At 35.0% G+C, this 61,023-nt stretch overlaps 2 protein-coding genes across 4 annotated transcripts in view; one reads left to right on the top strand and one right to left on the bottom strand.

Annotated features, from left to right (window-relative positions):
- LOC110460885 (sodium bicarbonate cotransporter 3-like) overlaps positions 1 to 4,360 on the bottom strand; it is a 53,325-nt gene extending 48,965 nt beyond the window's left edge. The window contains exon 1 of the mRNA XM_021514088.1: positions 4,231 to 4,360. The gene's annotated coding sequence lies outside the window, so the exon portion shown is untranslated. The remainder of the gene's footprint in view (positions 1 to 4,230) is intronic.
- Positions 4,361 to 31,402: 27,042 nt separating this feature from the next.
- On the top strand, positions 31,403 to 50,683 carry LOC110460892 (solute carrier family 28 member 3-like). 3 transcript variants are annotated; one of them, XM_021514099.1, is made up of 12 exons: positions 31,403 to 31,697; positions 36,691 to 36,772; positions 37,722 to 38,134; positions 39,423 to 39,567; positions 40,464 to 40,658; positions 41,466 to 41,627; positions 41,878 to 42,003; positions 42,283 to 42,413; positions 43,749 to 43,917; positions 45,830 to 46,093; positions 46,604 to 46,784; positions 49,247 to 50,683. In XM_021514099.1, the coding sequence occupies exons 2-12, from the start codon at positions 36,692 to 36,694 to the stop codon at positions 49,267 to 49,269; spliced, it is 1,890 nt and encodes a 629-aa protein (XP_021369774.1). In that variant the 5' UTR covers positions 31,403 to 31,697; position 36,691; the 3' UTR covers positions 49,270 to 50,683. The 3 variants fall into 3 exon arrangements, with proteins under 3 accessions (XP_021369774.1, XP_021369776.1, XP_021369775.1); XM_021514101.1 differs by lacking the exon at positions 31,403 to 31,697 and adding an exon at positions 35,923 to 35,980; XM_021514100.1 differs by lacking the exon at positions 31,403 to 31,697 and adding an exon at positions 36,010 to 36,242.
- The last annotated feature ends 10,340 nt before the right edge of the window (positions 50,684 to 61,023 follow it).

Here is a 61,023-nt window from a genome sequence, read left to right on the forward strand (position 1 = left end):
CAAAACATATTCTAGAAATGCAAGTTTTTTTTACTTCTCTATTTCCCGTCCCAATATACAGATGATTTAATTATATACCTATGTTTACACAACAAATATACTGATAGATTTTGGTAAAACACCACGTAATCGCCGTTTGTTTATCAGTCCTTGTTTACAGTACCCAATACTATCGGTGTGGTTAATGTTATCTCAGGCAGATATTGACTTTTAAATACCAACCATCAGTGTTGCAAGAATGTAACAAAATATAACAATAGCGACGGGGTTGTAAATTATTTATTATCCCCATTTCCCCATTTGCGTATATCAAAGACTTAATTTCGTAAATCCAGTTTTTGCTGGCACCTTGGATCGCTGGCACCTCGATGTGAAGCCAGACCATGATGCACAGCGCGCATTTGAAATTTGAAAAACGCAGATGTTGTTTCATTGATACATCGTAGTTCATAGAACCAATAAACAGCAAGTAATCAGCTGAGAAACAGCTGTTATTTTCATCATTGTCGATGTCACTGACGTCATGAACCATCTAATAACGTTAAAGAGAATGAACACACCAATGCATCCCTCAAGCAGCCAAATTTTACTTTATTATTTAGATACAATTTCAAACAAAAACAATACATTTATTAAAACAATAGCTCTTTGGTAAGCTTTATAAATGTTGTTACATTGTTTTAGCAAGCGTTTTAAAATGATTCCGTTGAAATTATTCATGTTTGATTAAATACCGGTTTACCCCAAGGTTATGATTATAAACAGGGTTGCTGCTAACGGAGAAAAATATAACGTTGTTGTCAGGCACAGAGCAACTCGTTCACTTAGAATATACCTTGGTGTGCTGACATTTTGGATATTGAATAATGTTCAGATTCATGTGAAACAGCTGCTCCGAGAACAGTGACCGAGAGCAAAAGTTAAAATATCACTAGGATTGTTATTGGTGTTTATTTATGCATAATTAAAGAATTCTGCATTTTAACCTACGAACACTGGCGTTCTTGGGATGGACAGAAGCTTGCATGAAGTCATGTGTTTTTACTCAAACGTGGGCAAGTAACTTGTCGTTGTCGGCCGGATACAACGATTCGTTGATCATGGCCTCATTGGGTATTGTTTTTATCTCGTTCAGAATTGTGTGACCGAGTGGCCGCAATGTGTACCGGGCCTTGTCACCAGAATAAACCATTGCCCTAGGCTGCTGAAAAATATGATATGGGGTTAACATTCAGGACATCTCGTTGCCAGATGTTTCCCGAGGGAAGCTATAGGACCTGCTATTCATGATGTTTAACCATTGTGTTAAAGATTCATGTATTTAATGTTAATTTATTAAAAGTTTATTTGTACCAACTACATGTAGAAAACCAATTTATTTGATCTAAATACAACATAGTCATATTTCAGTTCTCGTCTTTAGTAACTAATAGCATTGCTGTTAATAATGGCGTAGAAAAAACATGAATTTGGATCTCTACCATTGCAAATTGTTTAACGATTATAGAAGTATTTCCCTCAAAGAGCTTTTGTACTTATACTGCATGCTACTGTAGGGATATGTGTGTGTCTGTGTTTGCTCAAATTATGTAATACAAGGTAATTGCAAAGCCAAAAGCCACGATATAATGGTTTTGTGTAAAAACACATGTTACCTTTTAATCGAGTAGGAAAAGTTATATAGTATCACACGTTTACAATTACAAATGTACATATCCTCCCTCGTATTACAGGTTTAGTCGCATGACCTGTTTTTTGGTAGAATTGTAACTATCGAAAACAAAGAACAATTATAGTCAACACGTAATCTATCGCATATCATGTGAACATCCTTTCCCATTTTATATTTCAGAGCATACAATGTACTTATTAAAAGACATTTCTATCAATTATTATACCATTTTGTATGTGTAGTGAATCGTTACACCAAAACACATTATCATTTAACACGCCATGAAAATGACAACTCTGATCGGAAAAGTAATTCCGTAGACAGACAAAGCAAGAGAGGGCAAACTGTGCCACGTGCTGAACGCATGTGCAGAATGATGTTGTCATTACAGTCGAATTGATAAGAAAAGGAAGTTCCCTGGAAATGCAAATTATGATTTTCAAAATCAAAAATATGTTACGGATAACCTAAGAATACGTTACTAAGGTAAAGTAAGTATGAGATACATGAATATAGCAGGCGTCGTCATAGCTTTGTCTAGATTTCTGCCGATTGTGTTTCAAATGGTTTGACATGTCAAATACGATATCATGTATTTTGTATACTTTTAGAAAAGTATAACAAAACATTTCTTGATAATGTCATGGCAGCATTCGACATTGGTCTTTCAGCCTTAATTGTTTAATATGACAAACGTTAATCTAAAACATAGTCAACATCTCTATATTTTATAAAAAGGGACAAAATTCTAACCACAATACGTGTAGCAACAATCCCTTCATATATGATAAGTTATCATTTTATGTTCATTACCTTTGCAGGTAGAATAATTAACAGAAATACGATTTAAGGAAGCACTTATTTAAAAAAAAGTAGCATGCCGATACTGAAAGGTTAACGACAGGAGCGTGTATTACTGCACCATACCGCCATATCGGTCATTAAATAATGACATTGATTCTGTTTAATAGCCTTTCTATTTTCATTAAGGATTCATGTTAATTCCGATAACTAAACGATTAATGTTCCATAGTTAATTTTGTGGGTAACATTTTAGGACTTATTGTGATCAGCTTTATTCTCTGGTTTAGTACAATACGTCTTTTTGAGTTTTCTTTTATTATGACACAATTTCAGTTTTCTATTTATTTTACTGTTCAGTGTTGCCGTTTAATGAATAATCTACACTCCGTCCCTATTGTTATATTTTGTTATATTCTTGCACACTGATGGTTGGTATTTAAAAGTCAATATCTGCCTGAGATAACATTAACCACACCGATAGTATTGAGTACTGTAAACAAGGACTGATATACAAACGGCGATTACGTGGTGTTTTACCAAACTTTATCAGTATGTTTGTTGTGTAAAAACGAAATAAATAGCAAGCAATGCTGTTTTATTTTCACTCGCTAGTCCGAGCTGACAAGATTATAATCTTTTATTTGTGATTGATTTATTTTAAGTCAACCTTTAATTGATTAATTGTTAATTATTAAAAAATAGGAAATAAGTTTACTTCGTTCTATATGAGATTAATAAAAACTTTTCTATTTGTTCTCCATTTTAGCAAGCCAGTAGACACCGGTTTTCACTGACTTACTGCACCACTGATATTGTGTGTCTTCAGTTTTTCCAGGTTTGTTGAAAATACATGAATCAAAGGAATCCGGTGCATTGAATATACGATGTAACTTCATACCATTATTTAAAAGAAATATTTTTTTTAGCGTCAACCCACAAAGACAACTTGGAACTCGACGTCGACTTGTAAAGGTAAAGGAAACAGCAGGAGTCGAGATAACGCCAACATAGCTCAGAAGAGACACCTCGAGCCCCACGGAACATGAGGTGAGAGCTCCGGACCGCTATATGTCATGAGTAATACCAATAAATGGGTGCTATATACAACGCTGATATACTTATTTGTTAAAATGTCCCACTCTGTTTCCTTTAAAAAAAACTCGTAGTTTCTCCAATATATGTATTTAACTGAAAAAAACGAATAGCAAACTGAACGATGTCGAGCACGAAAAAACGTCGTGATATCATTGCGTGTAATGATATTTATATAATCGGAACGAGTTCGACACTTCAATCTGCTGATGATTACCGATAGGAACCAGCCAAATATATATAGCAGAAGCAATCTTATTGGTAAATAAATTAAATGGAGGATGTCTGCATGTTTGTAATTCCATATAAACGGTTTCTACCCTAACGTTTATCCCTCATCTATGTGCCATTATATATATCTAGTACCTTGTTCACAATTTTAGTTTAACATGTTTTCATGTTTCAACAATAAACGTATGTCAATTCTGCAAATATTTCATTCTCATATATGTATACATTAATTCTATTAAACATATCTGTATAGAAAATGTCATGTATTTTTTCTTTTAATTTTCTTTAATAGTTTTACCGTTTACGCTGATCCCAATATGGTTTGTGTATTGAGATAGTCTAAGGAATCAAAATTGAGATTTTATTTGAAGCAAATATATTTGAAAAAGAAGAAAGAAAAATACTTGAAAAGATGCACAAGTAAGACTTACCTTATGCACGGCACAACTTTTATCCAACTACGCAGTAAAATTGTAAGCCACTGATTGTGCTTGAGACTTGAACCCAGCTCCCCAGCGCTGCGGACTATCGGGATAGCGAGTTATCTAGTGGCCGATTCGGCGTTCGGACCAAACAGAGTGGAGCAAGTCCCCGATATCCTTTTATATACAGATACACACTCCCTCAAGTTAAAATATCACTCTATAAATAGGCTACTGTTGAAATCATCATAATTTTAGTTCCTCGGGGTAAAACATTGACGAACCATATATCTGTGAAATCAACTTATTCATGAGTATGGCCTTGAGGAACTGATCTCAAACAGTGAGAGGTGAGCTGGTGGAAACCGCTAACGATATATCTACAATGTATGCACTAGCATTCTCATTTGTCTTCCTGCGCGTGTGTGCTATATAGATTTGGCTTATCGTCGTTTAGCTGACCCGTTCATGTTTTATGCTTTAAATATCCTTTGGTAATGTTTAATTACTGCCTGTATTCATTACATTTGTGCATTCACATTCGTCTTACGTTTCAAAATATATTTGTAGCACTTCAGAGTATTATCGTAATTCTTCTAATAAGTTTTGATACATTTGATTTAATGAGAAAAATAAATTTATAAAAAACTAATTAAAGAATAAAAATGAAATAAGTACAATATATACCATAGCGTTAACGCGAAAGCACATATTATAATACAGCGTCAACACACAATAATCTATACCACGGCGTCAACACACAAGTACAAACTATACCACAGCATCAGTACACAAATCCAATGCATAACATAGCGTCAACACACAAGCACAAACTATACCACAGCGTCAAAACACTAGTACAAACTATACCACAGCGTCAACACACAAGCACAAACTATACCACAGCGTCAACACACAAGCACAAACTATACCACAGCGTCAGTACACAAATCCAATGTATAACATAGCGTCAACACACAAGTACAAACTATACCACAGCGTCAACACACAAGTACAAACTATACCACAGCGTCAAAACACAAGTACAAACTATACCACAGCGTCAACACACAAGTACAAACTATACCACAGCGTCAACACACAAGCACAAACTATACCACAGCGTCAATACACTAGTACAAACTATACCACAGCGTCAACACACAAGTACAACCTATACCACAGCGTCAACACACAAGCACAAACTATACCACAGCGTCAAAACACAAGTACAAACTATACCAAAGCGTCAACACACAAGTACAAACTATACCACAGCGTCAACACACAAGCACAAACTATACCACAGCGTCAACACACAAGCACAAACTATACCACAGCGTCAAAACACAAGTACAAACTATACCACAGCGTCAACACACAAGTACAAACTATACTACAGCGTCAGTACACAAATCCAATGTATGACATAGCGTCAACACACAGGGATAAACTATACCACGGCGTCAACGCACAAGTACAAACTATACCACAGCGTCAAAACACTAGTACAAACTATACCACAGCGTCAACACACAAGTACAACTATACCACAGCATCAACACACAAGCACAAACTATACCACAGCGTCAGTACACTAATACAGACTATACCACAGCGTCAACACACAAGTACAAACTATACCACAGCGTCAGTACACAAATCCAATGTATGACATAGCGTCAACACACAAGCACAAACTATACCACAGCGTCAACACACAAGTACAATCTATACAACAGCGTCAACACACAATTACAAACTTTACCACAGCGTCAGTACACAAGTCCAATATGTAACATTGCGTCATCACACAAATACAAACTATACCACAGCGTCGACACACAAGCACAAACTATAATACTGCGTCAACACACAAGTACAAACTATACCACAGCGTCAGTACACAAGTACAAACTATACTACAGTATCAACACACAAGTACAAACTATAAAACAGCGTCAACACACAAGTACAAACTACACCACAGTATTAACACACAAATACAAACTATAATACAGCGTCAACACACAAGTACTAACTATACCCGGTGTCAACACACAAGTACAAACTATACAACAGCTTTAACACACAAATACAGAAAACTTAAATGTTAAAGATGCCACAGCTTTGACACAAAAGTATTATATGTACCACGGCGTACATTATAGAAACAAGTACGTCTACTGCTCGGTTTAATAGCGTCCTCGGGAAAAAATGTCAACGAGTAATACTACAGTAATAAACACAACATTTATGTGCATTTTGAAACTTTCTACTTCTGGTTATAGTTTATCACTGGTACATAGAGACCTGCACAATTATAGTGTAATCTGTCAATTTTTCAAACCTAACATTTCACGTAATTTGCACTCACTCAAAAACACACATCGTGTGTAATACGTCACTGATTCCAGGTCTAAAATAGTATTTGTGTTTCGTGTATTTTTAACTTAACAGTGTTATCGTACACCTTGCTTCGATTGTGCTTTCTTTTCAGTGATGACAACATTTTATAAGAATAGGGCATATGTTCCCAAATAGGTTGGTACCAATTTTTAACAGTTTCAAGAAAACGTAAAATTTCTGGTCATATACTCTTATCCTAGGTCCTCACTGTCTTTCCTATGATAACGTTGATACATGTAGACGTTTGAATCCTTCCATATCATGAAGGATGATTTTGGACTAGATACAAACATAGATGACATGCGTTTCGCTTTGTTTATTATATATATGAACTTATCTGATATTTGAATTGAATGTTTTTTTTCTTTATTTGAAATGTTCTCAATTTCATATTTGTTTTTACGTTTTTGTTTTTGTTTTGAACGCCAAGACTTTTGTAAATAACTATTCTAACGTCTTCCTATGTTTCCGATTACAAAAGACTGTTTTTTGCGATAATTTTACATCTGTAGGACTATCAGAATCCGGGGCCGTAACCTTGAAGTTCAGATTCTTCTGACACATTTAACATGAAAAGAGCTAATAGTTCCTGGTTTGCAACGTCATGGTTTTCGAAGAACATATTTCTACATTTTTAATTTTAATAAGTTTTTACATTTGTTTTTGAATATTTCATATTTTGATGATTTGTAACACGGACGGGTTTGAATAAGTCGAACAGCAATATGGTGCAGTATATTTCAACTGTTCAACTTACTCATTGACAAACAATCATTTTGAAATGGAGCTTCATTTCTTTGTATTTTCTGTGATCAAGTTATTGATGATTTTTTACAGCCACTTTGAGCTCTGTTTAAGTCCTAATGCACTGACGATTTGTTGTATTATTTGTTGACGCCTTCTCCACGCCTAATCTTAAGTGCGCACGGTTTCCTAGTTGTGCTATCAGCAACCATACATCGCAATTTTTGAAAAGTTTAATGTCATCTCTCGACGAATACGCTTCCGATTTCAAATAACTAGGTGCATTTGTGTGATAAATTATTTGTTTCAAATTCGATTTCAAATTGATTGCCTTTGAATATTAATGATGCAGTATGTTTGTTATCGACAGAATCAGTTTATACCATTTTTATTGACGATCTGGTCGGTCATTCTCTACAATGTTATGCAAACATTTCAAGATATCGCGTATAACTTCAAATGTGTTGTATACAAATCAATCTTTTCAACAGTCGAATTACACCTTGTATTGGTGAAAACAAATTACGATATTTTATGTTTCTGAACGTATAAGCTGTAGACTCAAACACCCACTTGTCATTACACCATCATTGGGAGATGGTGTGGAGTTACGTAATCTTCGCCTAACAGGTAGGCGTCAGTATTGAAGGTAGAGAAGTAAATGTAACAATGGTCGAACAGGTGCGTACAGGTGTGTTAGTCATGTCCTCTGGTCTGCGGGATGTCAGGTGAACAATGACATACAAATACCCGGGAATCGACCTAATGGCTTGATAAACACTTCTATACATATCAACCTAACACGATCCGTATGTATCAAGCTTATTCAGTTTGACAATATAAAGAGTTAAGATTTACGTAGCCTAGATTTCATAATAATAAAACCTTAAAATGCAATAAAAAGGTCCGGGTTTTTAATTCATCACTACTAAGATTTTACCGCGGCTATATGTAGTCCTTATGAGGGATAAAAAGTCAATTTGAAATTTTGACATGAGTTGTTGTTAAACTAGTGAAGCTTGGCGAGAGTGTGTTCTGGTCAATGTCAAAGAAACTACTTCCCCCGAGTAGAAACACCACTGATAACGTGTATTAGGTTTATACCCCAGGCGAGTTAGTCATGGGACGGAATAACATTGTTGATATATATCTACATTTACGTAACATTTATAGTAATAGAGTTAAAATGATTTAATACAGTTGTGGTATTTATTAGTTATTTACAATAACGAAATAAAGCTTATGTTGCATGATATAGTGTTTTTTTATGTATTTGATAAAAACATATTGTTACATTGTATCATATTATCATATTTTGTTATTTAAACTTAAACTCAATATATTACCGTTTGATATATTTCCGTTTCGTAATATATGTTATAGATGTAGTATATCTTTTATATTGTAGGAAACGTAATAGAGTTTCCAATATCTATTTGAACGATTTTAGAATGACAATTAATAGCAATTCAATAGATGTTAATGAAAAACCTGTAATATTGATGTGATATATATACTATAGAAAAGGTATATAATTTTGATAAACGAATTTATATATCTCAAATTGAAGAGATGTAATGTTATTGATATACAGCTGTCTTGTAATAGATATTATTGTAATGCTATTTATACTGTAGTATGTTTAAGTTTCTATAATGTAAAAGTAATATTTCTTTCTATTCATTCTGTACGTGATCTTTAATGTGTTTCCGGTATTTTGAGAATGATTTTGATGAATAAGTCTGAATTCCAGACGCCATGGATAATTAATGTATAAGACAAAAACCTATTACTAAAATATTATAAAAATATAAAAATAGGAAAATGTTGCAAAAATGAGGCTACTGGAAAATTCCAATTGAGCGAAGCGCCCGTCTAGCCTGTCGTCCTTTTTTGGTGCCCGTTGGAATAAAACGAGTAAGTCTTGTTTGGCCTCTCGTGGCTAATAAGTGATTATCTCTATTTGCATATAAGGTTAATCTTTGTTGTTATTTGCATTTTTGCAAATTCCTATTAATAAAATACAAAATACAAACTAATGCCACACAGCTAAACGGAAATGCTTTGTTTGGAGTGTAAAAACATTTGATACATTTACTTTAACAAAAAAATAAATATGTTATTGATTAATGTCGATTCAAATTTGAAGGTCGTGATTGGATAGTCACATGACTCCTAATTAGTACGATCACATCTGTCCTTGAGTATGTCCTTGGGTCAGAGATACTATGCTATGTATAGTTCCCGTATACTCTTCCTCAGAAACTACTTTTCCTGTATCTTGCGTGACGTCAATGACCAAGGGGCTATACTTTCGTGACGTCAATGACCAAGGGGCTATGCTTTCGTGACGTCAATGTAATGTACCATTTACCAATTTTTTCATCCAAATTTCACGCTTGTGTTGCTTCAATGGTGTTGATGCATTTACACTTTTATTGATTATTTGAATGAATAATAAGAAAAATAAAACTCTCTCACACGTGACTTTACAAGAATGAAGCACGGGCAATATTCCCCTGTCAGAGATCTTGGCTTGAACACTTTTCCTCCCAACATCATATGATAGCCGAACAAGGTTTGCACTAAAATCATCCGCAATACGACTTTAACTTAGCTTAGATCGATCACTCTTTCCCTGCGGTTACACAATTACACATTGGAAAAAATCCTCCTACAGATTATAGGAAAACTATGCACGAGGAATATTCCTTATAGTTATATAACATATATTAAAGTAATATCATAAAGTAATGTAATAAATGATACATTCAGATATATTTAATCAGGTATATCAAAATTTGGCCATTTGTGTCATGATGGTTTACAATAGGAAACGGATGATAAACAAGTTTGATATCGTTGTAATTTATAAACGAATATCGTTCTGGCGTGTAAACGATTCATGTACATCCTTAATTAAATTCCATTCAGTAGCGCTCATACAATATATTATGATAACCCTACAGACGGCTGAAAAGTGTAAAATGGTCACACCGTACAAGTTAGACTGCCGAGGGCACTGTAACAATTCTCATGAGAAACCTGATCCTTAGATACATATTATAGCTGTCCGTTATGTTGCCGACAACAAACGTTTAAGTACTCGCTACTACTACAGGCATTATTCCCAGAATTCTCTCACTTTCCTACAGGTGAAATTTTAATGAACACAGACTGACTGGTATGGTAATCATCGTTATCTGATTTTCAACAATGGATTTCATTGTCTGCCGGGATTAAAGACATTTTTACCACATTCTAGTTCATCAGTTCGTCGTCGTTATTTCAAGACAACATGATTTTTTCCTTCTGTTTTGCAGTCAACTCTGTTCCGAGTATCTTTTCGTCACGACTTTGATTCCGTATTTGTTCTCAAATGATGAAACGGTGTTGGCTTCTGAACTGGTTTACTCTGCCTGTATTGTAATGAATTATTCACATAGAACTGTTTTTTCCACACTCTATTAAATACATTGTTCAACAAGCCCTCCTCCCCCTAAAGATGCAATAGTCACCACACATTTCAACCCGAGGACGTGTCATATTCAAATACTCAAATGATATATATTTTGATTTTAACTTGCACAAAAGGATATTAAAATGATTAAAGAAAATTACCGCAATCATTCATAATGCATAAAGATTAATATCTTTATCGATATTTATCTTGTTGTTTTATTGATACAAATGGAGACATAATTGCGATCAGAAAAGACATATTCTTTAAATGGATAAAAAATATATACATACCTTCACTCGCTCTTCGGATACGTATAACGAATGGACTGATTGCCTCCAACTCCTCTGTGTCACTATGGTATAGACGACATTAATATTTGTGAGTTGTTCTCCATGTTAGTTGTGAATTGTCCTCCGTGTGGATCTCGCCGTTCAATGGCATAAACCACTGTTTTGCTGTCATTCTGTACAGTCTTTGTTCTGTTATTATTTACGTATATATCGGTGTTCTGATAACACTCACATTAATGTAAGATAACCGTATGCCGTATCTCTTGCCAGATTTGCCGTGCCGTATTCAAAATATTAGCAATAGTGAATCCGCTTCTCATCCTATGCGTCCCTTTTTCTAAAGTGAAGTTATATGATGTTACTAACGATCGATGCGATAATTTTTCACCCTTGATCATAACTGCAACGATTTTTAAATATCACGCTCAAATTTATCAGCCAATGATGATGCACAACTTAATGGACCAAAGTCAAGGAACTATTATAACATCCACCGAACAGAATCTGAAGTTGAATGACAAAGTCACGCGCTCCATGAGTTTAACATGTGATGTCCCTATTTATTTGCGTATGAGACAAGTATAACTAACATTGACGTCAATGGGTATTTTTTTGAATGATCATGGTTTTATACATATATTTCGTGTACCTGGATAAAGAAAAACAATCCATCACATGACCTGATTTAGGTCAAGGATAAAAAAGAGAGAAGCATCAGAACTTCAGTAGTTTCAGCTCAAATTGATGAAACCATGTCAAAAAATGATAAAGGAAATGTTTTATATGATGACTGTTGAAAAAGTACATGAGGAATAAGACGTTCCGGAAGGGTCAGAGTCTTCTTCTTCTTCATCATTGACACCCATCATGTAGATCTAGGTCAAAGTAAAATCAAAGCAATATGTCACGTCCAGAAAGGGATAACCAGGATGATGAAAAGAGACAAATACTGAAAACAGTTAGCGTATTCGCTACAACCGACCTTCATATCACAGAAGGAAATAAAGCATTTCCTTATACGAGATACATCATGATGGCGGCAAGAAAATTTTCCTATATTCTTCATCAACTTTCCTTTTTCGAAATCCTGGGATGTAAATTTGTCCGTCAGTAGTCAACCAGAATCTAAATTGTTCTAGCAATATCGTCCCCAGTATATTTCAGTTTGACCATTGTTGCTTTTCTCATAAAATCTGCAACAAAATGATTTATAAAAAAAAAAAAATATTAATGTTTGTCTTTCCTGGAGCAGAAAGCTCTAATAGAAAGATAGCGTAGCCGTACCTTGTTGTATTGTACGGATATTGTGAAGAGTGGAAAATCAAATGTTTAGATTTGAGGGGAGGATGTTCAAGGTTGATCAAAAGATCTATTGGGTTATTTAAAATCCACATTCCATTTTCTCCCCTTCTGGAGTATGCAGTGTCACAATGTGTCTGTTACCCTAGGCCTAATTGAATGTTACAGAGAGCAGCAGTAAAAATTCTGCATAATGGCTTGGTTGAGTATCTAGCAGACCAAGCAATACAAAATAGTTCAAATTCGAAATTGTATTGCTTAAAAAACTAGTTTAGTTCTTTTCACATGTAGCAAACGTAATAGTGTTTTCAGACGACGATTAAGTTAGCTGTTTTTTTTTTACAGCTGACACTATTGTACAATTAATCATACAGGTTGTGAGTGTGGTTTGAACATCGATGGTAAGAAATAAAGACTCGTGATTTGTTTCATTTTAGATTGCTAGCTGCTCATTCATTTTTAAATGATGGACTTGGTATATTAAACTAGACATTATCTTGCAACTCACTTTTCAATCAAAAGTAGAGTACTCGGTTTTCTGAATCGTTCGTGAAGAGCTCTCGTTGTAACTTTTTAGATCGCAGATTACCATGAAGACATAGTTCAAGAATATGCTGACGGATGAGCTGTTTTAAAGTCATCTGAATTCATTTTTTGTAGCGTTTCATTGTACAAAATCTTGGAAGCGATTGGTCAAGAATAATTGTTGAAAATAATTTGGTGCATGGCGGTGGTATACTACCGATGAGCACCAGAAGGACCGAACAGATGTATGATGCAGAATAATTCGTTTTTGGCATACTGTGGCTTACCAAATTTAACAGATGCAATCACAGAAGTGTGTGCTACGTTAATTCGCTAACGCTAACGGATTTATGATGAAGGATATTAGTGGTGTTAATGGCATCTATCCCCTTGTTGGGAAATTATTTAACTTTGACAAAGTTCTAAGCTACCTACGAGCCGTAACTATATGTATGAAATAATTTGAAGGGTCAAATCATCAGTAATTTGTATGGAGGAATAATGTATCGCGATGATAAAGACTGGGACTCCTGACATAAACATTTCATTGTGTACTTGCATAATCATTTCCCCCTCTTTCCCTGACGTTAATCAAAATAGCCCACTCATTTAACACGTACAATGTACGACAGGTGGAATATGTACACTGTACGATTATGTTTCACACCCGCAGATTAATGAGCAGTAATATATACTCATAGGTAGTTCTGAAAACGTGACAACTGATGTGTCTGCATCCTGGTGCGTGGTAGTGATAAGTTCAAACAACTTCAGGGTAAAATATTGAACTGAGATCATGTCTAGTGAACTTGTTATCCCGGGGGTTTACGTGATATTATCCAGGCTTTCGTTACAAAAATGATAATCACCTTAGAAATACCTCATAACAGGAATGTATTCGCTTTCTCTCAGACGATATGAATGCGTTGAATGCAGCTGTTCTACCAATTTCGGGATATACAGTGTAGTGCGTATATATCTTTGTGAAGAAGAATTGATCCAGTAACACGGGAGTCAAAGTTTTATGAGGAAATAATCTGAGTTGGATCTATGTGATATATGTTTGTATGAGGATATTGTTTTAGAAGAATCTAACTTTTTTTCTAAGGATATATAATCTGTGGTGAATCTTGACGTTTTTTTTTTTTTGTTCGAGGGTATTATTTATGGTGGATGTGTACGTTGTGTTTGTGGTAGGGCATTATTTTTTGTTGATCGATACATAATGTGTTTGTCCGAAGGCATTATCTTAGGCTGAATTATACATGTATTTCTAATGCGTTTTTGTGAAGGCATTAGGAAGATTTCTATGTTATGTATGTTGGTTCTAGGACATTATTTGAGGCGGAATAGTACGTGATCCATTATTGTGAGAAGATTTTTTTAAGTGGATCTATACCATATTCTTTTGTTCGATTATATTTTTGCGTGAACGCTATTTTAGTTGCATCTATACCTTATGGGTTTTTCGTATGTCATTATTTGTGACTGACCTACACGTTGTATGGTTTGTTCGAGGACATTATTAGAGATGGATAGATATGCCATGTGAGTTTTTTGTTAAAGACATTTACTTTATGCGGATATCTAAGTTATGTCTTTATGAAAACATTATATTATGTGAGTCTATGTTAGTGTCTTTTTCTTAGGATATATTTCTAGGTGGATCTAAAGGTGTTTGGGTGGAGGACAGCATTAAAGATGATTTTTTACCAATGTCAATGTGTTCCGGAGAGATTATTTAAGGTGGATCGAAAGGTTATGTGTTTGTGTTGACGTTGTCTGAGGTGAATCCATAAGCTATAAATTTGTCAGGGCATTATTTTAGATTGATATTTACGTTATGTTTTTGATGACATTATTTTAGATTGATATTTACGTTATGTGTTTTTGATGACATTATTTTAGATTGATAAATACAATATGTGTTTGTCTGAGGACATTATCTGAGGTGGAATTTCTGTTATGCAAAGCCTTTGTCTTATGAGATATTTTTAATTCAACATACTGATACATGTAAAGCGTAACAAGCAAATAAACTGTAATAAATAGGAACGGTTTTTTTCAACACTCGGAAAAGCTACTCAGCCGTTGGGCAGGAATGTCATATGACGTGAAATATTATGACAACACAAAGTATCAAACTATAAAAGAAGCATCCTAATAAGAATTTCTGTTTCCTATCTAGAATTTTACTGATTCGCGGATAACAAAATATGTCTTACACCAAATCATTTTATCTCCAGAGAAAATCAACAAAAGCAAAATTAAATCCGCATTTTCATTTAGACCCATTTGTTGTACCAATTACATGCCCGTCATTGATAATATATGTGATGGACCATGTCAGAAACTAAATCAAAAGTTTTATTACACACAAAAAAATGTAAGGATATATTTTGTACTTTGTCAATAAGGTTTCATTAAATAAACACCCTAGAAACTGTCTACTGAGTGAGCGGAGTAATACTAGCCTAGAAATGTGTAAATAGACACTATAATTCCTACGCTCACGCAAAGTGCTAATCTGGTAATTTTCGCGGGTAAGTGAATTCGACATTTAGTAGTTTTATTGAGTCGAGTGCAATTTGAGTAGGAATTGAAATACAAATATATCTGGGAAAGATAATGAGCATTCTTTATATCACATAAGATACTTTGGAGCGGTATAAATATGGGGAAAATTAACGTAACATATGATTACGACGAGTGTAGATGTAAAGTACTCCATTTTTTCGTATTGCAGAGTTATCTGCTCTTGTGAGCAGGCATCGATTGTTACGTCATTTGTTTGTGAGAGTAACGTCATAAATCTTTGAGAAAACGACGTAATTTTCTCACACAGACCAATGACGTAACAATCGATACCTGCTCACAAGAGAAGATAACTCTGCAATACGCAAAGACGGATAGATAGGAAGGTGTAATCATTACCCGATTGCATTTGGCTAATACACTGTACGTTAACATACATGTCATCAGTATGGCTCACATACTCTAAGGTGTCTCATAATGCTTTACACGCTTCCAGTAATCGATTAATTTTCAGCAAAATGTCAGTATCTAAAAAGTAAAAGGAGGCATAGCTATTTTACAGTATTAAAATAGTTTTAAACTTTCCATAAATAACGCAAATGTAAAAAAAAAAAATCCATTTGCCTTACCAAGAAAATGGCCTCTATAAACTCGCGTGTTATTGATCGAAATTTAGAAACTGTTCGATTTCAATCGAATTCGGTATATAGATGAATTTTGCATTTCAAACGTTAACACGGCTTTCATTTAATTAAGCATATGTAAGATGTCCGCTGTAAACTAGATTAGAACTTTCTCAAATTATATTTATTTGAAAAAAATATTGATATTTTATTTTAGAAATGGACCTGCTAGTATCCTTCCAAAATTGACCAAAAAAATAAACTGCTAATTATAATTCTGCTCAATATATATTGTTTACTAACTGACGCAATTATCTGCCAAAGAACGTGTACAATATATGTTTACAAGAAGGTGATTGATGGGAAAAGCCATTGTTTCCGCAATGAAAATGACCTAATGTACACCCTATCTGTCATTACGAAGTATCTTTGCAATATCCTGCCCTAAGAAAGTTCAGTATTAAGTTATTTGACGATAAGTTACATGCTTTTCATCGAATTTCAGTTAGAGTGCAGTTATCTTCAAATTTCAAAATTCTCTTGTGTTCTTTTTTTTCCCCTTTGTACTTATTATCTTTTCCAAACGAAGTCTAGAATATTGTTTTATATATTTGTCCACATATTGTAACAAATGAGTTTTAAATCAATTTACCCAAACACACATATTTGCACTAGCTTGTTTACTAAGATATTAGAACCATAAAATCCGGAAATGTTCCTTCTCCTTTCCATAATCTTAAGAATTTGTATTGGGGTAATATCCTAGCGATGTATTTTCCCAAGGTTGTGTGGTGTCATAGATATTCTATAGAAAAAAAGTTAATGGTGGAAACCTTTCGATATCATATATCTAAAAATGTTAATCGATTGTTTTCCCTTAACAAATTTATTGGCTTTAAAAATGAATTTAAATGTTTTTCTTTAAAATAGTATTTAAAAAAAATGTCAATGAAATTCAACATTAGTCTACTAAATGCTTTACGTACATTTATGACGATAAAACAAATATTAAAAATAAAATTTCCACTACACTTAAAAATTGGATTATGTATCGTTGTTCTTCATGTGAAAATACGGGGGCAAGACTGATTATGGCACATTACGAATTGCCCTTTTTCCAATGTCTTTTCAATTTACACTCAGATCCATAATTAACGTCTGCAAAAAGTACAAATTGCCATCTTACACAGGTGAGAGTAATACCCTTTTAAAATGCGGCAAGTATTTAGTTCAACATTCTCAAAGATGATAGTAAATGATTTTCACAAAGTGGCCTCATTTGTCGAAACGCCTGTTTCCTCTCCGACCGCAGTGATCTTGGCTAGTGATCATGGCTACTGATCAATTGAATAAGCTCCTGTAAGTACTGATCAACATCAAAGTATGTACCCCATTTTTATCATATAGGCAGCTATTAAAATAGATAAAACACTAGTCTCATGTGCCTTCTCTTTCGAATACAGGTAACCAGACGTACTGCAATGTTTCTGTACGTTTCTTGAGTGAATCAGAGATGCGCAGGAAATACGTTACCGTTGCATGCATCTGTAGTGATAAGCTACATGATGCATCCAATGTTGCTGTTCAGGTAATAACGGTAATTGTATAGAAGTTGTCACCATTAATTTCATGTCCGTTGGATAAATTAAGTATACCACCTGATCACTTTGTTTAGTTTAAACATATTTTATTGCCAAAAAATGCAAGAGGATTGGGCACAAGTTACATGAAAATTATTAACGCCCTTTCCTTATAAGATCAATAATTGTATATACACATCATAAGATGGCTTTCATAGTTTAAATCACTACATTTATCTAGTATTGAGAGAGAGAGAGAGAGAGAGAGAGAGAGAGAGAGAGAGAGAGAGAGTGTTACTTATTCATTGCAGTTTATATAATGTTCATTCTTACTTTTATTTACAAATTATGGTATATTTTGAAATTTGGTCATGAAAATGGAACCATCCAGCACAGTCAGCGCAGTGATATCCTGGCACTATTCCATACTTTCAACTATTCAACAGTTCGTCACGTCCCGTGCTTTGTGTCTTTCTCCTTTTCATTCCATCCTTTCTCGAAAATTCGTTTCTACCGCACTGGCTGTAACTGAATGGCCCATCACATGCCTATATTACATACATTCCAGCACACGCACACTTCTTGCATTCACGCTCTCGTGCACTTAAAAGAAAGTTAAACATTACAGAGGATTACTAAAATAATAAGGAACACACAAGTGTACGTTATGCCATGTAATACGGACACAAGCTAAGAAATGAATATGAAAGATAATGAGGACTGTTGGAGAGGAGACAGAAGAACGTGACCAAATTTAAAACCTGCGAGTACTCGATACATACTGTTGGACATATATAAATACATTTTTATTTTCGTCACTCGAATAATCTTCATGGCCATACAATAATTTCTCTAAGCTTAGAGGTAAGTATTCATGAAGATTTCTAAACATTTCAACTCTTTGATCAGTATATATACTGCATGTAAAAAAGAAATGATGAGCATTTTCATTAGGATATCCACATGCACAAATAGGAGAGTTGATTAGGTTAACATTAAAGAGATCATCATTTAAAGGGCTGCATTTATGACGGAGTTTGGTTAGTAAAATATTTAACTTACGGTCACCGGCTAAATAAAAAACAGGCACTTTAAATGTTTCATTTTGTTTTTTGAGGCAGTTTGTGAAGCTCTTAAAAGAATGTGCAGTTTTAATATTAGTGTCAAGCTCATTCCATAACCTTAAAGTAGAAGGTATGAACGAGTTAAGTGAAGATTGTAAGCAGAAATTAGGAATGGAATAGTTCTCGGAGTTTCTCAAATTATAAGGAGTTAAAGTAGCTACTAATGGAGGGATAAGGTCAGTTAGGTAAGAGGGAGTCATATTGTTGTGAATTTTGAAGAAAAGTTGAAGTTTGCGGCGGGTGCGACGTTGAGACAACACTTCCCAACCAGTTTCGAAATAAAGAGACGCTCTACTAGCAAAAGATGGCAGGCCGGTGACAATACGCGCCGCTTCTAACTGGAGTTTTTCAAGTTTATTTGCATCGGCAGTTGTACAACCGTCCCAAACTTCGCAACAGTATTCAAGCAGAGGGAGTATAAAAGTAAGATAAATTCTGTTTAATGTCTTGCGATTTAAAGTATATTTTAACTTGCGGAGAATTCCTATTTGTTTCGTAACAGTTTTACAAATGTTATCAATATGGTGAGTCCATTTACAGTAAGCATCTAGGAAAATGCCTAGATGTTTATGATGTTCAATAAAATCAATATTAACATTATTAAAAATGAGATTGACATCAAGCTCAGCATTGGTATTTGAAATTAGTAGTGCTTCAGTTTGATTAAGATTTAATTTAACAAGCCAATTTTCTGCCCAGTTATGATTTTTTTCAAGATCTCGGTTAGTAGTAGTTTCTAGTTCAATTGCGGAAGAAGAAGAGACGGATAGGGAAGTATCATCAGCAAAAAGACGGGAAGGGCTGACAAGGTTATCAGTTATATCGTTGATATACAGGAGAAAAAGAAGCGGACCTAAGACAGAACCCTGGGGTACACCAGCATTAGTTGTTTTAGTATGAGAAGTAACATTGTGGATGAAGACTTGTTGATGGCGATTCTGTACATAATCGGATAGCCAGTCTAAAAGATTTCCATTAATTCCATAGCTTTTTAATTTGTGTACAAGACCTGCATGCCAAACCCGATCAAAAGCTTTGTAAATGTCGTAAAAAACAAGACAGGTATGATGACGGTTTTCTAGATTTATGCATACATTATGATAAATTTCAATTAGTTGATGTACTGTTGAGTGAGATGGCTGAAATCCAGATTGGTATTTATATAACAATGAATTTTCTAATAAATAATTATGCAGAAATTTTATAATAACTTTTTCAAAAACTTTCCCTACAGTGCTTAATAAAGCTATTGGTCTATAATTACTGGGGCATTGTTTATCGCCTTTCTTAAAAATGGACCTGATCACTTGCCATCAGTCTCTAGTTGTAGACACCATGTCTGCTGTTCTTGGGAGAAAAGACTATTGGTTTGTCCTTTTCTAAATAAGTTTTTAATACATCGGTGTTTATCCACGTACAGCTCCGTGTAAGACAAATGTCATGTACTTCTGTAATTGTGTCCAGGCTGTTGTGTGCTTTATTTACTCAACATTTCTATGTATCACCAGATTAACAATACTCGGTTGAAGGTTATGACCCCGACAGGTCTCCCCGGTCAGTTAATGAAGAAATAACAAGTGTATTAAGACCCGATAATATTATATCAAACCTCATCTGATTAAATGGTGTCTGGAAATAAAATGATCTAATAATACTTAACCTGTTACGCGCATGTGTCCTATTTATAATTTAAATTAAATTGTAATCTTCATGTAAACACAGATTAAAGCTTCTGTGTTTAACAAAATAAACAACCTCGGGCCGTGATCCGGTAACAGCGATAGCGGGTCATTGGCGGATTCTTACAATTGTAATATAATACTTTCACACAACTAACCCGGTCAATTTCACTTTCTTCTTAATCGTCAACTGCGATGATGTGCATATCATATACGTACCACTGAAACTGACAAAGGTTGCAGCACATCATCCTGCGATTCCCATTGTTTCAGTGTATATTTGTTTCTTTTTCTTCTTCCAATAATATGGAATCCACTTTTATTAATGCGCTACATGTAACTCTATGGCATATTGATATTTTACTAGACCGTGCTGGTGGTGAGAAACCATGGCGTAACACAGGTGCATGTATGGTGTACAGTACATACAGTTTATTAGTGATGTGAGAGTTAGTGAGCGTAGTGTAAAGGTGGACATTTTTGCGTTGCAACTTTTAAAACTGTTCGCAGTGCTTGTGTTGGCAGTGGTACTGTACTATGTATATTCCATATTTCTATAACCTATATAATCTGTAAATAAATATTCGGGTTTGGATATATCTCTGCTAATTCATTCCACGCGGAAAACGCATTTTTTTCCGCTTCCCAAAAATTTCCACTTTTGCAGCATTTTTATCTTCTTATATTTAAATGATGAAGGTAACGAATCCCAATATATAGAGGATATTTAATGGTGTCTTCAGTAATAACAAATATATTTCACGAGTGTGGCTAATATTTTGCGCAGCACGAGTGATGCGCACTCGTGAAAAATATCAAAATATTAGCCACACGAGTGAAATATATTTGTTATTACTTATAATTTAAGGCACCATTAAATTTTCTATTTATTACATTTTAAAGCATAAAACATGAAAAATGTAATTCATTAAAAAAGGGCGGGAATCAGAAGCGTATTAATAAGCGCCATTTTCTTATGACGTAACGCTTAACAACAAGGCTGTGCGCCATTTTGTATGGGATACTCAAAGCAATTCCGACGTTTTCTGCTATTATCTGGCGTGATTGCTTATGAAAATGTTATTAATTGTACATTCATGTAAATACTTAAGTGTGTGTACCAAACATTTACCATAGCAACCACTTATTTCAGCGTCGCTTCATTTGAATCTGAACAAAAAAAGCGTTGCCTTTGAATGCACCGAATAGAAGATACCGTTATGATTGGTCAATACCAAAAAGTAATATTTTCACAGTGTGAAAGATATCAGTTGTATCAAGTTGATAGAATCCGATATTTCACTAGCAAAAATGTAATAAAATGGTTTACATGACTCGGTAGCATGAGAAACGGTCACGGTTTAACATTTACATGATACGGACAATAATTATATTTTAAGTGTCTTATATTCTTTTCACGCAAAGTTGCCAATAGAAGGTCTTTTGACAAGTAGAATCGTTATTTCACAAAATTAGATATTGAGAGTATGGTACATGTATATCTTAACAATTTTATACTGTAGATACCTTATAGCCTGCCCTATGCTTAATTTTATTGCCTAAAATACATTTTTGTTTGCGTTTGACAATTTGAAAGAGAATGGACATGGATATAACGTCATAACACGTGAAAAAAATCATCATGGTTGACAATGTTGAGAAAGACACATTTAAAGATAATTTATATAAGTGTCTTGACACTAAAATATACAATTTGTATTTCAATGTATTGTCAAAAATTTGAATAGAACAAAGTTTGTTTGTAGGGATTAATCCCCTTACCCTGCGGCTCTCCGATACTATCGCGTGCGATGGTATCACCTGTGCGTCACGGGCGAGTCTGCCTTTACTGTCAACGTCATGATATTTGTAACAGAGGAATATTAATTTCCTATTAGTTTGCCCTTAAAATGAATACCGTGAAAAATATCAGCTGACAATGAAGAAACAATGTATAGCAAATTAAGGTTAAAAAAAGCCATCAATATTCATGACCGACGTTGTTATACTGAATATTCAATACATCACGTTGTGTTATTGTAACGAGGCGTCGGTAACCACACAGGCGTTGTTGATATTTTAATTGTCTATGCAGAAATATTGATTTGTTAACTGCAAATTAATACAGAAAACAATAACGGTATAGCTTTGCGTGTTAAAAGTAATCCTCAGAAAATTATTTTTGTAAATGTGCTAACATAAACCGTTTATTGACACTGATGTATACTGTATCAATAATGCAAGGCTGATTTGTTTTCGTTCCCGTTATAAAATGCGATAATGGCGTTACATGACGTGGACATATCATTTTATATGTAAAATGACGTGTATATTTTTGTTCATGTTCCCCTCCAGCTGGACTGGTATTGAAAACACTACAAATATACATTTGCATACAAATGTTCTGTCTGTGTCCAAATATATATGCTAATTATCTCGAAAACATACTTGATTTGAATATTTTCTTTGTGTTGATACTTAATTTGAATATTTTCTTAGTGTAAAATGATTAAAGGTTGGGCTTCCAGCAAACGTTGAATAATGTTTGTACAGCATAATCAGTAACCTTTTTCAGAAAAAAAGATTTTTTTTTATATATAAAGGTGGATTCTACATACAGTAATTTATTTTGATATATTTTATACATCAAAATGTTCTCAAAATACACAGTTTCATTATCGGCTCAACAATATATTTTTTTATTTTCAAATAGATTGCATTTCTTTTAAATAAATTTTTTAACAGTATGATGCAAAAGTCTGTCCTTACTTGACACATGGTGGTGTAGTGCATTAAGAAGCTATCTAGTAGTCATAACTCTTTGAAAAAAAATCACTCTTGATCAAAAGTTGTTTCTTTCAGTATGTTCTCAGGGTTTTTGATTGAGGGGAGGGTGCTCCACAATTGTGTATACAATCAATTGAAGTGGAAACAAAGTTTTCGTCATTAGATTCGCCAGTTTGGTACAAATAATATATGCTTAGATTGTCTTGATCACAAAGAGTAACTGAAAACGTATTTTTCCGTTGTCAAGCAAAGAGATCAAATGACCTTTGTCTTGATTCTTTACCGCTGAAAACAGGTCATTAAGCCACCAAGAATGTGTACTGCTCCTGTAGTATTAGCCATTGTATATGAACCCAACACATACCCTTGTGCATGGATCAAATCGGTATCATGCAAAGTCGACTTTAATCTTTCACGTTTCAGTTTAACACGCCAATCAATAAACATGTAACTGCTAGAGATTTCAACATAAATTATTTTTTGTGACCTAAAAAGTAGGTCAAGATCCTTTTTGTTAAAACACTTTTCATTAAACAACCCAAGGCAACTACACTGCCAAAATTATCATGTCCCTAGGCCTTCTCCAACTTGATGAAAAGATTTTTAAAAACCTTGATGCACCGCTCTTTTTACCCCATTCGGTTCATTATGAATCAATTGCATATCGGTTTAAACATAAGACAATTTATTTTGAAAATTTTAAAATATATTGAAATGCAAAACTTGTATGCAATTTTGAGGAAAATACTGCAGCATTTGAATAATTTTCGAGATTTATTTGTTTTAAAAGTTATTTCCAAATGCCATTTTCAACAGTGTTTTGACATCCATTTATCTCCAAACTAACTCATTTCTTAGTATACGACAACCCCCTCCCACAAAAAGTCAATTGTCGTCTTTTAAAAATCGAGAAAGATTACTGTTAGAACTGCTCATTTGTTGAGAAAAAGATTCAGAAAGATCCATAGTATTTGGTACAATATGCATAAACATCATGATGACAACACTCAGTGCTTAACCAGAAACAGAACTGAAACAAATCGTCGTTATCATATGTTACATTGTGAAACAAGAGATAGACGATTTGCTGGAAGTGACCTATCATTTATAACAATCTGATTAAAATCACATGTTACATGGCTTCGTTAACTTCGTACTACGCCTGAACATCTGAGTGTGCCGCGGTCAGGGTCACGTTCAGGTGACCTTTATATTTATAAATACTCATTAAATTTTGACCAATCAGAGACCCTCTTTCAAAAGGGCGCTCGGAGATGTAACAAATATGTCGGACATTGATGAGAACGATGCGAAAGTTCTGAAGTTATTTGAGATCGTCTGAAACCCGAACAGAATAAAAATTGGAGCTTTATTAGAGAAGAAAGACTGTATGGTGGTGTTGCCTACGCAATTATTACCCAATGGGTACGTTTTCCTTGGCGTCGTAGAAACGTCAGTTCCCGCCGCCATATTCGTTTTGGAAACTAATCTGTTCGATACCCCTCGCTATTTATTAATCAACCATGATATTCCGATTCGCTGGCAAACTTTTGCCAGCGCGCCTCTGATTGGTTCATCTAAAGGTCACTTGAACGTGACCCTGACCGCGGCACATTCAGATGTTCAGGCGGAGCCATGTAACAGATGATTTTAATCAGATTGTCATTTATAACTTAGTCGGTACAATTCAACTATCTATATAGTTGAATTGTATTTTTAAAATATTGATGCAGATATCTAGAACGGCAACTTAAATCATTGCTATAAATAGTAGCCATTGAAGCAATTTATACAAATAGCGGCAGCTCAAAATATCGATGCAGATATCTAGAGCGGCAACTTAAATCATTGCTATAAATAGTAATCATTGAAGCAATTTATATAAATAGCAGCATCTCAAAACGCTAAAACTTAATTAATTTCCAAAGTGTTGACTTTTCATTAAGATAATAAAACACATAAGAAATTACAATGCAGTGTACCGGACATGTATGTTTCGACTACGCGATACAGTAAGCGATAACATGTTGAAGTCGAGGATAGTCACCAAAGGACATTACGTAAATAAATAATTCCAAAGCCACTAAGAGTATTAGCGTTTTGAGCTGCTGCTATTTATATAAATTGCTTCAATGATTACTATTTATAGCAATGATTTTAGTTGCCGCTCTAGATATCTGCATCGATATTTTGAGCTGCCGCTATTTGTATAAATTGCTTCAATGGCTACTATTTATAGCAATGATTTAAGTTGCCGTTCTAGATATCTGCATCAATATTTTGAGTTGCCGCTATTTGTATAAATTGCTTCATGGGAACTATTTATAGTAATGATTTAAGTTGCCGCTCTAGATATCTGCATCGATATTTTGAGCTGCCGCTATTTGTATAAATTGCTTCAATGGCTACTATTTATAGCAATGATTTAAGTTGCCGCTCTAGATATCTGCATCAATATTTTGAGTTGCCGCTATTTGTATAAATTGCTTCATGGGAACTATTCATAGTAATGATTTAAGTTGCCGCTCTAGATATCTGCATCGATATATTGAGCTGCCGCTATTTGCATAAATTACTTCAATGGCTACTATTTATAGCAATGATTTAAGTTGTCGCTCTAGATATCTGCATCAATATTTTGAGCTGCCGCTATCTGTATAAATTGCTTCATGGGAACTATTTATAGCATTGATTTAAGTTGCCGCTCTAGATATCTGCATCGATATTTTGAGCTGCCGCTATTTGTATAAATTGTTTCAATGGCTACTATTTTTAGCAATGATTTAAGTTGTCGCTCTAGATATCTGCATCAATATTTTGAGCTGCCGCTATCTGTATAAATTGCTTCATTGGCACTATTTATATCAATGACTTTAGTTGCCACTATCTGTATCTATGATTTGAACATCCACTATCTGTTTCAACTACTGCTAATGGGAAAGTGTTTACACTTATCTGTATGTGAATCAGTAGTTCAGAGGCCGCTTTGTCTGTCGGTGACATCAGATGCCACTGTATATATATATGTGTGTATACTTGTTTTGGGGAGTGCCATCTATATCATATTTCTGTGGCCGCTACTGATATCAAAACTAATGTTAAACATGTCAGCGTGAACGTAAGTACACGTTAGTATTCAAGGACAGGGTTTCCAACTAGGCTAAAACGTTGGCTAATTCTTATATTGGTGATAGTTTAACTGATTCATCTTTAAAAATTTTTTTTTTTTATTTATAAATGATTTTCCGTGAAAAAAGGAGTTTGCCATTTCAGCTTTAATATTCTAATCAAAACAAGAAATGCCGTTACTATAAACAAAGATTAGTTGAATAGAATGTTCAAACGTTTGTCCAAATGCGACTTTATAAAACAAGTATTGGAATGTACCTTAATTTTTAAAAAAACCACTTACACAATGAAAATATCAGGATGGAAATTTTGGCTACAAACTGAAAGGAGGTATCACGTGTCGTTGGTGAAAGAACACGAACCTCATTTAAAATGTTTACACGCGCAAAAAGAACAACACAATTTTAATACTTAGATTATCTAGATCACGTTGTCAGGATATCTGTATTAGCATTGTATATGGTTAAATATATATTATTAACATAAGAAACAGGAGAGTATCGAAGGGCGTACTAAAAAAAACCGACTTTCATATCATACAAGGCAATAGTAAGTGATAATTAACGCACATATGTTGATTATTTCTTGAATAGATTAAATTATGCTACAACACTTCGCTCATTACACATGATAACGTATTGTACAAGCGCTAGGAACGTGATTTGTAAGGATTACTCCCCCTACCCTGCGGCGCTCCATGACTACAGCTCTTAAGAAGAGTTTTGAGAGAACTGGGATGATCGTTGATTTATTTATGTGTCAAATATAACTGATATGTGCCGCACAGTATTGCAAAAAATAACCCCAGTCAAACTTGCGGTAAAGGATGCAAAGTGACAACAACTTAACCAATTTAGACTTTGTTCGTCCATCTGGAGAGATCATACTTATTATTCACGCTTTGAGCAACATTATTTTGCACCAATATGTAGGCCTTCAGAAAGCATGTCGTAGTCATTAAGCGAGGCTCAATAACATCATCAATGAGAAGGATTAGCTGTTAGTTGAGATTAATAAAATACCGTTTGTTTAAATATTTCATGATATGTTTCAACAACGCAACGCGATTTGGTCAAAGGTCAATATGTTTGACATAAGCCGAGTTAAACACAACGGAAGATATGTGTCCAGACAATAAGATTCTAAATCGTGCGTTTCATGTCCTAATCCAATGACAACATTATTGTCATTATTCGACGATAAGAGATTCTGGAATGTATTTTGTATTATTTAGCATCATTCATCTGGCATTCGACTCAGCGTAAGTGACGTAAGGTTGTACAATGTACGATATAAGAACGATATTGGTTGAAAGTACTTAAAATCCATGCAAATATATATTTTTAATGTAATCAATTTTAGTGATTTGCACAAAATTATCTGACTACAGTTGACACAAAACTTGTTTTATTACGGGTTTAAAAATGACAAATGGACAATGATTCGAGATGTACACCATTGATTTATACCCCCCCCCCCCCCCCCCCCCCCCCGTATTTGATATCATGAAATCATTGATTCCGCCCTTACTTCCACCATAAAATTTTAACACAGGACTTGTCGCATTACACGTCACGCCTATAAAATAAGGAGGGTTGAACAAATAGCAAATTGCTGGGCATCTACAAAATGAAATCATGTTATTAAAGAGCCTCAATTTACCAACTGTATTGATACTTCAGGCTACCATTTATAACAAAACAAGTTAAAGCACTGGAGGTAAATAGAAATGTTATAGTTTCTTCACTGATGACACACAATAGCCTCATGATACAATTGCACTGAAACAACACAACATTCTCAGACCTGATTTTGTGGTGTCTCTTGAGACATGACACCCTGTCGTGTAGCCAATATCTCTTCTTTTAAAAACCTCTTCCTGAACAGTTAGATGATATATGGGTCCCTTATCGAGACAACGTAATGTTACCGTTGTGTGTTTGGCATGTGCTCGATCGTGATTTGAAGATATAAGGGCACAGGACACGTTACTATTATTTAACTTTCATGTGTAATCTCCGTTGGGCTTGGCCATCAGTGATAAGTCACATCCTCTAAGGACCTATCAGAGATGTTTGTACTTTAAAAATGTAAATATTCATGGATGAAAGTTGTGTAAAACTAATTTGATAATCCTTTAGCGACGCACTTATTTTGCATTATTGCCAAATATTATTTTTCTAAACCCTAACTAAACTTAATATAATATAAGTATTTTATAACATAATCAACACTAGAGCATGGGCTTAAATTTCACTACACGACAAAGAAACAAAAGACGTGACAATTTAAAATAGTGATAATTTTATTAGCATAAATTATTAATATCGGCCTTTCTGACTAAAAAAGCTTTATGTTAAGAAGTTGAAAAAATAATTTTTATAACTTAAATAATGAAGTCAGGAGCATTTGATGGAGTTTGAAACTCGATGTGATGTCAGACGAGGATTTTTGTACTTCCGGTGTCGAAGACTACCTGAGTAGGACCTCTAAGTTGTTCGTAAATATGTTGCAAAAGGGTGTCTATTTCCGAGAAGCTATGCAATCATGTACGACGAAAAAATGTGATTTAATATTTTTCCAACAAATAACAAGAGAATACCGACGTGTCAACAATACATTCACTTAAACTTACAATTGATAAAACTAGGGCAAAATACGAAAATGGAAAGATTTACATTGGGACCCTTGAAAAAGTACAGTGATGTCACATCCCACCATAGTTGTGACAACAAAACCACAAGGCACTCTAATGAGTATTATAAAAAAAAACGACCTTCATATCACATAAAGCAATATATTTCCTAATGAGATAATGATGACGAATGTCTTGTTATTCAAAGACAGCACATCTTCAATATATTTGAATGTAAAATTGTAGGACTTGCTTAGGTTTTTGTTACCAGTACTGATAAGCTCATCGATAAATTCACCTTCATATAAGAAATGCCTACAGTCTTCTGGAAATTCTTGCCAACGAACCCAACAAAGATATCGTCGTCCAGCAACTCTACCATTCTCGTCCCCAGTACCTTTTATTTTGATCTTTTGTCTAACTATATATATATGCTCTAAACTAATGTATAACCATACAAATGTGTATCTATATCACTATCGCCTTTCTTTGAAAGGAAAGCTCTCATAACAAGAGAACAGAGGCGTTCCGTCTAATGTTATGAGGTATGCTAGTGTAAAAGGTCGAGAAGTCAAAGCTTTACAAAGGGAAAAGATCTTTTAAAATATGTTCAAGATTGATCAAAATACACATACCTTTTATTCCACTTCTTAAGTAAATTGGATTTAATGGTATTAAGACTTGTAGCGAGTTGTTTGGTTCATACTGGCTAAGAGGTTAGACAACCCAGCGATAACACGTTGTTTTTAAAGATTCTTGTGAAGTTCCACAGTTAATTGCATACGAGGTGGGTCTGCAGTGGGTATTTGGAAAGATATAATACATGAGCATGATTTGCTGGTATTTCGTCTTTCGAATAATTGTAAAATGTAAAAATACGGTTTCCGTGATTATCTACCGATTCTAGTTCTTTCTGCAATCAGTTAAGGTATTAGTGTTTGCACAATGATATAGAATGTGAAGTAAATGCACACGTGAACAAAAGTACCAATGCAAATACAAAAATCGAAGTCATACGTGCACTCCCAAGAGTTAAGTGTAAGACAGGCTCGTTTAACATCACCCAAAAGATGGCTTTTTAGCACTTAGTTCTTCTACAGATCATAGGAGCAACCAAATTTACACTCAAACCTCAAGCTAAGGACGTTATTCATGTCAAGATGAAATCTTTCATTTAAATATGGTAATTATATACAAGTTTAAAAAAAAGCCTTTGAAGTGTTGAAATGAGATAAAAATCAATGGACTACTTTTTAAACGATAATTATAGTCTATGGTGTTAATGGCAGTATTTGAAAAGAAAATGTTATTTTAAAATGCCTATATTTAAATAGTTTTGCTGGTATTTATTTTACACTATGTACCAGAAAGTGTATTGCTTTAGTAATATCTGAGTCAAATAAACAACATAACTACTTCGAATTCAATTTTAAAATATACCGCCTTCCCCTACGACATGTTGACTTATGGGTAGGATTGATTATTATGATACTGCAGGAGAAAGAGGGCTAGTGGTGGTGACATTTAAAAATCTCGTTTTGTAATAAAATGTCTACAATATATATTTATCAATGTCAAGATACGTAGTATATTAATGCAACTTGTCTGATTAGCAATAACAAGAATACGTTTCCGTTACATTGAAAGACATATATCTGAATCCTCGTTTGTATGGTTTTGCTCGGGGTTTGATTTTAGCCTAAGGAATGGTGATGTAAATAACTCATAAGAGCACCAGTAAGTGTCTAATCGACCTACTTTATTGGAATACAAAACCAGGTCGAACAGTAGTTAACCGTTACTAAATAGTGTGCTCCCTTTAACTTACAGTGTTCGCCTATTTAAGCCATGCTAATGGTAAGGAGAAATGTAAGAAACGTTGCTCGTCAAATTGCAGTGAACATAATTAAGGCAGGAGATAATAACGCCTTGATTCATATTACAAAAGATAATGTTCACCATGATGCAGCAAACGAAAAGGATTACTCGTTATCGAAAATATTGCCCAAGCAAGCTTTGCTCATGCATAACTTGTATTGACTTCGGTGTATTTGCGTGTATGGGACTTTTGTTTGTTCGAAGCTGGTCAATCGAACAGAGCGTTTGTTTTTTAAGATCTTATATGTGTGGTTAATAAACTTCTCCCGTTTAATCATTTTTTTTTGCATGTAGATTATTTTTCCTTGTTTAATTATGTTCTCCATATTTTGAATATATCATTCTTCTATAACTATATCTTATTTTTTAATGATCATTCGTGAACAAAGACATATTATTTGTAATTTTCCCGCTCTGGACTTCGATCAAAATATGTCTGCGAGTCTCGGTTTAGATCGTTCGTGTTTCACCCACTGTTTGCTTGCAATGTGTCCGTGACTTTAAATAGTTAAAGCGACGCCGATGCTCCTAGCCCCGCATTTTGTCGACTTAATGGATGTGGTTTGACAAGTTACTTCGTCAATGTCAACCTTTCTACTGTAGTATGTAAAACGGGATTTTTACCTGCACCCTCAAAAACAACTGACCGTGTTGTCTATGTTACCTGTGAACCACACCTATACCGATAACATCGAACTATCGCCTGGGCTACCTGTTTCCTGTGATTGACAAATCTACCGTGTCTCAGGGGCGTACATCACTGTGAAGATATACAGGTAAGTTTACACAACTAATGCAAACACTGTCCTTGAGCATTTTAAGCTCATATGTCTATAAACTGTCCTTCCTATACTGGAAGCTATGTATATACTGTGTATGTACACATACATATTAACACAGGTATATGAGAGATCATCTTATAATGGATGCTAGTCTGCTCGGAGAAATGTCTCAAACTGGTTTGCTTACTCACAGTTTTGAGTTCATTCGATTATGTTATGTTAAGACATTATGCTTTTGTCTGAAACAAACGTATTTTCTTCAGTAAAAAATGTTTTAGGAAAGGTTAACAGTATTGAATGACTTGTAGAGATTCGTGTATTTTTCATATCATGCCTCAACATTGATAAAACTTTAGACTGCATTCCTATTCAGCCTACCTAAAAGAGTCATCACGTGTATCGCTGTAAACATATACACCTACAAAATGTATAGGAATTAATAGAGCGAAGCGTACGTTAACACTCACACAAGTGTAAACTCCTTAGGTTCGGGGGAGAAATGGCCTGCTGTATTCCACTTAAATTTATAGCTAGAACAGACTTATTTGCGCCATTGCAGAATCAACGGTTTTCTGTGTCTTCCGCTAAGGGAGAATTATATACATTTTGTAAGTCTAATTTGACCTGTTAGCCACATTGCAATAATAAAGACCTTTCTTGGTTTCTTTTTTGTACTTACTGTTTTGATTTGTCATCCAAAGGCAATCATCCTCATCTGACGTAAGCTGTGGGAACGTAAAACTAGTAACACAATGTAGTTTAGTAGGGCACACCATTTGTCTAGGGTCGCCTTCACCAACAATAAACTTAGTTTGTGTTATCAAATAGATATGAAAATTAGTTGTTTTTATATCACGGCTGAGAAATGAATCCTCGCACCAACATACATATTGTCACACCAGTGGTGTGTATCGTTCCGATCATCAAATGCCTCTTGCACATCAAAAGCTGCTGCTGGTATTTTTTAAATGTGTGACATTGTCTAATGTTTCTCAATATAAAACAGTTTTGTAATACTCTGCTGTACTTTTGTTACATTTTCTTTAGATTGCTGTGAATGTTTATTTGTTTATTTTGTTGTTTAGTTTACCGAATCGAATATTAAACGCCCTCAAGTCTGCTTAACAGCGCTACACGTGATCTTAAATACTTTTTGATGATCTTGCTGCACTTAACCTTCTGTTTGGTCCTTTTATCATTCAATCCATATACAACTTCTATTCGGAAAAAAGGTAACACATATAATGGTTAGCTAGAAAAGTTTGTCTTTCGAAATACTGTTTGCCCGTAGCCTTAATGGCCAAATTTATAAAACAAATCGAGTGGTGACATTTTTCATACTATATTCACTCTACTAATTATGTTATTTGAAATAAACCAATATAACTGTACATTTTGAAATTTATGAAATAAGGGGTTTTCATCACCCCCTTCTGTTTCAATAATGGTTTAGACTTTTTATCCTGAAAAGCGCGGAGTGTTGTTTCGACATCGTGGCAAAGAAAAACAGCCTTTTTATTATCATATTTTATTTCAAACTGCTTATTCGATTTAAAATGATGGGCCATATATTTATACCCAAATCTGAAAGTGAATCTAATTCAGCATGCACTCTATAGCTAGTTGCCCTTTGTTTGGCATACTCTTCCTAAATATCTTAAAATATACACGAAGCTTATCATTATCTACAATATTTTAGACTGCAAATTACAATCTGGTGAACGCGACCATAGTTTAACGGAGATTTAGAAGTAGAACCCTCTTTGAGTCTTTATTGAGGAATGCATATTGGATTTATGTTCCTACAGAAGCTAGACGTTCATTACATCTCTATTGCACCGCAGTACCACTAAGTCTTTTGTAGTGTTCTTCTCGTTGACACTGTGATATATGTGATCCTTGTGTATTGTCACTGTTGTTTATTTTGTGTCTACATGTTGACACTGTGGTATATGTGATCCTTGTGTATTGTCACTGTGGTATATTTGTGTCTGCATTTTGACACTGTGATATATGTGATCCTTGTGTATTGTCACTGTTGTATATTTAAGTCTGCATGTTGACACTGTGGTATATGCCATCCTTGTATTTTGTCACTGTTGTATATTTTGTGTCTGCATGTTGTCACTGTGATATATGTCATCCTTGTGTATTGTCACTGTTGTATATTTGTGTCTACATGTTGACACTGTAATATATGCCATTATTGTATTTTGTCACTGTGGTATATTTGTGTCTGCATGTTGACACTGTGATATATGCCATTATTGTGTATTGTCACTGTGGTCTATTTTGTGTCTGCATGTTGACACTCTGATATATGCCATCCTTGTGTATTGTCACTGTTGTATATTTGTGTTTGCATGTTGACACTGTGATATATGCCATTATTGTGTATTGCCACTGTGGTCTATTTTGTGTCTGCATGTTGACACTGTGATATATGTCATCCTTGTGTATTGTCACTGTTGTATATTTGTGTTTGCATGTTAATACTGTGATATATGTCAGTATTGTGTATTGTCACTGTGGTAAATTTTTTGTTTACATGTTGACACTGTGGTATATGTCATCCTTGTGAATTCTCCATGGGATACCTTTTGTCACTGCGTGGTCTTTTTCGTGTTTTGTATGTGGTGTGCCATATATTTTTGTGTCTTGTAATTGATTGATATTATTTTACTGAATAATACTGTCTCTGTTGATTTAACTTTAACTTTAACCTTATTTGTTGTTATGTTATCTTAGACAACACTATCCATTAACTGTTCATGAATCTTTTTTAACATCATTAAAAAGATCCCACTCGAAAGCTTTTCAATGGACTGCGTCTGCTCGTGTCGTTGATTGTTTTTACCTTCATCTAAATTAGTTTAATCCTTTTATGAATCACAAACCTGTGATCCCGTAGAGAGATGACTAAGGCGTTCTACATATCGCCTACTAAGGTACTCCACGCATCCTATTCAACATAGCTGTGTCAGTGACACTGTCGTACCACCAGCTAAGTGTCAAGAAATGTTATCAACACTGAGGAGAAATAATTAAATTTTGAAAAATGTGAGGGAATTCACGAGCGTTGTATTGTCAGAACACTCAAGCTTCATTTTAAACATCAATAGTTACGACAATATGTATCAATGAATAAACTATTTTGTGATATTAAGCTACCAAAGAGGTTAGGCGATACACCTGTAGCTGTACTTCCCTATGTCTTCTTTGTAATTTAGTCAGGTAATGTAATGTTTACTATCCTAGCATAGTCAGTGAACTGATGAAACGGCTCTGTGTACCTGGAGACCAACTCCATGCTATCTGCCTTGTTCAGAAATATTTATTACTAATTTCAAAATAAAATAAAAGAATAGTTAACATCTTTAAAATGTATTATTTGTTGTAGCTTCATACATTTGTATGTACATAAATATATCATGTTTAAAATTGTTTTATTTAATACATTAGATAACCGTCAATTACATATACGTAAATTATGTATATAAATAGCAATCAAAACGCATCAAAAGTTTTATATAAGATATTCATGCATTTTATGAATAGAACGGCGTTCCAAAGCTATACTAAAAAGGGCTAACATACGTTAATTTTTATATATACCCGTATCTTAATAGTTAACATAAGCTATACTTGCAATTTACACACACATAATTATACAGGCTGTTACTGTATCCTGCATTTTACGTATTGAAACCCTTATATCAGCTATACCTCTAATGCCATACAAAAACTGCATAAGGTGAGCTACCTGTACTGTAGCTATACCTGTATTTCATGTATAAAACGGCTGACAAGATCAATATATGTTGCCTGCATTTCATGTATCAATAGGGTTACATAAGTTGTACCTGTAATCCAATCCTTTTGACAATTTACCCGCAACTTGTGACAACATTTACCCTAACTTATTGGTAACAGGATCCGCAAAAGGTGTCCCCGTTACAATACGCCACTGTCACGACAGTATTTAAACGACAAAGTGAACTGGAATTTTGAAAAAAATCATTTAGTGATAAAATACTAACTATAATCATGATTGTTTTTCAATGTTTAACAAGTCAAAGTCTACGCCCGCCAGCATACACTTGTTTATGTGTTGTTATCTTTCGTATTATTTTATTGGGTATTTTTATGACGATATGACGTCTGCGATATAAACACTTAGTCAAGGTCGTGTATTTCAGATATAGTTTTTTTAAGCAAGCTGCACACCTAACCTCATAAACAAGTTAGAATCAGAGCGACGAAGACCAAACAGAAAGGTAATGGACGCTACATGTATTAATAGAGTTTGCAACATAAGCGAAAACCAAAAGAGTTTCTTGTCTTCTTGTACGGAAAACAATGACCATATACAATGTATCATTTGGAGTACAACCACTATAGACTATTGATTCAGAATGAGTGATTGCATCCGAAACCAACATCCTAAAGTCAATTTCGTTGGAGACCTTAACGCGTATTGTTCCTTGCCAAACATATCTGTGACAATAGATAGAGGAAACAGAAACAGCATTCCGAAATGTAAGCTATTTTTACGTATGTTGTAGTGTCATGTGAAATTTATGAAACTTGATTATAATTTTTTGGAGTCACCTTAATGCATTTTCGTTGCACTTATCTTATAATCTAAGCATATGTTTTTAAACATTTAAATGATATTGAACCTTGTATTAACTATGATACATTTTTTTTAGTTAAATATGAACTGATGTAAGCCTGATAGATAGCAAACATATAAAAAAAAAAAAACATCTTCGACAGATTAGCAATGACCTCATTTAAAATTTATTACGAAATATTTGTTAGTTAATGGGTACTGATCACGAACATTGCCAAATCCGAAACTGGGAACTTTTCACAGAGTCTTGACGAACAGTTTTTAGCCTTTTATTCAAAAGGTTAGCATCCACAATGTCATTACGTTTTGCAAATAATTGAAGCCATAGTAACGCACCGTTCTATATTGCAGTATGCCTATTGAACTAAAATCCTACCAAGTGGGTCAGGGAGATCAGACAAACCAGGGTTATACTCCAGATGACCAGGACGAGGTGAGTACGCTTCATCTAGGGATATGACCAAGGGGGTATTAAAATGAGGTGACTACATGTAAACAAGAGTTGTATCTTCCTAGACGACCAAAACGAGGTACATTATTGTAAGTAACTCGGTGTTATAACAAAGATGTCACATGTTACAGCATGTCCTGTTAGATGTTAAAAGACTATGTGAGAACGCAATAACCAGAAGTTCAGACGCTGTGAGTATGGATCGACGTGGTTTACAACCAAAACATTCCTGGACAATGTAAGTAAGCATGAAGTTGATGTATACTCCTAAAAAGTAGGACGATTTAAGCACTCGCTAAACGGAGTTTTTCTCCTCTCATGACGCGTACACAGTAACCGGTGTTGTACTCCTGACAGTCAGGAATGCACACCAGTATTGTTAATACCTTTGTACTCAACAGTCAGCACGAGAACGCGTTAGCCGGTTTTTTCCTCCTTGCAATAAGTATTAGGTGGGTATGACATTTTCAACTTTGCAAAGTGTTTGTTATCTCCAAGTCGCCATAATTTCAGGTCGTTTTAGCACATGCATTGCTTTGGTTAAAAATTAATACTTTAGATAAGGGTACATTAAAGATCATATTTGTATGGGTTATAATTAAAACAACTTTTAAAAAAGCAATATTGCATCGGTTTCTGACCTCTAGATAAATGAGAACGGCAGAACGGTTCATAGAGTGAACTCGGGATATCACAAAAAATACAAAATACAAAATTAGAGAGATAACATTTTTTTTATATTTGTTCTAGATAAACCAAGCAGGAAACTACTTGTGACGACAAATATATTTCTGCAAATATTTAAATGTTTAAAAAGAAAAAAATCCATAATAATCAATTAAGATAAATTTTATTTTGTCTATTTCTTAAGTATAGTAACAATTTGGAGCAATAATTTCTTTTAAAACCAAAAACACAATTTCTGTTTCAGATTCAAAGTCCAAATAACGTCACGATCCAAATAAAAAATGGACGACCTGGAGACATAGATACCGTTACGGACTTCGACGAAGAACCACCGACAGGTCGCTGTGCCTTGTGTGTGTTTAACATACGACAGAATGTAGTAAGCGGCCTGATGTCACAAAGGATCCAGATCCAACGATGTGTGATCATTATAATCCTTTGTCTTTATTTCGCCTACTTTGGGTACTGTATGTACTTCCGTTTCGGTGACGAGGGTTCTATCCGGCTGCTGGTATGTACGGTGTTTGGGGTTCTGCTAGCATTTTCTTTGCTAGTTGCAGGGAGGACAAGGAATCAAAGACGCCGACTATGGGAGAGAAGTTTAAAACCGTGTGTTACCTCTAGGGCAGGCAGGCGTTGTCACGCGATTTTCTCATTGTAAGTCAAAAACATACTAATGAACGGATTCTGCTGGTTTATCAGGCTTGAGAGAGAGAGAGAGAGAGAGAGAGAGAGAGAGAGAGAGAGAGAGAGAGAGAGAGAGAGAGAGAGAGAGAGCTGTAATATTATTTTCACAAATAATTGTCCAACGATTTGTTTATTAACATTTATCAAGTCATCAATCTACCAGTTTCTATTTGTAGACGCATATTCCAAGGTGTTTAGTATGTGAAGTATGTGTTCTGTCTTATGGCATAAGTTAAAATTTATCTTAACTCATTTTATAAAAGTCTAATTGAAATGTGTTAATGAAAACTTCTCTTACTCGGTTTTGAATTAATTGTACTTGTAAACTTTGCTTGTTTATGATATTCAGATCATCGTTTCTTCTAGGAAAAAAACTCTGGTATTCCCAAATCTAATCTAAGACATTTTCAACAACACACTGTTATTATTCCTTAAATATTTTCTCCATTACAGTCACATGAAGATTGAATATTAGATTATCACTTTTTACTAAATTGTACCAAAACAAATTGCTCCAATTGTAATTTCAAAACGTAGAGGAAATCTCCTTAACCCCATATAAACCATTCACATAACGTACTTCTTTTGAAAAGTAAAAGTTTGTAAAAATGTAATTACACATGCAATAATTGTAGAAAAAGTTCAACCAGTCACATTTTTATAATATGTGACGTTTCGAGGATTGATACGGTACATACACTGTCACCTACATCAGACAAATGACCAGTGAAACGTATGTGCACAAAGATTAAAAACATCTTTTGTTTTTCTATTTTTCAATTTTGTGCACATGCATTTCTCTGGTCATTTGCCTGATGAACGTGACGGGTTATGTACCGTACTAGTCATCGAAACATCACGCATAAACAACGCATTAAGTTGCAATATATTGTCTTTCAAATCGGATGAAAACATATTGAGAAATGTATTAACAAGTCTGTCTAATGAAACGAGGTGCAAATTAATTTGAGAGAAGCCTCATATTTCTTCACATGTGATTGATAAGTCGTGTATATAAAAGAGATATTTGTGTGACCCGGTTACTAAATTGGTAGTTGAGTCGCTGCACCTGCCTGCACGTCTGGGTTTTGTTCAGTAAATGCGGAAAATCTGTGAATTTGTAAATGCAATGTTTAAACTGGAGCAATGTCGAAGTCCCGTTTGTTAGCACATTGAATCAATAGTGATGAGCGAGATATGAATGACGTTTCTAACATTCCTGTAGTCCTTGACACGTTTATCACTTATTCCTTTTAAGATTGCTGAAGATTGCCGTCTTTTGCGTTATCGCTGCTTATATTATTTTTGACGTGGCTATCGACCATCCGCAAAACCTCATCGCTGTTGCTGGACAGGCCATCTACATAATCATCTTCTTCGTTTTCTCTATAAGTCCAGCCAAGGTAGGAATTCGTACCCCTTTACTTTGTCTTAAACCATAATTAGCACTACGAAGTAAGGGATCGCTTATTTATATTTTAGCTGGTTGATGCAGAAAGCCAAACAAATTCTGCCCCAAATGCCATATAGTCCATTTGGTTTATATTCCGTCTTTGCGTATTGCAGAGTTATCTTCTCTTGTGAACAGGTATTGATTGTTACATGTACGTTATTTGTTTGTAAGAGTAACGTCATCAATTTTTGAGAAAACGGCGTAATTTTCTCACACAAATCAATGACGTAACAATCAATAACTGCTTACAAGAGAAGATAACTCTGCAATACGCACAGACGGAATAGGTAAACATGGAATTGTGCCTATATAACGAATCATATCGTTACAAACTTACTAACTTTACCGACAACAGATCATTCATTTTAAGCTTTAAATCCAGCAACAGTGGTCGGCAAACCTCGGGGACTGATAGTCTAATGCCACAATGAACCATCTTGTCTGATTTAACATTTGGCAATGTCACTCATGTTTAATTTGATTCCAGATATATATCCTGGACCTATTTCTACAAACGTTCTATTCAATACAAGCGAAGAAAAATAATAAAGTAACTATGTCCGATTACAACATAAGTTAACGACTTAAGTTAAACAAGTGGCTTTCCATAATAAACTTGTATAAAACTTGCGTTTTTGTGAAAGGCGTTAAACCAATGATTTGTATTACTGAGAAAACTGGATAGGACGACGGACGATGGTCGTAAGGTTACCTTCTTAGCGTCTATAAACGCCACAGAGGCTTAAGATCCTTCAAGCTTGATCTATTGATACGAAAGTTTGTAATCATTAGAAGTATCCTCACCAATTTCTTAATCCAGTCAAACTTGTATTTGACCTTGAACAGGTGAGGTGGCACACCATATTTTGGGGATTTGCTCTCCAGTACATCCTTGCACTCATCATTCTGCGCCAGGAATGGGGCTTCCAGATTTTCAAGTACTTAGGAGACCGCGTGGGCGAGTTTCTCCAACACTCTGATGCAGGCGCAATCTTCATGTTCTCAGACCCATTAATCAGCGCCCACATATTCGCTTTTACGGTAATTTTAAACTTTAGTTTGAATAGAGGTTTTTCAATTCATCACTTTAATTTATCATGTTAACATGTACATACCTGTCAAGTTTAGGTTTTAACCACATGATAACCAATTGTAAACAACTGTTGTGATATGTTTCTATATAAGTGCTATGTTTTACTAACGGCGCATCTGACCGCGTCGAAATTTGTTTGAGGTGATTATGGTTTGCTTAATGATATATGAGTTGTACAAATATATGCATATATACTGTTCTTAACGAGAACAATAATCTTACATCAAATGCTTTTAATATTTGAGTAATGTTAGATCGTTATCAAATTTAGATGTTTCTAACTCTGTTTAGCTTATAATGATTCTTTTTCCTGCATTAATCTCAGTAAACAATGAAGCTAGCAATCTCCACGCCTGTCGATATTGCTCCTTCACATATACTTTTTCAGTATTTCATCCTATAAATTGACCCTACTTGTAAACGTAAAAAAAACATATTTTCAGCCATTTTTGTTGATAACATCTGTTATCACTCTTAAAACGTAACGCGACCGACATTAGCGTGCAGATAAAACCATGCACACAAATATCAATTGAGGGAGGTAATTATGCGAATGCTATTCGTTCAAAAACCTTTCACCTGGCTGCTAGTGGTCACACAGTTACTATTTCTCTAGAGCGTTGATAGCTTTCTTTTTTGTTGAATCGAATATACGTAATATTCTTACATAATTATCATAGACTCTCTTACTTCAAACTGCTTAACACGGTAGTCACGTGATAATAGTACACGTGCATTTCCTATTAACCCTGTAGGTGTTACCCATCGTCGTCTTCTTCTACACGATGATCAGTATTCTGTACTACCTGGGAGTCATGCAGTTCGTCGTACGAGTACTGGGCCGTGCGCTAGCTTTTAGTATGGATACAACTCCTGCCGAATCCCTTAACGCCGCGGGGAACATATTCGTCGGTATGGTGAGTAACCTGTTCCTTGTTTGCCTAAAGTCTTCACGAAGAGCACACAACCTTGGATGGTATGTGAGTGCCAAAGCAGACACAAATTTAGCAAAATGGTAGTAATAACGACAAATATGTTTCAATAACACGAGACAACAGTTCAGCACATGTACGTCTGATTCTTATGTCCTACACATGCATGTGTACACGTGTTCTATAGTTTTCCCAGTATATCAAATGTGTTGAGGTCTGTCCTTTATTGTTGCAGACAGAAGCACCGCTGATGATTGGTCCATTCCTCAAGGACATGACTTCCTCAGAGCTCCACGCCGTGATGACAGGAGGGTTTGCCACTATAGCCGGAAGTGTTCTCGGGGCTTACGTCAGTTTTGGTGTATGTATGATTTAGGGAAGGACATTCTTTCTCTATAGCCGTAAGTTCCAAAGCCTTCTTAATTATGTTATGGGCGCGACCTAAAAATCACAAAACATGAACTCAGGAAATTCGACCAAGAAACGCAAAACTGCGAAAATTTGATTTTGCAAAATTCAAGCGCGGAGAGTATTTGGATTGCTGCATAACTGAACCCTTTTACGAGCCAGTTTTATTCCCATTGATGTGCCTAACCTAATAGCTCAGATGACCATTATAATGCTACGTTTGATTCCACAGGTTCCAGCTAACCATCTAATATCTGCTTCCGTTATGTCAGCTCCGGCCGCTCTGGCCATCTCAAAACTGGCCTATCCCGAGGTTGAGGTGAGCAAGTCTACAACCAAGGACTTTGACAGGATGGAGAAGGCGTAAGTAGTGGCGTATTCCTTTAAGAACGATAGTAAACACAAAACATATATTTTTTGTAATGGCGCGAATGAATACTGTTGTAACCATAATAAACACAGAATACAATGACGTCAAAGTACACTGATGTTTTCATGGCAAACACGGAATATAGTGACGCAAATGAATACTGTTGTAACCATAGTAAATACAGAATACAATGTCGAGGATGAACACAGATGTCTCCATGATTAAAAAAAATATAAGGACGCCAATGAACACGGATATCACCAAGGTAAACACAGATTATAATGACGTCAATGAACACTGATGTTACCATGGTGAAGACAGAATGCAGTGACGTATAGGTATATTAATGATATTGCCCAGTGACAGTTATGAGCATAGCATACATTTATGTTAATTACATATATAATCACAGTAATGAATGCAGAGTATATTAACGTATTTCAACTTTTTGTAATAATACTGAGCACACTCAGTATCACTAGTGTCAATTCTATTGTCATAAATTATTACAATGATAAAAATATGGTTGTCACAGTGATGAACACATATTGTGATATACAATATATATACATTGTGTCAGCATTAAGTATGAGGCTATTAAAATACAGGGGCCTGTTTGTTTATGCAGAACAACCGGTTTGTCCGTTTTTAAATGTAACAATGGCGGGTATAAATCCTGGCGGACCTGCAAACGTCCATGCAGCCCTCGCAAGGCTTTGTCAATGTTCGACTGAAAGCAGCATCTTATTACTTGATTCGACCTTATTGAATTAACGAACAACTGTGGGACCCATGATTTGGCTTCAAAGCATCTAGGAAACAACGTACTGTCATCGTGATAAACACAAAATAGAGTGTTATAAATTACCTTCTTCCCGGATCTAGATTTAAAGATTAAGAGCAAGGGGATTGGGGTCTTCCGCAGGAACAATCTGTTCAAGTTAATATTATTATTTAATTAATATTACATGTAGCAGTAGGTGCGTCTGTGTAAAACGTCAAAAAACATGAAACATGTTGAATGTACAAACAATGAGCTCTTGGTATATACATGTGTTTGTTGAATATAGTTATGATTTTTATTTTGTCTTTTAAGATACAGAGAGAATGAATAATTAACCACACTAAGTGATTTAAGACGTAAAATGAGCCTTACAGATATTTAAGTTTTAATATGAGAGAATATTAAATGGCCATTAAACGTGTGCAACGAATAAATAAGCTTAGCATTATTGTTAACGCTAGAGAGATAACGACTTCATTTTCTCTTATTATCATAATTAATTTATTTTAAAATGTTATTAAGCATGCATATATTCGTTTTACAGAAAGGAGCGGAACATCATAGAGGCAGCTACAGCCGGTGCCACAGCCTCCACCAAACTTGTGGCGGCTATCGCTGTCAACATCATCGCTTTCCTGTCCCTTCTCAACTTTGTCAATGCAACTCTCGTGTGGTGTGGAGAAAGGGCAGGTATAGAAGGCTTTACACTCGAGGTAAGGGTATAAATGCTTGGTAAATGACATGACCGATGACTTTAAGGTTAAAGAGGGTAAGGAGTAGCTCAAAATTTAGATAAAGGGATTTGGCATAGCTTTGGTTTTACAGCGGAAAGGCACAAACAATTCAGCTTGACTGGGGGATAGGGTTAAAGTATAGGGTATGACCGCTATGTTTAGGAAAATGGCTCATCCCCGAGGGGGTGAATGAATATTTTTCTCTCACCCTGTTGTTCCTGTCCAAGTGTAAGACAAAGCATATTGTTTGTAAACAGGAACACGTGGATAGCGTATTAATATTATATGTATGCGTCAGACGGTTCACGCATCATATTTAAAATCAATCCCGTCTTCTTTGATGTCAAATGTAAACACGACAATATTAGCAAGCTAACTTGTGTATGTGTGTGACCTCATAAAAGTAGTTCTTTTTCCGGGTCACATCAGTGACGTCAGGTTCAATGTGGAGAACGTGCAAAGAGCACGTGTAACTTGTCTAAATTTAGATTTGGCATAGCTTTGGAAATGGTTTTACAGCGGAAAGGCACAAACAAGTCAGCTTGACTGGGGGATAGGGTTTGATCGCTCTGTTTAGTAAAATAGCTCCACACTCGGAGTATGCATCTGCTTAGAAATTTCTGAACTCTAAAATGGCCTGTCGGTGGAGATAAATGTGTTTCTGTTTGGTAAAGGATATTACTTCTGAAGTTTGAGATAAATAAAATCTTTCATCCCCTTGGGGGTGAGATAGGGGGATCTCAACACGAGGGGGGAAGATTCTTAATTTACCAAACACGAGGTTTTGCCGAGTGTTTGGCAACTTAAGAATCTTCTCCCCGAGGGTTGAGATCCCTCTATCTCATCCCCGAGAGGGTGAATGATTATTTTTCTCTTACCCTGTTGTTCCTGTCCAAGTGTAAGACAAAGCATATTGTTTGTAAAGAGGAACACGTGGATAGCGTATTAATGTTATATGTATGCGTCAGAAGGTTCACGCATCATATTTAAAATCAATCCCGTCTTCTTTGATGTCAAATGTAAACACGACAATATTAGCAGACGAACTTGTGTATGTGTGTGACCTCATAAAAGTAGTTCTTCTTCCGGGTCACATCAGTGACGTCAGGTTTAAGGTGGAGAACGTGCAAAGAGCACGTGTAACTTGTCTAAACCCTAGGATGAGACAAGGAAATCTCACACCGGTAAAAGTAAGGATACATCTGTCCAGGGTAAGAGAAAATATAGTTTCGTATGGGATTATGTCTCAGGTACGTGTTATATGGTTTAGAATGGGAAAATGAGGAAGAAAAGTGGTAAACGGGTTTGATATTGGAAATGGCAACAGGCTAAGGCTAGTAAGGGTGATGAGGGAAGAATGTTTCAGGCTGGGTTTATTGTTGACAGGAAGGGGCTTCACACTTGAGAAAATAGTTCCGCTTCTATAGACGGCTTACCATTCAAGGAATGGAGACTTTGTCTAGGAAATGAAAATATCAAGTTGAATAATGACTTCACGCTTAATGTCATGAACATTGATTTGTTAATTGGTTTCACGTTAAAGGTTTATAATTTTCTTTTTGGAAATGTCTTCACGCTTGAAGTATGGGGATCTGCCTTTAGGAAATATCTTTATCATAGGTATGATGCTGTCGTTTCTGAAAATGGCTTCAGGTTAGATGTAAAAAAGCGAAGTTCGCACAAACTGATCAATGCTTCATAGAGCAAGGTTTTAGCTATGGAAAACTATTCTGGTTTGAGAAAAGAAGGTTTTGCTTTGAAAAATACTGCTATAGGTTGGGGAGGTAACTGCTTTCCTTGGGTGATGACTGTAGTCTATTTTATGTAAGAAACGCGAACACTCCATTCCTAAACTGCTGTCCTGATGATGGCCTAATTCTCTGTGTTGTAGTTCATCTGCTCCTATGTGTTTTTCCCGGTCGCCTTCTTCATGGGAACGGACGTAGCGGACTGTCGTAAGATAGCGGAACTAATCGGCGTCAAAACTTTCACAAATGAGTTTATCGCCTATCAGAAACTGGCCGTCGTCATCAGTAATGGCGACGCTCTCGCTAACTACACAAGTTTTTTTAACAACACAGCACACTGGTACTGGAACAATGGGAACGTCATCCTCAACAACACTAGACAGGAGCTGGTGGGAGGGGTCATATCGGTAAGTATTTATATAAGGGAACGTCATACTCAACAACACTAGACAGGAGCTGTTGGGAGGGGTCATATCGGTAAGTATTTATATAAGTGAACGTCATCCTCAACAACACTAGACAGGAGCTGTTGGGAGGGGTCATCCCGGTATGTATTTAACATAGGGGAGCGTCATCATCAGCACCACCAGACAGGAGGTAGTGCGAGATATAATCTCGGTAGATATTTGAGAAGTTAACACATATTTCATCCCAGTAGGCATTAGATACACAATATAAGTCACATTATGATAATTAAAAAATGTTTGTTTTCACAATACACACAAACAAAAGAAGAAGAAAATGGTATGTCTACCCTTCTTCATACACTTTTGGGTTTAATCTGATTATGTAGTGTAAAACTAGTTTCTCAGAAATGCTACATCAGAGATTATAATGTCAAGTATGAATTCTCATATTGTTACATAAGTTGAGATATTGATGATTATATGGTTACATTGTAACAATTTATTCCATAGAGCAAGTCTGAAGTCATAGCAACGTACGCTTTGTGTGGTTTTTCCAACTTTGGCTCAATCGGTATACTTTTGGGAGCGATGGGCGCCATAGTGCCAACACGCAAAAGAGACCTTACTCGGATGGTAGTCCGCGCCATGATTTCAGGAACGGTGGCATGTTTCCTCACCGCCTGTATCGCAGGTATGTAGGCCTTTTTCGGATCTGCATCGTTTTCATTTTTGTTATTAGTCATATATCCGTTATTAAACTGAATTTGAATGGATTTGGTTTTGAAACAAAATTACACGTATCGTATATTGATTGGTTGATGGCAGATTTATTGATTGGTTGACGACACATTTACATTGATTAGTTGATGAGATATACGACAATTTACTGATGATAACCTACATTGTGTACGCTAATTGGTTGAAGAATTAACACAAACACGTTGGTGGTTTCTTAGTTTTGTTGCTTGTTTTCAATGGCACATTTTAGGTTGCGATAATAAACAGGAATTTGCTTATCATTCCCAGGAACAATTAATATCTACATCAATAAAATAATATTTTACTCTTTATAATCGATCTTGTAATAATTTTACATGTCCACATTAGTGTAATAAATTAGGGTAAATAGTGAGTTAGGCAACATTGAACGTGTACTGTGTTTATTGAACAAGTAGATGTGTTAGAAGACTTCGACGGTGTTCAAATAGATATGATTCACGTCATTGGAAATTTTTAATTTTAAGTAAGTTGTTAATATATACGTGATATCAAGCTTACCAATATAATATTTTTACTGCTGGAAATGTATTACCACCGGAACTTTACCGAACGATGTGGCGGATTCCAATTCATCACGACCTTTGAGACAAAGTTCGATAAAAGTTGGGAAACGAGCCAATGATTCTTCCACTGTAATGCACACATCGATCGGCGATTCAAACCTATGGCGTTGCGCATGTACAGGAAAATATAACGTCTGATTAATTGGCGCAAGACATATAGGAGCTGGATAAAGAGGACCGAGTCCTGAATTATCATGTGTTATTTAAAGAATCCCACTCGTCTATCTTACGATCAAACGTTTACGGTAAACTATATACATGTAGCTTTCTGCCTTCCCTCAAAAATGTTGGATAAGACGCTTCGGTTTATATTTAAAGCTCCCCTTTAACCCTTTAGTACAACTATAATAAAATCATGCCTATGTAAAACTTGCGTTATAAAGAATGTTAATTACAGTACCGTCTATATCATGATGTAATAGATGTTGACCTAGGTGACAAGATAGTTATCTGACGTGTTACACAACGACTCGGCAGTGTCGGTCTGTATAGAAACCCCGGGGCCCCTTAATTGTGTGTGTGATTTTAAAGATGTAACAGTCTACTACGTAATGTTTATTGTATGTCTACACCTGTTTGTTATATTTCTTTAATATTTCTTAACGCGTCTGTAGTTTCTCAACAATAAGGCTTGAATATTTTTTAAACTAAAGCACTTCGTCATTCTCCAGAGAAATAAATCTGTTTTGAAAGAAGCCACATATATGTATAAGTGATTGTGATTATTATGTTTTGTTTGTGTGGTGTGTTTTTTAAAGAATAACATAAATTGTATCGAAATCTGTTTTTTCAATTACACTAACCACGGTCTCATTTTGTTCATGTCTCTTTCCCACAAATTGGTACAATTTTACATGTTGTTGACATTTCAGTGTATTGCACATTACCCATGAATCTTTAAGTCTCTCAGATGAGGTTAAACCATCAATAATGGTCAACAGTGTCTTTAGTATAAGGAATCTTTATATCTCCTATGGATGTACTGTACATCTGACTTATGTCGATAACATTTTATCTCCTATGGATGTACTGTATATCTGACTTATGTCGAATGTACTGTATATCTGACTTATGTCGATTGTACTGTACATCTGACTTATGTCGATAACTTTTTATCTCCTATGGATGTACTGTACATCTGACTTATGTCGATAACATTGTATCTCCTATGGATGTACTGTATATCTGACTTATGTCGATAACATTTTATCTCCTATGGATGTACTGTATATCTGACTTATGTCGAGAACATTTTATCTCCTATATATGTACTGTATATCTGACTTATGTCAATAACGTTTTATCTCCTATGGATGTACTGTATATCTGACTTATGTCGAGAACATTTTATCTCCTATGGATGTACTGTATATCTGACTTATGTCGATAACATTTTATCTCCTATATGTGTACTGTACATCTGACTTATGTCGATACCATTTTATCTCCTATGGATGTACTGTATATCTGACTTATGTCGATAACATTTTATCTCCTATGGATGTACTGTATATCTGACTAATGTCGATAACATTCTATCTCCTGTGGATGTACTGTACATCTGACTTAGGTCGATAACATTATATCTCCTATGGATGTACTGTATATCTGACTTATGTCGATAACATTTTATCTCCTATGGATGTACTGTTTATCTGACTTATGTCGAATATACTGTATATCTGACTTATGTCGATACCATTTTATCTCCTATGGATGTACTGTATATCTGACTTATATCGATAACATTTTATCTCCTATGGATGTACTGTATATCTGACTTATGTCGATAACATTTTATCTGTTGTAGGACTCCTGTACAAAGATTATTGAACACGTGACCTCAAATTAAGGTGCAAAAAATAGTGCTCGCAATCACCTTGATATTGGTGGACCGTCCGGCATTGCAGCAGCCTACCCAAGCATGGCCAATAAACTCCTCGTTGTTTTTGCCTGGACAAAGGAACCTACCTACTCCGTCGTTGACAAACTTTGCTCTAGGCGTTGACCGTTTATTCACACTTAGAAAATGTTGTAGCGCAGTCATTAACCAATCGGAGTTCAATAGATGAACATTTGTACATATAAAGGTCATTTGACCAGTCCAGCGAGACAATCTCGGCGACACATCGTTATCCCTAATAGCCAGAGTCCGGTCATCTATATATCTGGACAATGGCTCACTGGACTGTATATCTCAATTATCGTTAAATTTGTATACATATATATAGTCCGACCCTTTTCTTCAATAGGCAATTGATCGTGTATCCCCTTGAATTTTCATGATTAATGTTGCTATGGACCAAGGTCACATGATTAATGTTGCTATGGACCAAGGTCACATGATTAATGTTGCTATGTACCAAGGTCAAATGTGCATTATGTGAACAGGTGTTAAGTGTGTTTAAATTTTAAATTATGTTATTTGACAATATTCGTGACATTTCCAGATCCTATTTTTGTTCTTATTTAGAAAACAAGCAGCAATTAATAAACACTAACGGTTTAACAAAAAGATTCACGTATAGTACTTATCGGTTGTTGATTCAGAACAACATATCAATGTAGTAGTTTCCCTCAAATGAAATGGGGTTGTTAAGACACGCATTATATACCGAAACGCAAGAGAATTGCCATTAAGTCAGTAAGCGATCAAGAAAATTAACATGATGTCAAAAATTCCGACACATCCATTTCTATTTTAAGTAATTTTCTACATTGTCGCGCGGAAACTTACTTTCATCAGTAGTTTTTTTTATCCATACACTGTAACTGCGCATGTCCTTTTTATTGGCTACTTATTAAGTTGGAAGAATTCCGCGCTTTTATTTCTTTTTGTTTATAGAAAATCTCTCAAATGAAGTGCCTTGAAGCTATATCCAATGTCGAATGTATGTACATATAAGATGACGAAATTAGCACTGTAGTACTATATTCGTTCGATAAAGATAAGTAAACAATATGAACCAACGCAAATAGTGATCATGTAAATGCATTCGGGGGAACAACATTCGAAGAAGAAGTACTGGACTTTTTCATGTCGTTAACCGTAAAAAGTTAAATTTCACCAGAGGCTTGTCTGATTTAAAAAATAGTATTTTTTTGTTATTATATAAGGCTTCAGCCTTCTCTGATTGTTTGAAATATGTGTACTTTATCAATATAGGATATTAGGGGTTTTATATACAGATGTATACAAATATAGTGCATATTTGGTGTTAGTCCGAATTATTCTGACGTTTCTTCACCCCCCCCCNCCCCGTACGTTAATGTCTGAGAGTATGGTCGGTAGGGATTGGCCCAACCACCAGCCCTTTGGCAGGTAACATTTTAAGTTAATACTATTTATGTCCAATCTGCAAAATGTGATAGAAGTGTATTATTTGCCTTTTACCTGAATAAATATTATTATTATTATTTTTTTTTTTAATGGAAATTAGGGCATGAGCAATTTCATATGACTTGACGAGATCTCGCGTTACCGAAGGTATTTCCCAACGTTATGACGTACGCCGGCGAGATTTTAGTCACGTGGCATTAGAAGGCGGGGCTATCAAAAAACTAGAGTAAAACAGAGTAAGTTTGAAAAAATATGTTTATAGTGATTGTATTGGTTGTTTGAGGCATGTAATTTATGTTCATCTTGTGCATAAAAAATAGATCTTTCGATCCATGTGCGACATGTGTGTGAAAGTGACGATTTGTTTCTAAAATATCAGTTTGAAGTGCGACCCGGGCGCGGGTCGCTTATTTCCCGCATATTATAGAGGGCCGGAGTTCTGACGTTAATCGACGACAGACCGATATAGAAAAAAGTCGATAAAACGTCAGGATAATTCGGACTAATTTGTTGTTAACGTTTTTATATGTACAAAGTTTTATTTACGTTTTTAGTAGCTTTTCACGCTACATTGTAATTGTAAGTCTATATTGAGCAATATTTAAAACAATATTTGCTTAAGTATCTATGCTTGATTAGTATACGTATTTATGCAATATGACTTAATAAATGGTTTACTGTTCCGTAGAGTTGGTACATATGTATGTATTTTTACCTGTGATATATAGTAACATAAGGAAATAGCAACTCAAAGATTTTCGGTACACTGCCGCAATATGTCAACATGCATTGAAAACTCTTTTTCCTCCAACATAACAAAATGATTTTTAGGGAGAGAAAAATACACCTTTAAACCCGACAACAGCCTTCTAACTGCTAAAATGCAACGGATCAAAACCTTTTTTTCGTTGTTACCGATATAGTTACCTGGTCAATGGCAGTACAGTTGCAATTGTAGCCATAACAAGTTAAAGAGGATGTTATTCCATGTACCAAAAACTACAATAGAACTCTCTATTGTTTTGACTTAAGTTTGACATGGAAAACTCACTTACAGAATATAAACCCATTGTGTACGATGCAAACAATGTTATGCGCTTTAAGTTTGTAAATACTGGGTTACCATATCAACAAACTGACAGCATATTCACTACAATAAGGGCTTCAGAATATATGATATAACGTAAACCTACCTCAGTTTAGTGTAAGGGCCTATAACTATTGCAGTCTTTTATACTTAATTTTTAAACTATCAAAGCTCACTTTCTGCGTGTCTTTTCTTTATTTAAAACGCTGTCAAAAACATTCACATGTAGATTGTAACATATTTCACACTGTCGAACATTAACCAGACAATGAAGATATTGTTTGCATGGTATGTACATGTCAATACTTTGTATCACCTATGTAAACAGATCCGCAAGGAACAATGACAATGTACGCTTAGCCTAAATCGCCTCTGGTTGTGCACCACCCAACTATTCAACAATGGGGCTATTGACAATTTCCCCATCGCCGCGCTCCTGATCGCGTATGTTCTTATACAGTGTGGATTCGTTTTCAACACAATGGCATCCAACATACTGTGTATGTGATTCATGTATACGTTTGCAATATCGGATAAATCTTATTGAAGTGTAGTGTTCGTCCATACAAAGAAGATTTCGTGGTGAAATAAACACGTCTATACCGTCTGCTTTCATTGTTCTGTATTGCAAAAACTAAACTCGAACATAAGTAACCAAGAGATCCCATCGGGATATTGGCGCCCACCATCGTACCATCTTCATTAGTTCTGTGTCAGTTTGATCTTTTCTCTTCTTTTCTCTTTTCTGTTTGATCAGTTTGCCTGTTTGCCATCTTAATCAGTCTTTTGATCAACCTCAAAACTTAACATGCACAACCAATCGTTCTCAAAATTTGAAATGTGGAACTAGAAACCATGGGGATCTATCGTGTGAAGTTTGAGAAAGACCCGTACTGTATAATATGAGAAATAGCGCTAACAAACTTTAACTCTCAAATAAAAGATGGCTAGCTGTCGCCCATGTTGCTTTTTTATTAATCCCGAAAACCGATATGCATAATGAAAGACCATGGGGAACCTTCAGGTGAAATTTGAGAAAGATCCCCTCAATGTTTTTTGATAAATATCGCTAACTAACTTTAAATCTCAAATTAACGATGTCTGGCTGTTTGCCATCTTGGTTTTGTAATCAGTCCCAAAAACAGATATGCATAGCTACGGACAATGTGAAACCTTCAGGTGAAATTGTAGAAAGACCTCTCCAGTACTTTATGAGAAATAGCGCTAAAAACTTTAACTTTCAAATAAAAGATTGCTGGCTGTCGGCCATTTTGGTTTTGTGATCAGTCCCGAAAACTGATATGCATAACAAGAGACCATGGGGAACCTTCGAGAGTATGTGAAAAAGTTCCCTCAGGACTTTCTGATAAATAGCGCTAACAAAGTATAACTGCCAAATAAAAGATGGCTGACTGTCGGCCATATTGGTTTTGTGATTTGTCTTAAAAAACGATATGCATAACTAGGGACCATGGGAAACCTTCAGGTGAAATTTGAAATAGATTCCTCTAGTACTTTCTGGGAAATAGCGCTAACAAACTTTACCTCTCAAATTAAAGGTGGCTGGCTGTCGGTCATCTTGGTTTTGTGATCAGTCCCAAAAACCGATATGTTAAAAAACGGACCAGGGAGAACCTTCAGGTGAAAATAGAGAGAAATCTCTCAGGTACTTTCTGAGATATAGCGCTAACAATAATTGTTTAAGGACGGACGAGGGCCCACGGACGCAGGGTGATTTGAATAGCCCTACATCTGATGATGGTGGTCTAATAAATTATTGATGATAGCAAATAAGATAAAACACACACAAAATATCGAAGTAACGTCACGTTGTGGTACTGCAAACTGGGGAAGTCACAACAGTATCAAAAGGAACACTAAGGAGCATGATACTAATCATAGAACTTATCACATAAAGAAAAACACATTTCTGTAATATCTTAGGAGCCACGGCCAAACACAAAAAAGGTGTTTTTAATTAAATAATTGAGCTGGAGATCCCATGTTTACATTTATGACAGCAGATTCATTTTAAAGGATTTAAAACTTTAAATATAGATATGAAAACAAAAATACAAATGTTACCTTCACACATTTTTTAACATTGTTGTCAACCTGGAAAACTAGATAACCAATAACAAAATATAAAAATTAAAAAATTGCACACTATTTTTTTCAGATCAAATTCTGAATATATTGTCAATAATACACCGTATTAGGTGACAAAGAAGATAATCGACAAGCAATGTAGTCAATCTAAATACATACTTACCCTAAAAAATGTGCTGTGTGGTTAGAATAGCAATATAACAAAATCAACGTTTAGATATGATCCACCTAAATATTATTCAATTCGACAATTTTTTTTTTAATTGATGGGCTCCACATTTTTACAACAATAATTGTTAAAGTAGAGAGTATCGAAACCTTTCTATCGTATAGAGACATAAACAAGTTATCTATCCTGTGAAAGTTAAAGATAAAACAAACATTAAAGTATGCAGTCTCGATGGCGTTGGCATATTGCGATCTATTTTCCAGAATTAAATATATTTGGAGCTAGAGCATTTGGAAAATAAGAAAATGTCTGGGGTGGACACCATGACATGTCCACTAACAGCCATGCACTTAGCTCATATTACAATCCGATTGTCTGTTATCCCACATTATCAAAATTAAATATGGGTAAGAGATTTATCTTTGAAAGGTAAATACAGTCTTTTGTATTAGAAGGGGTTTAGACTGTACCTTTTACATAAGAAGGGAAAAGAGCCGCTACCACTAGCCCCCCACCACTGAGTTGCGAGTTCGAAGCCTATGTGGGGCAGTCGCAAGGTACTGGCCGTCGGTCGGTGGTTTGCCTTCGGGTTCTCCGGCTTTCCTCCACCACCAAAACCTGGCACGTCCTTAAAGGACCATAGCTCTTAATAGGACGTAACACACAAAAAAATATTATTAGAAGGGGATAGAATCACAGTCGAAAAAGAGTTCTGAAGTGTACCTCGGTCAGATGACTGCTCCAATGGAATCGTTTACTTTACTCTATTGCGTTTCTATTTATACAAAGAAGACATGTATAAACAGTAGGCCTGTACATGGGCCTAGAATATAATAACAAATAAAGCGTTTGTTGTTGCAGAGAAAATATTGACATATTGGTACATTATGCAGTACAATGCAAGAGCGACATGCTGTATCAATAAGAGGTCAGGATATGTGCTTGTAAACAAATGTGCAAGAGATATTTGTTTGATGGGATAGCGAATTTAAGCGACAAATACAACCTAATTGGAACGTGTCGTCTCTTAAAGCACCGACAGATAGGGCACGCTACCTTAACGTGCCGCCGTCAATATAGCAATTTAAAAGGATAATGTTGATAATTTGTCAGCCTATTTTTGAACGACCAGATGAAAATTGTATGCCATTAACACTTTCATTACCTCTAACTTTGATGTTATTGCCACATGCTTCTGAATCCAATGATAACCTAGTTTCCTTTTTTCCAAATAATAACACGACAACATCGTGTTATAAGCATCGGTGATTTCTTTCATATATAACACGTAACCTGATGGGAAGTTTAAAGAAAACATATCATTTCACACGCCACAGTAATTACAAAGCCTTGAATTCATTCAGAAATTGAATTTCAATTATGCGGTAATAAGATGAGACTCGCAAATTATCTCGAAAAGCGCATCTCGATAAAATGTATATCTTCCAACTGTTCAACAATGTAACGAGTCTTAGAGCTGATATCTGAGTGTGGGAAATATATATAAAAATGTTATTACATTGTAACTGTTGTTGCTTATAATATAATCGTATTATTCATACGAAAAACATGTTGTTACTAGAATGTTTCCGAATGAGAGCAGACCCACTGAGGCTAGTAACAAACTGATTGTACTATAATGTTGATGTAGAGAACACTTCTATAAATACCAATTCCAATAAAACATGGCGAAATGAAGATAATTGACTGAACACACTCACATCTTTAATTATAGGAAAATAATTTGTATATAGAAATAAAATCTGGAATTATTATTTGTGCAAGTATTGCATGAATGAAAGTAGAAAATATTAATGAAAGGACGGGTAAATGAATCGTTGATTGTAGGTCAAATAAATATTGTATCCTGGGGTAAAGTGTGCTAGGAAATCTGGCCGTTTAAAGGGGACATAGACTGTTAAATGTGTTGTTCTCAGTGCCCAAACTGGCATTTCCTGATTTCCATGCTGATTAATAGGAAACACACTAATACTACACATTTTATGATCATGCTTCCTCAGCTCTTAAGTATTGTTATGTAACAAAGATCAATTTACTGAGTGTGGCATTTCGTAAACAATTTGAATATATATTTAGCAATTAATTAAATATGATTTCGGATCGATTCTTTTAAACATTTAATTGTCTTCATGTAAACATGTGTGAGTGACGTTTTTTTGTCCATCCTGCTGCGATGGTTTTGTCGAGAGACATAGATCACTTCTCAAACAATTTACTCGATAAGCATCAAATAAATTCAGAGAACGACTTCCAGATATGAAATTATAGCTCCCAAATCACCATAGTTTATGTATGAACATGATATTCAAGAACATAACATTATTTGTATATGAATTAAAAATCTATAAATGTTAAACGTGATGTTCTAAAATGACGTCTCTGTGAAAAACCTATCAGCCTATAACGGCACGTGACACAAACCTTTTTCATAGTAAACGGTGGCGACAATTAATGCTAACTAAGAAAGGCAAGTTGTTTAAATAAAAAAAAAACAACCAATACTGTCGGTATGTTTATAAAACTAACATTATAAATATATTTATTTAGCTGCAGTGGATGGTTTTTTTTATAGTGTATCAATATACATTATTTCTGTAACTGACAGATACAGAAATGTTATAAACATTGACTGTATTGCTGTACTGGATTGTAAACACTCCGTTATCTAATCATTACGATGATACTATTTGTTTAAGTATTGGAGGTTTCCATTCCACTCCTCTGTTTCCAGAGTCATGCACAATAAAGTTGACAACATTAGTTCATGTAGAAGAGTATTCCTCTGATGAATCCTAGTGTGGTATGTTGTTGGTGCCTTTTATATATATAAGGTCAAACATGTAGCCCAGATACATGTATCCTGTATTCTTGAAACCTATTTGTTGGCTTGCCTTCTTGTTTTAGTAGGGTGGGGTTACTGAAATATTCTGTATAATTGATTTAAAAGAAAGGACGTACAATAAAAAAAAAAGGAAAACACAGGCATAGCCTACACTAGTCCCCTATAATCTGTATGCTGCATCATGTCTGATAATTGCTCACTCAATGTATATACTGTGTTGAGAGTTGAAGCTACACGTATACATACATGCACACTACACAAGATTAGAAGCTGGACAGGATGTTGAGATGTTTAAGTGCTCCATTGATGGAAAGTTGACCGATATATGTTGTATTTAAACGTAAACTGAGCAATTGTTACATTTGCGAAAAACAACATCACAAAATTAAACCACATTTACAAAGTCAACTAATTGACGTCCTGGTGCTGTTTGTGGCGTGTGAAACAGCGTAATCTCTAAAGGCTGCGTATCATACATGTATGTACGACAGACACGAATTGTTTTGTAATCTATTCCTATGTTAATAGAAAGATCCATTTGTAAACGTTATTTATAGATAAAAAATGAGGACAGCGAATGCCCATGAAAGTTCATTTACGCTGCAATAATATATGCATCCGAATGTAAACTGAAATATGGGTACAGTCTGGATATCGTGTGTCCGCGCATTGTAAGAGGCGAAAAATATTTGGAAATTAATTATTTTTCTTTTTCTCCATTCTCATTGGCGACGATGTGTGTTGTGCCTGTTAAAAATATTTGTATTTGAAAGTAAATTTGTTCAAACAATAAACAGTTTAAACCGCCTTTTTTCAATTTAAGATCCAACGTCCACATGAAACAGTGTCCGACTGGAAAGAAAAAAAGGCTGGGAATTAGGAAATTACTTCGTGCTTGATACTAATAAGTTTTTGTACTTTCCTGGACGTGACCGAATAGGAGTTGGTTGAGGGGTCATCTCAGTAGGTATTTCACATTGGGCAAGGGATCATCTCGATAGGTATTTATATTGGGAAACGTCATACTCAATGCACGTCCTTAAATGACCTTAGCTGTTGAACGGATGTTTAACCCTATAAACTTAACCAAACCTCTACACCAGCACACAGGAATTGGTGGGAGGGGTGTCTCGGTAGATATGTTATATACATGTACCCATTCAACATTATTAAAATCAATACTATAGCTCACTGCCAAAGCTGGGATAAATTACACATGTACTAACCGCAACACAAAAGTATCTAATTACTTGTCCCGAAGGTCATATGAATAAGGTTGATAGCGTTTGCTTAAGCTGGCGCCAAATCTTGTGTTTTACCATTGCATAACGTTCGAAGAGTGACGTCACAGGCTAGATAATGATGTAAGCGTAAATCTAATTTGTAACTTTTTTTTATTATAATGTACATAGTATCTTAATCAATTGTTTGTATTGGGCATGCTTGTGATTGATAAGTTCCAATAAGCAATGTAACACGATCTCGATTATCAACTTATCTCACTATGGCAATTCATTTCTTTCAACTAATCACGAATCTTGAAAGAGGGATGACCAAAAGTTATCATACATATGTTCAACGTTTCCATTAGTTGATCGGTACAAAATCTACGAAAAGAAAATGGGTATGAAATAATCGCGCTTAGAGCGTCTGTGATGAAAATCTGGTAAAGCGAAAAAAATAATAAAAAGTTTATTAATTTTCGACTGTGATAAATACATGTAGTTTGCAAAGAAGTTAATACTTTAATGTATCGATCTGGTTAACTCTATTAATTGTTTAAAATATGAGAAAAAGAAACACACACCTTTTTCTAAACATTTTCTTCAGGTTGGTAAGTATGGATTATGAGAAGTTCTTTTTACACAACCAATAACATTTTCTATGTGACGTTTCGATGACTAATACGATATGTACACTGTCACCTTCATCAGACAAATGACCAGGGAAGCGTATGCACACAAAGGTGTAAAATGTAAAAATAAACACACACCTACTTTAATCACGTGGTATGCCATATCAATTACGTGGTATAAGCTCTCAGTCAAATGGAACAGTTTGACGTTCTCAGTATGTTATTTTTGTAATTCATCTGTTGCTGTAGAGATTGCAATTGGGAGTGATGCTAACAATGGTTTATTCCACATGACAAGTCTAAAGTCTACTGGAAGAAGAAGTCATAGCCACGTACGCTTTAAGCGGTTTTTCCAATTTTGGCTCAAACGGTATATTTTTTGGAGCGATGGGTGTTTTGGTGCCAACACGCAAGAGAGACCTTGCCCGGATGGTGGTCCGCGCTATGATTTCTGGAACAGTTGCCTGTTTCTTTAGTGCTTGTGTAGCCGGTATGTTTTCGATTATCCCAACCAGTCATGACTTGTGCTTACTTTTTATTGTCTGGATGATCTTAAATGAACCGAACTCGATTAATGTTTATCCGGTAAACATTCATCACCTTTATGAAATTAATGTTTAGGTTTTCATCTTTTTTTCTTGAAAAGCATTGTTAGAGTCGAAAAATATTTGGAAATTAATTATTTTTCTTTTTCTCCTGCAATGCTCTGTGATAGAGAATTTAAGGTAAGGAATTTCTTCTGGAAAAGCTTTATTATTTTAAACATGAAATATGTATCATTCGAGAGCTAGGGTTACAGGATATGGTCATGAAAGCAACCAATGTCATAGAAAAATAAAAAAATAAAAATATGTGCAAAATCAATCATTGTATAACACCTTCAAATCCATTACTTCATTCATCCGAGATTTAAGATAAGTAATGAAGATTCATGTCTCATATATTCATAAAGTCAAATATCATATTCACACTTTCATCTGTAAAAGCACATCGGAATTTTAAAAAAATACCAAAATAAAAGTATAGCAATCACTTTCTTTTCTAACTGAATTACATTATTTTACACATGTTCAATGTATCTCCGTTTTAATGTATCTTAAGAGTCAACGTTTCTCTATATCATAAATATGTGTTAGGAACTATTTTCAACATGCTTTCAGATTTGTTCTATAAATATCTTTCGCATTAAAGTCCGTCGAATACATCCCGGAACGCCCAAATCTGTCCGTACGTGACCGTCTGTATTTACTATACCTATAATGCCTTGTACAAATTTGTCCGACTTTAATCAAGTCCTTAAATGTTCGGGTTCCTCCATACAGGTTTCACCCCTCCTGTCAGGGCCTTTCCGATCATAGACACTTGACCTTGTCTGTGGCTAGCTAGAGTGGTCAATGACTATAAATATTATTAAATCAGGCCTGTAAAACACTATTGTTACATCGAATGTTCATTTCAACACAAAACTGTCCAGTTCATGATGTAATAGATGTTGACCTAGATTACAAGATAATTACAGGACGTGTTACGTAACAACTCGGGTGTGTCGGTCTGTATAGAAACCCCGGGGCCCCTTAATTGTATATGAGGTTTTAAGGTTTTTAACAGTTTACTACACGTGTGATATCGTTTATTTGTCTACACGTATTTGGTATGTTTTTAAGGGTTTTAACAGTTTACTACATTTGTGATATCGTTTATTTGTCTTCACGTATTTGGTATGTTTTTAAGCTTTGTAACAGTTTACTACATGTGTGATATCGTTTATTTGTCTACACGTATTTGGTATGTTTTTAAGGTTTTTAACAGTTTACTACATGTGTGATANCACGTATTTGGTATGTTTTTAAGGTTTTTAACAGTTTACTACATTTGTGATATCGTTTATTTGTCGAAACGTATTTGGTATGTTTTTAAGGTTTGTAACAATTTACTACATTTGTGATATCGTGTATTTGTCTACACGTATTTGGTATGTTTTTAAGGTTTTTAACAGTTTACTACATTTGTGATATCGTTTATTTGTCTACACGTATTTGGTATGTTTTTAAGGTTTTTAACAGTTTACTACATTTGTGATATCATGTATTTGTCCACACGTATTTGGTACGTTTTTAAAGTTTTTAACAGTTTACTACATGTGTGATATCGTTTATTTGTCTAC

The sequence above is a fragment of the Mizuhopecten yessoensis genome, unplaced genomic scaffold, assembly GCF_002113885.1.
Source record: "Mizuhopecten yessoensis strain PY_sf001 unplaced genomic scaffold, ASM211388v2 scaffold10513, whole genome shotgun sequence".
In the NCBI taxonomy this organism is placed as follows: domain Eukaryota; kingdom Metazoa; phylum Mollusca; class Bivalvia; order Pectinida; family Pectinidae; genus Mizuhopecten; species Mizuhopecten yessoensis.

Coding starts and splice junctions, on each gene's coding strand:
- LOC110460892 (XM_021514099.1), top strand. CDS start 36,692: ATGCCTATTGAACTAAAATCCTACCAAGTGGGTCAGGGAGATCAGACA. Junction 41,628..41,877: donor GGAACATATTCGTCGGTATG/GTGAGTAACCTG, acceptor TTATTGTTGCAG/ACAGAAGCACCGCTGATGAT. Junction 43,918..45,829: donor TAGAAGGCTTTACACTCGAG/GTAAGGGTATAA, acceptor TCTGTGTTGTAG/TTCATCTGCTCCTATGTGTT.